Here is a 63,178-nt window from a genome sequence, read left to right on the forward strand (position 1 = left end):
AAACCAGCAACGCAGCCTCAAAAAAAAACTTTATAGGCTTGCAGTGATCCTCAATTTCTGATGAAACTGGTGGGTTTAATTTGTTGTTGTATTGTTATTGTCTAGCAGAAGAGCTGCTACTGTATTTTGAGAAGTGAACCCATGTTAAACACACAGCAGGCTAGATGTACTCATGTGTGATACTGGAACTCACTTTGACAGTAGACAAGTAAGCGTCTTTCTGTCCAGTGAGCCGTCAGAACATTACAAGAAACAAAAACACTTCCCATTCATTTTGAGTGCTTTGCTCCATTATGCGGTTCAGTGACTAACTTTCTTTTTAAACAATAACTGCACTCACACAATGAATCCAATGTTGCTGTGGCCGGGATTGAAGTACGGTGTGCCGAATGGCTCAAGACACAGCAATGCGATTAACGCACGTAAAAAAAAAAAAATAAATTAAAAAAAATTCTCTCCAAAAAAAATGAACGCATTCATTAACTGTGATTAATTGACAGTCCTACTTAAAATATTACAAATAGTTGCCAGATTGTCGTGAGACGCTGGCGTTGAGCACAGAAAATAATCCCAAATTTGCTGTTGTTTACGTTTCTTTTCATTCAATTTATGTTTAGCGCTTCCCATGTGTTCTACAATGGTCGGCCTGCGAGTGTAATCTACAGCCTTGCTGCATGAAGTACAAAACAGCACATTACCATCGCAGTGAAATTCGTCCTTGCCAAACTCGTGGATCCGATCTTTAGAGATGATTGTTATTGTTTTCGGCATCTTTGAACAGCTCTGGATACTGACTGAAGTGAACTGAAGCCTCATTCATCACTGAGCTTGAATACCGGAAGCAGTTTTATTAGACAGGCATGTTTACATAAATTTAAAGCAAAGTTGCCTCCGATGATTTTTATACAGTATATGGTACATGTATGGATTTGGTTATTATCAAACAAACAAAAAAAGTGTTTTTTGCCCCTCCCCAAATATAAAACAATAAAATCTCCGACATCATAGAAAATCTGCGTTTTTCTGTGTTACCATAGAATATCTGTGTTTTTCCTTGTTATTCAGCAGCAAACGGATTCCTATGATCCCTGCTACTGAGCTACATAATCAAACTGGTAATGTGATATGAAAAGGCGGCCCTAAGTCTGTTTTACATTCATATATATGTAAAAGCCGTCCTGGTCCCAGATTGCAGGCCCTGGGCTGCTTTTTCTTTTTTGGACACATATAAGAAAAGGCGGCCCTGGGGTCTATGGTCACTCTTTGTATTAGCGCAAGGTAAAAGTGGGTAGGCAGGGCCCCCCTGTTTAAAAAGTGCATGGGCAGTGCCTGTTGGGCCACCCATCTCCAGTGCCTATGTACCAAGCTAACAACAACAAGAATGCAAGGTTGTGCAAGAATACTTCTAAATAGAGCAAAACATTGATAATGCTTTGAGACGCATGCCTGAATCTACCTGAACACCTCACCTTCACTATACAAGTGGAGTTCAAAGCTGTGCCAATTTGATATGCCTGTGACGACATCCAACATAATCTGTAATACCGCAATACCAATGTGTTGGTAGGTGAAACTAAATTCATTTAAATCTACTACTCAGTACTGTCAATTAAAAATGGCAACTGCAGCAATAAAAATGACCCTTTAATTAATTTTGCCCATTTGTAAAATACAAAAAAATTAAAATAAAATAAAAACCATATCAAGTTTAAGCACTAGAAAGTGCATCAGAGGAACAAGATGTGATTTGAGACATTTGAAAATGATCTACTGGAAACCGGACAAGCATTGCTGGGTCAAATCGCTCTTAACTTTTCTTAAAGGAAAAAAAAAACACTCATCTCAATTTCTCCAAAGTTACTTAAACTACCTTGGACAAAATAAAATGGAACAATTCTGATATGCATGGTTTGTGTATGCTTGCATTACACATTAAATGTTGCTGGATTGTAATATAAATCCCTCGGTTCTGCCATCATGATTCTATCAGCTATGTATTTCAAGGACACTCTAGTTACAGTATATAACATTTTAAACGTATCCACACCTTGGTTAGATGGCAGAGGGCCTGGTTTGTATACAGGTCTGCCTTGCTGGTGTAATCGGCAATCCCTCTCAGAGCTTCCTTGCAAATTTATACTGTATCTTAATTAGCTGCCAGGTGTAGTAAACAAGCATTTGAATATTACATATTGACTCAATTATTAGTCTACAACTCAAGTTTAACATGGGTCCAACCCCCTGGAGTTATTTACTGCTTTATTTATTTGGTTTGTTTAATTCAGGTTAGTCTGCATTTTTGGATTTGCGTGAAGCAAATCATTTCAGCATTATATTTGAGGGTTTTTAAATCCAGGATTGGGTGCAGGATTAGTGTGAGTTTCGAACCCTTGCTCTCCTACACTAAGGGGGCATCTGAAAAAGACCTTGGTGAAATATGTCCATCACCCGGGAACGTGTTCCTCTATCATGCTTTTTAAAGTGTAGTGTTGATTGTTTCCACTACTTGTACAAACAACCACTTATCCTGCTGGTAAATGCTCAGACATGAGCCATCCAAGATGAAGGAAGAAGCCATTTGGAAATATATCTATAGGTAGCCCAATCTGTTTTTCCATTGTCTTTCAAACTTGATGTCCATTGGAATACCCCTCCCCATACACATTTTCAGTTCTATTTCTGGTAATAGCTCTTTTTTTATTTATGATTTTCATTCTCCCAGTTTAGCCTAATTGTCCCATTTAGTATTTTAATATATTCAAATATAGTCTCTTTTACCCTCAAACCCATTAGGACAATGCTGACAAAATGCATGTAAAAGGGAAAATAGTTTTAATTGCTTTAAGGAGACTGAATAAGCAATCAAAATGCATTAGCAAGTGAGCCTTATTAGAAAACTCTGCGTTTTAGCTGATTTGAATATTATTATTATATAAAGGGTACAGGAGAGAGATTTTTGCAAATAACTGTTTAAGCATTTTGTGTGAAAAAACAAAGATTTTAAGTAGCATTGTTTTAGTTTATTAACTGGCTTAGTTTACTAGCGTATAGACGAATGTTGATTAGGAAATGGTTAGTTTATGTATAGTAACCTATTTATAACCACCTTAGATATGATTGTGAAAGCTGTACTAACTTGTTACTCATACAAATAGAATCAATTGATGTGTATTTTCCCTGTATTAAAAAAAGGTTTTATTTATGTATTAATACAACCATTAAGTTTAACATTCCAGATTAATTCTTAACATACAAAGCAATTGCAATAGATGAACATTTATTTTAGATTCTGTCCACTGTGACTGCTTGTGGCAAAGTGGTTTGCAGTGCGCTGGTGTAGTGGTGATGTGATTACGAAACAGAAGACAACAAAGTTAACAGTCCAAACAATATGTTTATTTATAATCCTGGTCTAGTGACCACAAAGAATAATCCCAGGCAATGCCCAGCAATGTGTATTGCACTGTGTGACAGGAAGGCTTTGCAGGGGTCAGACCAGAAACACAGATTGAAAACAAAGAATGGCGGGGCAAAACTGAAGTGCAACGGCACTCAGCGTGTTCATTTTAAATAATAAAACAAAAGATTTTAACAAAACAAAACACCAAACAAAAAGGCACAAGGGCCAAACACACAAACAGAAACATGTAGTACGCTGGTTCCTACATATGCTGGTTGTGAAACCAGCATATGTAGGAATTGTTTACTTCTCTTCAAGGTTTACTTTCCTTTACCGCCCGACTCGTTCCACCTCTCGAACACACTTCCCCGTGCAGCCAAAGCTGCAGGTCTTTTATATTCTGGCCGAGGGGTTAACTAGCTAGTAAGTTTCTTATTACCACTCGGCCATAGTCTGCACGAGTTTAATAAGGATGCGTGACTGTCAGCTAGTCAGGGCAGCAGTGTGGAGTAGTGGTTAGGGCTCTGGACTCTTGACCAGAGGGTTGTGGGTTCAATCCCCAGTGGGGGACACTGCTGTTGTACCCTTGAGCAAGGTACTTTACCTAGATTGCTCCAGTAAAAACCCAACTGTATAAATGGGTAATTGTATGTAAAAATAATGTGATATCTGTATAATGTGAAATAATGTATAATGTGATATCTTGTAACAATTGTAAGTCGCCCTGGATAAGGGCGTCTGCTAAGAAATAAATAATAATAATAATAGTTAAATAATCAGTAGCTGATCAGTCACGCATCCTCACAAGGTTTTAAAAATATAAACACAAAACAATAACAAATAATATTGACTTTATCCGTCATATATACAATATATTATAAATCATAATATAAATAAATACTAAACAAAGGGATGGGACGGGAGACTCCGACTGTCTCTAAATAGCGGGTTGCAGTCCCGAAATAATAATACAAATTTCCAAAGAATAAACACAGTAGAACACACACAAAGACACACACACAATCACAAGTCCAGAGTGAGTACTAAAGTGCTTGTGGTGAAATACAATTTATTCATGCACAGTTGTGAAGTGTTGTCTGGGTTTAGTGCTTTTAGCGACATCTCCGGATCGTGTTAGCCGTCTAACAAGAACAAACGAGTAGATTTTAGACACGACAATAACAAACAAAACACTCACGGTAACTCATAGAACTCCTTTCTCGGTTCAGCTTAACCATAACAAAAAGGAACAGATCACCTAGCCATGTCCCCTTTTGTACCGTCAGTCACGCCCCCTGGTTAGCGAGTACAATTGTTTCTCCTCCAATCCACGGTTGCCACATCGCTTTCCCTCTGGAATGATGACTTGGCGTACCGTAGCTCCGTCCCCTTTCTAGATGGCCAACTTCCATCTAACCCTTGGAATTAATTGTTTGACCATCCAATCCGGGGCACTCTGTTCGGGAGGGAGATTTATAACCAAGTGTGACAGGGTGGGGAGTGGTGACGTCAGGCCAGAAGCAAAAACACTGAGGCAGTACTGCAGTGAAAAAGAAAGACGCGGTGTGCGCCGTTTATTTAAATACAACAAAATAAATAAAGAGTTTAAACAAAAAAAAAGACTTTGCTCACAGAGCCAAAACAAAAGTTTAAACAAAATAATCACAAACACAAAATTAAACAAAACCTAGGTCAGGCTGAGCAATCACCTTCACTGACCCTATATGTTTAATTTTAAATAAGTTTCTCTCTCTGCTCTCGTTCTCGCTCCTAACACCCATCACGAACTGGGAGCGCTGCAGGTTTTTATACAGGTGACCATCTCCCGATTAGCAACAGATTAATAACTTAATTAACTCGGGAGATGGCCACCTTCTGCACAAGGTTTTTAATTATTCCTGGCAGAGGACGAGTACTAATCTCACCTCTGCCAGAACACATTTTAAATGAAAACAAAACAATAACAAACAAAATAAACGGCTTCGCGGTCAATACATTTTTAAATAAATACAATAATAAATCATAAAACACAAATACAAAATAACACAGGGGCGGAGGGGGAGACCCCGTTCTAAAAATAAATAAACAAATAAACGTACAAGCTCCTCGCCCTGTTACACCAAGATTCATTCTTTCTCTGTCACACTGTTGTATATCTTCGTATTGACTGTGGTGTAAATTAAATTAACATCACGGTATCTATCTCACTCTCTCCAGTGCTGAACTGTAAATCAATATCTCATTAAATAGGTTTCACTGCAAAAAGGTAAAATGTGCCTATTTTACAGGGAGTGAATTACTATAATTCACAAATAATATTCTGAGATTTATAGAATGAACAAATACAAAAAATACAGCTTTAAAACTGTAGCTACAAAACAAATGCAGCCTTTTCCCTCTCCTGCACACTGCCATCTCCCCAAAAACAAAGAAGAAATGATCAGTTTAAACCTGAGGACTGTACTAAAGTTGGGGATCAGCTGATCCCAGTGTTTGTTCTGTGCATTTGTTTAATTGAAACTGGTACTAAAATAATAAAGGGTTTGGGATTAACTGGAGATGGGGTTGCCATCTGTCCACATCAAGGGTTTGATGAAGATGTCCTGGGAATTCAATATGTTATTATTATTATTATTTATTTCTTAGCTGACGCCCTTTTCCAGGGCGACTTACAATTGTTACAAGATATCACATTATTTTTACATACAATTACCCATTTGTACAGTTGGGTTTTTACTGGAGCAATCTAGGTAAAGTACCTTGCTCAAGGGTACCGCAGCAGTGTCACCACCGGGGATTGAACCCACGACCCTCCAGTCAAGAGTCCAGAGCCCTAACCACTACTCCACACTGCAGCCCTACAATATGTCTTACCAGAACACTAAATACTCATATATCAAGGTTTCCTAGTGGATGAATATAGGATTTCTAAAGAGATTTTAAACTTAAGAACCCCTTTTCCATTTGGCGGTCCTATTTTTTTGTACCTCAGAGGTGGCAACCCTAATTGGAGATGATCCTCAGATAGGACCTAGCTAGCAGTCAGCTTAGTTAGCATGCCTTGTTCACCTGGTAGAGTTAACAGTGCCATGGGAGGATGCTGTAGATGAGGCGTATGAAGAAACTACGGTATGCTCAACTAGCCGCTGAAGCAGAACAGTGAGGATGGAGAGTCCAGGTTTACCCAGTGGAGGTGAGTTGTCGAGGATTTGTGGCACACTCTTCAACCTGGGTTTCTCAGAGATGTCAGATTCATTGGCCAAGAGTTGCGACGCACAGTGAAGAACTTATCTGAAGCAGCAGGGATGAGCAGCAACTGGCTGTGGTTGAGACGGAAAGATTCTGGTTGGGGATCTCAAGCACAATAGAAAGAAAGAAATGCTGATGTATGGGTAAGTAAGCTGGGTTGAGTTGAGTGCGGGACGGAGGGGGGTGATGCTGGGATGCCAGAATTACCAGCAAGCCCTCCTGAGGTGTCATGGACTAGTCGACGAAACACAGAGGATTGAAGGTGCCCACTTGAAGACCCCAGAGATGTACCCTACTTAGCTCAATCTGACGGTTGTCTTGCTGATGCGCTGGGGAAACCGCACTGTGGTTGATCCCCGGAGCCAGCATCGCAGCTGTTGTGTGTGCTGATGCGCTGGGGAGGCAAAATAAGCTGATCCCTGGAGCCAGCCATCAACACCAGGCAGAAGGATATCTACATCATCAGATGGAAGGAAACGCAAATGGATGGAGACGCAGATGGATCACATTAGTTTACTGTAAAGCTATGTCTTAGTTGGTGCTTATCTTGGTGAGATCCAAGTTCAAATCAACATGAAGTCTCATGTAATGGAAATCAGAACTAAAGACTTGAAAATTAGTTTGTTACAATTAACCAAATGACATTGAATAATGGAAGGTTACTTGTTTTCCCAATTTCTATGCATTGGAGTTATTCAAAAGAGTAATGTAGTTGTTACTCCTTCAAAAGGATATTTTTGTCACAAAGTATAATCTATTGTTGCAAAGTCCCAATCAAGTGAAATGGATCATTCAACAAGACTACAAGGGTTCCGAACTGAAAACATTTAACAAATTAATTGCACTTTTGGTTTTTTTCCCTTTTATTTTCTAATCTTTAATAAGCAGGAGATCTTATTTCCAGGAGCTGTAAAATTGGTAGATTGTAGAACCATAGTTCACTGCGGTACTCTTGAGTAAATTTGCATTACAAGTAGTCAGTTACAAATTAATGTCAACTTGTAATTACATTTAGATGTGTATTAATTTTAAGCACTAAAGCCTTTCATTTTTAATTTGATTAATTTATTGTTCAAAGGGAAACCGTCACTGGTGAAATTGAAATCCCTAAGCAATATTTTAGGATTTGAAACTGATAAGGGTGATGGAATCTTCTTTTGGTAGTTTTGCAGCAGGGTAGTGCTCGGCTCAGAGCAGTCAGTGTGTGTAACTCTTACTCTATTACATGTTTCAATTGGACGCTGTTGTCTGTTACTAGTAAGTTCCCTTAAGCAATAGAATCCTGATTAGAGGGTATTACCATTGGTCACGTCAGGAAGGTAAGAGTTAGGGCTGGGGTCAATTCCTTTTTTATTATTATTCCAATTTTGATTCCCTTTTAGTCAATTACAATTGCTTCTAAGGAATTAATTTGAAGTACTGTGGAACTTCGCATATCGGACCGTCACATAACCGCCCTGACCAATTAACCACCTTGCTAAATAAATAAATCAATATTAAAAATAGGCTACGAGAGTAGTGGCATTGGCAGCAAATGCAACTTCCGCGATGGAAACAGAAAGAAAGCATTATAGAAATCAGCCTTTTGGTGCATTCCCCTTTAAGAGAGGCAGGCTGTGTGCGTGTGTCAGTACAGTAGTTTCAATACACCAGTCGAGAAAGCTTTTTTTTGGTGCAATGTGTTTATATGATGGAGCGCAAGCTTGTAGATATTGGCAGCGTGTTGTTGTAGCTTTTAAATGCATTTGAATCAAACAAAGCAAGCTTCATAAACGCAATGCTTACTGGCTGTTTTTTTTTTTTTTTTTTAAATAGCCGAAGCAATATTCAAATCGAGCTGCTTGTCATGAGATGTTAAGAAAGCAGAACCAGGGAGGCAGGGACTTCTAGAGTTAAGAAAGAAACCATCAGTTGCAGGGTTACTGTACATTTAGAGTTTGTTTTGTATTTTTTTTTTTTTAAAAAAGCTTTGTGTGGAGATGGCTTATAGCAAACCGCATAGCAACATTGTGCATTTGTAGCCTAATTAATCTTGTTTACGTTTGCTTACTTTTAAAGCAAAAAATATCCCCATGTTTAAAGCAGTTTGCGTGTTGTTTTTGTTCGCAAATCTGACTTTTTCACATATCCACCTATACCCCAGTGGAATTGAAAAAAAGAAATTGTCCCCAACCCTCCAACCCTGTTAGGAGTAGCTGCTAATGTACAGACAAGGTCAACTACCAAGGTAATGCCCAATAATCAGGTTCTTATTGCAGTTAGAATCCGGTAAACTGTAGCATTATTGAGAGTTTAAACATATTAAATTATTAATTCACATCTTTTTATGTTTTGCTTTCCTTCTTATAAAAGTTCAGAAGTCAAAGGTTCCAAATTCATTAGTCTCCCAGACTTTCCAGTACTTCATATTTGATTTGTAAGCCCACAGAAATGAACCGTCTCCGGTAGGTAGTTATTCAATTAATATAAAGTTTTGTGCTACCTAATGGAGGTGTCACAGGGTGAGGAGCCCTGCACATGAAAAGGGGGTGGGGCAAAGCCCTGCCATAAATGTAATTGTTTAGTTTAGTTTTGTTATGCAAAAACAAAACAAATCACAAACACAAAACAAAATAGCCAATACAGGTCATGCTGGGCAAACGCTGTCACTGATCCTGTATGATTTTTATGATTTTTTAAAATGTCCTTTCTCCTCTCGCTCTCCCATACTCTCCTCTGTACACCCACCCCGAACTGAGAGTGCTGCAGGTTTATATTTACTATGGCCGAGGGGTTAACTATCAATTCTCTCATTACCCCTCGGCCACAATCTGCACAAGCATTTTTTAATTACTACTGGCAGAGGACGAGCTGCCGACCTCGCCTCTGCGAGAACACACTTAAATGAAAAACAATAACAAAACAATGCAAAAAAATAAATACAAAAACGAAACAAAAGATACCAAATAATACACATTAAAACACAGGGGCGGAGGGGTACCCCGTTCTATAATAAATAAACAATACAAAAACAAAAACACCATATTTTATGGCAGGGCTTTGCCCCGCCCCCTTTTAATGTGCAGGGCTTCTTTCCTGCTGCTCTGCTACAGGAGGTCTAGGTATTTTAGCACAGAAGACATACAGCATTGTTCTCTGTACCTGGAGACTAGTTATCACTAGCTGAATAGAAGGGTTAAAAAAAATGAAAAGGTGTTCAAAGCAGTGGACTAAACTAAAAGGAACCTCAAATCTGATGGATGTTTTTGCCAGGATGGATTTCAGCAGTGAGAGTGAAAATTCAAAGAGATCTCAATGCAATTAGGTTTTTTTTGTTTGTTTGTTAGTTTTTTTGCCATTTATATATTTTTAGGCACAAATTTGAAAAAAAATATTTTACGTGAAATTGCACAACATGATGTGCAGCATATTCTGCCATTATGGCTGTGGATGCATGTGTGTATCAAGAAGGGTGTCTGACTTCCAACAAGCAATGAAGAATCACATGAGACAGATAACATGGAGAGGACTATCTTAAAAGGAGATCATCTTGTACTTTCTTGTGTCTTTTCCCTCTTCAAACTTAACTGTGTTTCTGCTGTTGTTTTGAAAAAATCTTCACAGCATTTTGTTGTTTTCTGTTTTTCTTCCAGCTTTCTGTACTGCTTACATTTCTTGCTTTTCTTTCCTTTTTCTCATTGTGCTTCCCTTCTATTCAGCCAGTGATAACATCACAAGGCCCGTCTATTGAACAGAGATGAAACTATCCTATTCAGTGAGTCACGAGTTGGACAAAGCACATAGAAGCACAGACAATGTGTACAGAATCTATTTTCCCTGTCCATCTCTCACTAAAGAGATATGCACATTACTAGCATCACAATTACCTGTCAGCTGCCACTAGACCCTTCTGCAAAACAGAACTAAATATGTTTTGCTTGACTTACAAAACGCATTAATTTGAGATTATGCTGTGGTAAACAGTGGAACATATTTCCTGGTATGGTACATAACTGACAATTTGTCAGGCTTCTCTCTGAGCCTTATAAAAACGGGGAATGGGATCCAATTTGGATCAGTTACAACTGAGTACACATAATACACTTCAAAGACAGCTCTGTGGATGTAGCATCACATTATCCAGGGCTGGAGATGTTTATATTGAAGAGGTTGAATGCAAAATAAACTCCAAAGTTACAGTAGCCTGTGGTTGAGGCCTTGTGCAAACTCATGATTCTGTGATCCAAACTTACACCTCACCTCATTATTTACCCTTGGTGACACAGTTTGGACAAATTAGAGGTGTTGGAGTTGAAGTTAGGGCTGAAAAGGTTATTTCCTGATGCTTCATGTACAGTAGGTTCTAGTTTAATGAAGTAAACCAGGACTTAGTATGGCTCTGTGGCAAAGTGGTTGCAGTGTGCAGGTGTAGGGGCAGTGCAGTGCTCAATACAATGACAGACAACAAAGTACTGGTGAAATGGAGGTTTATTTTTGTAATCCAAAGTCGGGTGACAAAACAGTAAACAATAATGATAAGAGACAATACACAATGGTTTGATCGAAATAATTGTCCCAGTATTTTAAACACCCACACGTAACACAAACACGATCACAAGTCCACAGTGAGTGCTGCAGTGCTTGTGGTGCAAATACAGTTAATCATGACAATAGTGCAATGTTGTCCGGGTTTGGTGCTGGCTTTTAGCGACAGTTCCGGATCGTGTTAGCAGTCTAATAACAACAAACAAGTATATATTTAGACATAACAAAACAAACAAAACACTCACGATAACAACACGGTTCTCCTTCCGGTTCAGCATTAACCATTACAAAGGAACACATCACCTCACTAATGATTGCAACTGTTCCTCCAATCCGCGGTTGCCACATCGTTTCCCTCTGGGTCGATGATTTAGTGTAACGTAGCCCCGCCCCCTTTCTAGATGGCCGAATTCCACCTAACCCTGGGAATTAATTGTCTGGCCATCCAGTCCAGGGCACTCTGTTCCCTTTACGCAGCACCCTCACAGGTCGGGAGGGAGATTTATCTCCAAGAATCATTTTGTCTCTTTCACAGGCTCATTGAGCTCCTCAATATGTCTCTTTTGAAACATCCTCTATTTTTTTAATGGGTTTGAAAAGACTGCTAGGACAATCTGCAGTCTTCTGTAGAAGAAAATACATAATGCAGAAATCATTGAAGCTGTACCTTAGCTTAGTTGATACTATTTAAAGCTGTTACATTTGTGTATAACTCTACAAGGACATCAGTATGACCAAAAAGATTAATAGCTTGGATCTAAGGAGTGTTCTAGAGCAGTTTGCTTCGGTTTCTCAGGACATCCTATTGAGATCGAAAGTAGCTTATAGTGTTTCTAACAATTCACACTGTATAAGCAAACATTAAAAATGCATGCCAGACCAACAGTGTTGTGTATAGTTGGTTTAGTTTCTTATTCGAATGTGAATATTGTGTTTGTTCCAAAAAGTCATTCACAGCAATCACAGTTACAAGACACACTTATACAACTAGTTTCACTTTATTGAACGTCCCAAAGCAATGTGCAAGAGTTTAGCACCAAAAAATATTACAATGATTGAGTAATTGCAACAAGACACACTCTTAACAATGGAAGAGGACAGAAAAAAAGAAAGTTACATTTAAAGGTACTTCAGAAGATTTCCTATTGTACTTACATGTAAACCTTCAAATTGTATGCCTTCATTTCCCAAAGTAATATTAATTAATTAATTAAGGTGGAAATTAGTTGTATGCCTGGTAAACGTAAATGATATAATGCACAAAGTCCCATCAAATCCCATTGCATTCCATCCAGACTTGGGCTGTGATGGAGAATATTCCCGTACTCCATCACAAATGCCTAATATCCATAGCATAACAAAACATTTATTTAACACAGCTTACAGGAATCTAACATATATACTGTATGTCTGAAAGTTAAGTTTAAATGCAACGCAATGATCGTCAGTAAAACCTTGTGTGGATTTTATGGGAAAGGTGCACATTTTCTATAGAACGACTTGATGTTATAGCCATCTGTTTTATTAAGTTTGTGTTTTGTTTGCAGTTACTTACCTGTGGTGAGGTGATCTGAGTATTGGGTCAGCCATGTTTATGGAGCGTGCGCAACTTCCTATTACAGAACCTGAACACGCTTAAGTCAAGTCTATGGTGGCGGCACAATGCAAGTTTGTGCGGGGGGGGGGGGGGGGAGTAAAAACAGCCAATAAATAACGTAGAAAGGTAATCTAAGGATACATTGAATGACTGAAATACAGATAAATATATGAAAATCAATGTTATTTTCTTTTTCTCCTTGTTCTAGTAGTTTAGACCAAAGGTGGAGCTAACTAGAAGACTAGGGTATAGTCATTACTCACATATCTGACATACATATCTGAAAGGACTGTATTTTAAAATAAGCAGGCTTCCATTTAGATGTACCGTAGTTGGTTTTGTTGGTACAGTACAATATTTTCAACAGAAGAAGTATTTTAACTCAGAATGATATGATTCTGAAAATGTCACTTGCCAAAAGAGACGACATGTGGACTGTAATAAAGTACATACTTTTAAATCTGGTACCTATATAGCAGTATGTCAAATTCCCTGTTAACCCAACAGCAAAATATAATCAAAATGTTATCCATGCACAGAACTCTGTACAAAGTAAAAGGTAATGCAATTTAGCAATATAGAATATAGTGCTCGATAAGGCCTTAATGTCACAGTTCACTTGCAAATGAAAATGCACAAAAACAACTAAACAACACAGATTTTAAAAAAAGTACATCACAGTATCTAAAACTGTTTATTGGTTAACTGTTACATCACCGTAGCTTGTCTCTTCTCTTTTGTTTTTGCTGCATTTTCGTCAGGTGAAACTGGAGGAAGTGGTGTGTAACTGCACAATAAACTGACTAAAAAAACATGGGCTGTGACGGATATTCAAATAAAATTGTAACATTGAAGAGATGGGCTTTTTATCAGAAAACTGGTGACAGAGTCGGAAATCGCATGTGACGGGTAATTGCATTAATTTGTTACATAAGAACATAAGAACATAAGAAAGTTTACAAACGAGAGGAGGCCATTCAGCCCATCTTACTCGTTTGGTTGTTAGTAGCTTATTGATCCCAGAATTTCATCAAGCAGCGTCTTGAAGGATCCCAGGGTGTCAGCTTCAACAACATTACTGGGGAGTTGGTACCAGACCCTCACAATTCTCTGTGTAAAAAAGTGCCCCCTATTTTCTGTTCAGAATGCCCCTTTATCTAATCTCCATTTGTGACCCCTCGTCCTTGTTTTTTTTTTCAGGTCAAAGAAGTCCCCTGGGTCGACATTGTCTATAAACATTCAGGATTCTGAATGTTTGAATCAGATCGCCGCGTAGTCTTCTTTGTTCGAGACTGAATAGATTCAATTCTTTTAGCCTGTCTGCATGCGACATGCCTTTTAAACCCGGGATAATTCTGGTTGCTCTTCTTTGCACTCTTTCTAGAGCAGCAATATCCTTTTTGTAACGAGGTGACCAGAACTGAACACAATATTCTGGGTGAGGTCTTACTAATGCATTATAACGTTTTAACATTACTTCCCTTGATTTAAATTCAACACTTCTCACAATATATCCGAGCATCTTGTTGGCCTTTTTTATAGCTTCCCCACATTGTCTAGATGAAGACATTTCTGAGTCAACATAAACTCCTAGGTCTTTTTCATAGTTCCCTTCTTCAATTTCAGTATCTCCCATATGATATTTATAATGCACATTTTTATTGCCTGCATGCAATACTTTACACTTTTCTCTATTAAATTTCATTTGCCATGTGTCTGCCCAGTTCTGAATGCTGTCTAGATCATTTTGAATGACCTTTGCTGCTGCAACAGTGTTTGCCACTCCTCCTATTTTTGTGTCGTCTGCAAATTTAACGAGTTTCCTTACTATACCAGAATCTAAATCATTAATGTAGATTAGGAATAGCAGAGGACCAAATACTGATCCCTGTGGTACACCACTGGTTACCTCGCTCCATTTTGAGGTTTCTCCTCTAATCAGTACTTTCTGTTTTCTACATGTTAACCACTCCCTAATCCATGTGCATGCATTTCCTTGAATCCCTACTGCGTTCAGTTTGAGAATTAATCTTTTATGCGGGACTTTGTCAAAAGCTTTCTGGAAATCTAAATAAACCATGTCGTATGCTTTGCAATTATCCATTTTCAATGTTGCATCCTCAAAAAAGTCAAGTAGGTTAGTTAGACACGATCTCCCTTTCCTAAAACCATGCTGACTGTCTCCCATATAGGTAATTTTCCATTTTGGATCTTATTATAGTTTCCATAAGTTTACATATAATAGAAGTCAGGCTTATTGGTCTGTAGTTACCTGGTTCGGTTTTGTCTCCCTTTTTGTGGATCAGGGGCAGGTATGACTATTCATGAGATACGCCTTATTATATATATTTTTTTTTTATCGGCTTGTCTCGGCTCCTGTCGCTCCCACTCGGCCATTGAATGGTTTTCTTGGATTTTTCCAGAGAAAGAACGACTAGAAACCCATTTTTTGCGTCTTTTTGATGATGTCGGACAGGGTCCAATAATGGACCGGATAGGAATAATTGCAATGTCGGACCAGGTCCGACAATGGACCGCAAAGGGTTAATCACTGAAGCAAGTCCTGGATCGTGCGGCACTTTACACAAACTTGATTGAGCTCTGTTGGATTTTCTCGGATTTCCCACATCATGCAGTTGTCACAGATTCCTGGCTTGAAGACCATTTTTTTTATTTTTTTTTGGATGTTTAGTTTAGCTTCTGCAGCTGTCAACCTGCTTTCAAACTGCTTCTATCTGTGTTGTACTTGTCCACTCGTACTTCTCCCACAATGTCGCTTCCACACACATATATATAATGGGGATTGATTTTATTCTTAATAAAAGGTGGGTAAAACACAACTGACATGTATCTGGGTAACGGATATCCGAGTGCTGACTGTATATAGAGGAGGTGTCTTCTGATAGTTGAGGGGCATGTAGGCAGCAGTGTGTCTTGAAACTGAATGTCCCGAATAACATACTGGGATAGCAGGGTAGCCTGAGTGATAACAATTGATCAGTATGGTCTGTTTTTTTTTTTGTTGTTTTTTTTTTAATTCCTTCTTGTTCTGTGTCTTGCATGTCGACAGCCAAAATAAATCTGCACTGTTTTACTCCATTTTGGACTCCTGAATGCGTCCTGATATTACACCAGCCACTGGGCCTCTCTACTTTAGATGGGGTCAATTCCAATTACATTTCCATTTCCTTTATTAAAATCAATTTAATGAATTCTAACACATCACTGATCAAAATTGCAATTAGCAGTATTCTGTAAAATGAGCTTCTCTCAGTGGCAACACATTACTTAAATTGTTTGTCAATTAAATTGGTTTCAGATGAAAGAAGTTGAACAATCACAACACTTACTATGTCTCTAAAATATCAATTCAAATTCCTTTGAAGGGCTTGGAATTGGAATTGGGAATTGATTTAAAAAAAAAAAAATTGGAATTGAAAATAAGGAATTGATCCAGCACTGTAGTATCAAATTAAACAATTTAGAACATGGCTTGTACATGAGCAAGACCAATGCAAGCTCAACATGACCCACAAAGTAAATACAAAAGTATGGGATGGGATTAATTGGAGGTCACTCGCTAATTTTGTGGCTGGACTCTTTTGAACAGTATTAGATGCATAGTGTTGTTATATTACACATCTTTATATAAATTAGACCAAGCTGCTTGCCAAGCATATAAATTAGAGATTTGAGATTCTAATTAAAGATGGCTATTTATGCTAAGCAAGTCTAATAACTTGATGGTGTAATATGGGGAGTGTCAGCAAAATCATTTATGATTAGACTTGTGTTTTAGCGTGTAAGGCTTTTGCTTTTTGAACATAGAAATTCCTCCCTTGTACCTCCCCACATGGAAAGACATACTTTGACTTCAACATTGCCTGTTGTACATGTAATTAATTTATTCATACAACTTGCTGGTTAATGCTGGAATAAAAAATGAACCAAGCTGGCACATTTTAGCTCAATATGTTGCACTGTTTTTAAGAAAAATGAGCATGCAATCTAGTTCTAGTGCTAAATGCGAGAATCTTAAAGAGAAATAAGCTTCAAATTACATTTTCTTTTTTTATGATGCTTGAATCATTTGTGAAATTAGTGGCACTCACACTCACAGTCATGCTGGTTTTTAAATGCAGTTCATTTGCAATGTATACATTTTAAAAAGTTAATTTACAGCCTTATTTTCAATAAAACACACAATACTTAAATTTATAATACTTTTCATTATTCTGTAATTGAAAATTGATTTCAATGTTACTGTAACTTTAATACAAACTGACAGTATGTCTTTGGCTTTAGAGTCTTGATAATATAAATTACTGATAAGACTAAAAAAAAACTGCTACTTTTTCTATTATTATTATTTATTAATCCTGAGAGTCACTTTCATCACTGTCACTACGATGCTGATGTCACTGGCAGTTCATTCCGCTCAAGCTCCTCCTCATTCTCTGCTTCAATGGCAATGACAGTATTTGCCAGCAGACCCGGCGCGTATTTGAGACCTGGCAATTATTTGAAGTTTTACAGTATTTTATATATATATATATATATATATATATATATATATATATATATATATATATATATATATATATACACAGGGCCGCAGCCAGGAATTATGGGGCCCAGGACAAGTACTATGAGAGGGCCCCCCTCTCAATTCAGCTACTGCACAGTGCGCGCGTGGATAATAATTTCATTTAATTTCATTTAATTTAATTGTAATTTAACTTCTGAAGCATTTATTTTCATTTATTTTATAACCTATGTTGCAATGCCACAAAAAGTAATAGTCTCATGCATGAATAATATTAACTATTCCTACCTGTCTTTGAAGTCAATTTTGCCAGCAAATTCGCATTCGATTGACAGAATGGCCAAATTGTTTAATCGGTCCTGACACATAGTTGATTGGAGATAATTTTTGATAATTTTGAGTTTGCTGAATGCTCTTTCTCCCTCACGGGTAGTGTGCAGAAAATCCTTATGGCGATGCAAATTTCCCCAAAAATACTTTGCAGTTTCATTTGGTATATTGCATTCAGAAGGTCCAAAGACCTTCAATTGATTTCAAATGTGGCGCAATAGATTTTATTCAGATGGTGAACTTCACTAACCAAACCGTTTGTCAGATCCTGTGAATACTTACTTTGCACATGACATATTGATGACTTCAGCACTCATGCTCCTAAACTTGCCGCAAAGTCGTCACAGATAGCCCTAACGGACTGAAATCGACTGCTTAACTGAATGATGATGTTGTCCATTGCCACATAATACACTGTATTGCGAAACGTAGTCTCTGCACTTTCACTTGTAACTTCATTTGCAGTTTCGTCGTGAAATCGCTTGCACTTTCTTTGCCGGTTTAATTCGTAATTAAATACAGGGGTTATGTCCATTTGACTTGCCACTATTTTAGCCTCAGAAAGAATGGCATTCCACTCGCTTCTCAAAAACATCATCTCCTTTTGTAGATTGTTTATGTTGGCTGCTTCTGTGTCTAATGAAATCCCGCAGATTGAAGAAGCAAGTTTCTCTCTTCAAAACTCTGTAGAACTTTAACCCAGAACGTGGCAAGCACAATTGCAGTGAAAGACTTGAAGTAGTGCCACGGGTGGGGTGACCTGAGATAACCTTGACGATAATACCTATGTAGCTGACGACTATGCCACTTTGTTTTTAATAAGGCAAGGACCTTAGTAACCGAATGATAATTATACTCTCCCTTCAGGTTCTTTGATCCCCAGGTTCCCACACACACACAATGAAACTGTATCGGGTAAAACAAATTTTATTATTCTCGACAGGGTTCTAAAAACATGGTATAAAATGAGATCGCTAGACTAAAATCAAAAAAAGGACCACACTAGGGAATGCCAAAAACAGAACAGAAAAAAAGCAAAAATCCACAGCACACTACGGCAATCCCCTCCTGTCAGTCACTGGCTCCGAGAAAAAAATAAAAACATAAAAACAAGGTCCACATAAAACATCACAGTCACGGGCGTAACACAAAGACGAAACAGAAAGAAATAGTCCAGGGGTAAATCCCACGCTCCCGGGGTCTCCCCCTCCAACTCGCTTGATCCGTAATCGGACTCCTCGTCGCTGGTAGGACAGCCGCTCTCTGCTGGACCTCTCCCGGCCGATCGACCACCACCCCGTAGAACCTGTGACCAGGAAGCGGGGTAAAGAAAAAGGGGCCGTCAGGAACTGTATCACAAGTAAGTAAATCACTACTTCCACCCAGAAGCTCTGGTCACTTCCCTTCAGCCAGTTTTTCACTTCGCATTTCTCTCCTCTCTCCCACGTTCCTACCACGCCTTCGGACCTCGCCCGATCCTCTGTGTACTGCCACCATGCCCGACCTGGAAGCTGGACTGGAAAACCTGGAGGTAAGGTAAGTAACACACCGTAGGCCTCGAATACACCCAGAAGGGTGGTACGGGGCCAACCAGCGTAGGTAAGTAGTTTCCTTTTTTTGCAATAAAAAAAATAGACTAGGAATTTGTCCGTCTGTGTAAACAATAACACAAGTAATCCTTTCTTCTTATTTCTTTCAGCACAGGTAGAATTCAAAATATAACCCCTCTCCCAGATCCGTGGGGAGAAAAGCCCAGGTGTCCAAAAGCTGGGACACCAACCAATAACCCATATCTTGTTCCAGGAACAGTGCAGTAACAAAAGCAAGAGAATTAAAGTGTCCAAATTAAATCAACAATAAAGTAACAAAAAAAAAAACGTGAATGTGAATCCCTTTGTTTTTGTTTTTTTTGTTTAGATAAGATAGCTATGTTGGTTCTCATATACAGACGTGCTCAAATTTGTTGGTACCCTTCCACAAAAAACGAAGAATGCACAATTTTCTCTGAAATAACTTGAAACTGACAAAAGTAATTGGCATCCACCATTGTTTATTCCATATTTAATAGAAAACTTTGCTTTTGATTTTTTATTCAACATAATATTGTAAATAATAAAACAAATGAAAATGGCATGGACAAAAATGATGAGACCACTAACCTAATATTTTGTTGCACAACCTTTAGAGGCAATCACTGCAATCAAACGTTTTCTGTAGCTCTCAATGAGACTTCTGCACCTGTTAACAGGTAGTTTGGCCCACTCTTCCTGAGCAAACTGCTCCAGCTGTCTCAGGTTTGATGGGTGCCTTCTCCAGACTGCAAGTTTCAGCTCTTTCCATAGATGTTCGATAGGATTCAGATCAGGACTCATAGAAGGCCACTTCAGAATAGTCCAATGTTTTGTTCTTATCCATTCTTGGGTGCTTTTAGCTGTGTATTTTGGGTCATTATCCTGTTGGAGGACCCATGACCTGCGACTGAGACAGAGCTTTCTGACACAGGGCAGTACGTTTCGCTCCAGAATGCCTTGATAGTCTTGAGATTTCATTGTGCCCTGCACAGATTCAAGGCACCCTGTGCCAGGCGCAGCAAAGCAGCCCCAAAACATAACCGAGCCTCCTCCATGTTTCACTGTAGGTATGGTGTTCTTTTCTTTGAAAGCTGTGAACATAGAGCTGATGTGACTTGCCAAAAAGCTCCAGTTTTGACTCATCTGTCCAAAGGACATTCTCCCAGAAGGATTGTGGCTTGTCAATATGCATTTTAGCAAATTCCAGTCTGGCTTTTTTTACGTTTTTCTTTCAAAAGTGGAGTCCTCCTGGGTCTTCTTCCATGGAGCCCACTTTCGCTCAAAAAGCGACGGATGGTGCGATCAGAAACTGATGTACCTTCACCTTGGAGTTCAGCTTGTATCTCTTTGGTAGTTATCCTTGGTTCTTTTTCTACCATTCGCACTATCCTTCTGTTCACTCTGGGGTTGATTTTCCTCTCGCGGCCGCGCCCAGGGAGGCTGGCTACAGTTCCATGGACCTTAAACTTCTTAATAATATTTGCAACTGTTACTGTCACAGGAACATCAAGCTGCTTGGAGATGGTCTTGTAGCCTTTACCTTTACCATGCTTGTCTATTATTTTCTTTCTGATCTCCTCAGACAACTCTTTCCTTTGCTTTTTCTGGTCCATGTTCAGTGTGGTGCACACAATGATACCAAACAGCACAGTGACTACTTTTCTCCATTTAAATAGGCTGAATGACCGATTACAAGATTGGAGACTTGTGTGATACTAATTAAAGAAACTAATTAGTTTGAAATATCACTATAATCCAATTATTTATTATCTTTTCTAAGGGGTACCAACAAATGTGTCCAGGCCATTTTAGAATATCTTTGTAGAATAAGCAATAATTCATCTCTTTTCACAGCTCCTTTGCTTTATTCTATGACATACCAAAGGCATGCAAGTATACATGATAAAATAGCCTTTAATTTCATCACTTTTCAGGAGGAATGAAGCATTATTTCAATGAGCTGTAAGGGTACCAACAAATTTGAGCACGTCTGTATACTGTATATATATATATATATATATATATATATATATATATATATATATATATATATATATATACACTGAGTGTACAAAACATTAGGAACACCTTCCTAATATTGAGTTGCATCCCCTTTTGCCCTCAGAACAGCCTGAGGCATGGACTCTACAAGGTGTTGAAAGCGTTCCACAGGGATGCTGGCCCATGTTAACTCCAATGCTTCCCACAGTTGTGTCAAGTTGGCTGGTAGTGGATCTCTACTCCGAATAGCTCGTTCCATCTCATCCCACAGATGCTCAATTGGATTGAGCTCTGGTGACTGGGCAGACCACTGCAGTAAGCTGAATTCACTGTCATGTTTGTGGAACCATTCCTGGACAATCCTAGCCTTGTGGTATGGGGCATTATCCTTCTGAAAAAATCCATTAGCAGATAAATACACTGCTGCCATGAAGGGATGCACCTGATTGGCAATGATGTTCAGATATCCTGTGGCATTCAAACATTGCTCCACTTTTATCAAGGGGCCCAATGTCTGCTATGAAAACACACCCCACACCATCACTCCACCACCACCAGCATGCAATGTTGACACGCGGCATGATGGATGCATGTACTCATTTGGTTTTCCACATACCCTAGTCCTCCCATCAGCGTGAAACAGCAGGAACCGGGATTCATAAGACCAGCCAATGTTTTTCCAATCCTCCAGTGTCCAATGTTTTCGTTCCTTAGCCCACTGCAACCGCAGTTTCTTGTGTTTTGCTGAAAGAAGTGAAACTCTGTTAGGTCATTGGCTGCAATACCCCATTTGCAATACCCCAGTGTCAAGGTACGATGAGCTGTGCATTCTTTTATGGGTCTTTCGGCACCAATGTTGTACTGGACTGTCAGTTGACTAACTGTAGCCCGTCTAATGTTTTGTACACTCAGTATATATATATATATATATATATATATATATATATATATATATATATATATATATATATATATATATATATATATATATACAGTGCCTTGCGAAAGTATTCGGCCCCCTTGAACTTTGCGACCTTTTGCCACATTTCAGGCTTCAAACATAAAGATATGAAACTGTAATTTTTTGTGAAGAATCAACAACAAGTGGGACACAATCATGAAGTGGAACGAAATTTATTGGATATTTCAAACTTTTTTAACAAATAAAAAACTGAAAAATTGGGCGTGCAAAATTATTCAGCCCCTTTACTTTCAGTGCAGCAAACTCTCTCCAGAAGTTCAGTGAGGATCTCTGAATGATCCAATGTTGACCTAAATGACTAATGATGATAAATAGAATCCACCTGTGTGTAATCAAGTCTCCGTATAAATGCACCTGCACTGTGATAGTCTCAGAGGTCCGTTTAAAGCGCAGAGAGCATCATGAAGAACAAGGAACACACCAGGCAGGTCCGAGATACTGTTGTGGAGAAGTTTAAAGCCGGATTTGGATACAAAAAGATTTCCCAAGCTTTAAACATCCCAAGGAGCACTGTGCAAGCGATAATATTGAAATGGAAGGAGTATCAGACCACTGCAAATCTACCAAGACCTGGCCGTCCCTCTAAACTTTCAGCTCATACAAGGAGAAGACTGATCAGAGATGCAGCCAAGAGGCCCATGATCACTCTGGATGAACTGCAGAGATCTACAGCTGAGGTGGGAGACTCTGTCCATAGGACAACAATCAGTCGTATACTGCACAAATCTGGCCTTTATGAAGAGTGGCAAGAAGAAAGCCATTTCTTAAAGATATCCATAAAAAGTGTCGTTTACAGTTTGCCACAAGCCACCTGGGAGACACACCAAACATGTGGAAGAAGGTGCTCTGGTCAGATGAAACCAAAATCGAACTTTTTGGCAACAATGCAAAACGTTATGTTTGGCGTAAAAGCAACACAGCTCATCACCCTGAACACACCATCCCCACTGTCAAACATGGTGGTGGCAGCATCATGGTTTGGGCCTGCTTTTCTTCAGCAGGGACAGGAAAGATGGTTAAAATTGATGGGAAGATGGATGGAGCCAAATACAGGACCATTCTGGAAGAAAACCTGATGGAGTCTGCAAAAGACCTGAGACTGGGACGGAGATTTGTCTTCCAACAAGACAATGATCCAAAACATAAAGCAAAATCTACAATGGAATGGTTCACAAATAAACATATCCAGGTGTTAGAATGGCCAAGTCAAAGTCCAGACCTGAATCCAATCGAGAATCTGTGGAAAGAACTGAAAACTGCTGTTCACAAATGCTCTCCATCCAACCTCACTGAGCTCGAGCTGTTTTGCAAGGAGGAATGGGCAAAAATTTCAGTCTCTCGATGTGCAAAACTGATAGAGACATACCCCAATCGACTTACAGCTGTAATCGCAGCAAAAGGTGGCGCTACAAAGTATTAACTTAAGGGGGCTGAATAATTTTGCACGCCCAATTTTTCAGTTTTTTATTTGTTAAAAAAGTTTGAAATATCCAATAAATTTCGTTCCACTTCATGATTGTGTCCCACTTGTTGTTGATTCTTCACAAAAAATTACAGTTTCATATCTTTATGTTTGAAGCCTGAAATGTGGCAAAAGGTCGCAAAGTTCAAGGGGGCCGAATACTTTCGCAAGGCACTGTATATATATATATCACACATTTACATATGTAATCAATTCATAAACTATACAAAAATAATACTGAAGCCTGATATTATATTACAACAGTAATATCTTTAAAAGTACCAATTAACAACATGTGTTAACATGTTAGTATGCTAGTTGTTAACAGTTAACAACAAAATATATTGTTGAAAAACTGTGACTCTTGAAAGAGAGATTAGAACAAAGGGAGGAGCTCTGAAGTTGAAGCCTACAAGTATATTTGCACAAACTGCTTTATATGGGTTAGGAACATTTATTTCCAGTCTATTCAATTGATGTAAATGGTGCCGGATCTTAATATTGTAAGGGTTTAAATTAAAATGTAATTTAAATGAAAACTAACATCTTTAACACTCTCTTGAAGAGCATCTTGGGATGGGTATGAAATGTCACAGTTATCTTAACTATTGGCAATTATTGGTTACATGGTTGCACTCTGGTGTACCAGCTGTGAGAGAAAATGTGTTTCAGGAGTATGATGCCACAGGGGTACTATGAATACAAGTATTGAATCAGAAAATGATATGTAAAGTGATTATAAAACAAACAGAAGAATACATTAGCTAAGAAAATTGTGATATTTCAGACCAAGTTGCTCATTAAGTCTATTTTTGTCTTAAAATAATTATAAAACACCAAGGCACTCTCAGCCAATCAAAAACGGCAGATTTGAGAACATTCCCGTGCATCTTATTTGTCATAAGTGTTATCTTGTGTACAGTAGACATTGACGGCATTAACTACATGTAACAGGGCAGAAGCTGAGTGCGAACCTGCAACCCCACACACTGCAAGCAAGCGTCTTAACCATTATGCAAAAGAGATGGGCTCATCTGCATTCATGGTTAGAGATTTTAACCTTATCTCATCTCAGTGACAGGGGACAGAATCCGTAACGCCAGTGTATCACACAACACTTCCAGTTACACTCTTTCTCCCTTTAACTTTGGAAATCGGCTGCAGCGAATCTATGAGTTCCATATCACAGCATCTATATAACAGGGCTGAGGGTAGGCGTGGACAGGCGACCCAACACACCGCAAGTGAGCATCTAAACCACTAGGCAAAAGAACCGGTTTCGTGGTTATAGAGTTTTTAACCTCATCTCATCTAAGATGAACAGACATCACTGACTTCATAACCACCCTGCTTCAAATCAAAGGAACAGAAACACGACTCAGATTGACGGCAGCTGCTGACTTTGTTGTTCTGATGCCCTTGATATTCTTCTTAAGATCGACTGCCTTAGTTCATGCAGTGAGCTGCTTGAGTGAATTACAGCCTTGTAACAGACTCTCAGATACCCATTATTCTATTTGTAAGACATCTCCCCTCATGATGTTTAAAACATGCAATTACAGAAGTAAGTACGTTATAATCGGAAAATGAAAAGGAAAGCATTCCTTTTTTATTTAATTAAATGACAAAACGTGCACGCTTGAACCATTTCTATTAACACAGAAGATGTTCAAAATGGTATTAAGCTAATGTACAATACATTTAATAATAATAATAATAATAATAATAATAATAATAATAATAATAATAATAATAATAATACTAACAATAATAACACTGTGTAACAATTTTTTTTTTTTTTTTGTTCCTGTGTAGTAAGTGTTATTTCCTAACTGCTTATGCCTCAAAAGTATAGAAAATGGCTATTATTCCCCACAAACTTTGCTTTTGTGACCAGGACAGTGATATTTTGAAATTTACCTATTTTCCAGAACATTCCAGATAGATTCAGTGCTGAGTAAACTTGGAGTAACTTCTAGAACTTTCTAGAACTTTCCAGTAATATAAATAGTAGTATAAATACAGGGGCCTTAAGCCCACCAGTTCAGTTTAGTTCCAGCTGCCTAAGTGGATACATATCTGCATTTTTCTGAGATGGCATCTAGGTCATAGGAGACTTCAAAATGGTGGCATTCCTGATGGGTCTCCAAGGCGGTTTTACCAAGTTTCCCTGCTATCTTTGCCTTTGGGACAGCAGGGACACCAAGGCGCACTACCACAGGCGGGACTGGCCACAGCGGTCCGAGTTCTCTGTGGGGAGGAACAACGTCAAGTGGGAGCCACTGGTGGACCCCCGGAAGGTGCTGATGCCACCACTGCACATCAAATTGGGCCTTATGAAACAATCTGTCAGAGCTCTAGATAAGGAGTCGGCAGCCTTCAAGTACCTTCAAGACTTCTTCCCTAAGCTGTCTGAGGCAAAGGTCAAAGTCGGTGTCTTCGTCGGACCACAGATAAAGAAGATCCTGGAGTGCAATGAATTCCCCAAGAAGCTCACTAGTAAGGAGAAAGCGGCTTGGAACAGCTTTGTCGCAGTGGTTCGGGGCTTCCTGGGCAATCACAAGGCCGAAAACTATGTGGAGCTGGTTGAGACTCTGGTGAAGAACTACGGCACAATGGGCTGTAGGATGTCCCTCAAAGTCCATATCCTTGATGCTCATCTTGATAAATTCAAGGAGAACATGGGAGCGTACTCGGAGGAGCAAGGCGAGCGCTTCCACCAGGATATACTGGACTTTGAACGCCGCTACCAAGGACAGTATAACGAGAACATGATGGGAGACTACATTTGGGGACTGATTTGTGAAAGTGATTTACAGTATAATCGTAATTCTTGAAAAACTACTCACTTCTAAATCTTTTGTAGTCATTTTTGTATTACTTTAGTATAAATACATGTTAATTTGGATTCATATGTTGTTTTTTTCTGACTTTATGTGAACGAAAAGACACAAATTCGCCCGTTTTCTCATTGGAAATAAGTAAATTTCAAAATATCACTGTCCTGGTCACAAAAGCAAACTTTGTGGGGAATAATAGCCATTTTCTATACTTTTGAGGCATAAGCAATTAGGAAATAACACTTACTACCCAGGAACAAAAATTGTGTTACATAGTGTAATAAATAAAAAAAAAAAACTGTTTGGATTTTTATATCTCAGTAAGTCAAAGAAATAAATCACCCATTATAAAAGTGGAATGTGTTTTCCCTTGCTCAGAAGGAGCCTAACAACTTCAAGAAAATAGATTTATTTTATTTAAACATTTTCTAGCCACAGTAGACGCTTGAGTTGCAACAACATAATTTGCTTAAATTAGGCCTTTTTTATTGTTTATAGCTCTTAAACAGTTGGAGATTTCAAGTTAACTATACAATTGTATAAGTAACTTGGAATCTACAAGATAAGAATTAAAAATGGCCTAAGTTTAGTTAAGTAATTGAGAGCTTGTTGGAACAAAAACCAGAAGACACTGGGGTCCCCGAGGACTGAGTTTGGGAAGCCTTGGTTTAGATCATTAAACTAGATTCCATAACATAAACTGTATCATGTGGTGAAATATTTTTCCTTCTGCATCCGGCACTGCAGCAATGCCTCAAGCTAAAGACCACAATAGTACACACACACACACACACACACACACACACACACACATACACAGGTCTATTCATTTGATTACAACTGTGGCAGATCCAGTTCCATGTTTGTTTTAAATCATAACAATAGAACCCTCCCCAGCATTTATATGCAGGTTGTCCAATAAGTCAGGCTTCATAGCCAATATCATATATTATGCCATTTAGGAAGTTCACTTTTAAATCAGGTTGCCACACAACATTGACTATCTGCATTACACATCAAAATTATCTGAATTTGTTCCTTTGCTTAAAGACATTTTGCACCTGAAAGAAATAGAGAGACAACCAATATTAACAATTATGCCTGTTAGGACATCTGTAGACTGAAATATTCAAAAAGAGACTCCAATGCACTGTTGGCCCATTCGACATTACATGTGTTACAGCAACATTAAGGACTCTAGAAATCACTCCTTATGAGTTTTTAAAACTTGAATCAAGAAAGTTCCTTTAGGAAGCTTTTCGCTCTATAAGTTTAAGAATATGTGTTGCACCAAGTTTTCAGCCTACATAACAATGCAGGAGGGTGTGCTCCAAACTGTAACACACGTAACGTAGAATAGGCCTGTTGATGTTTGATTTTCATGAAACAAATAACTTTTAGTTTTTCTAAACAATGGCACTACTTACATCTGTCCCTGCTTAAATCAATAGAGATCGCTATCTTAAAGCTACTAGTATCTGATCACTGGGTCATAACCAATCCCTCACAGTATAAAAAATAGAATCATTCTCTTTCATACTGGAAATTGTATTTACCCAGATGTTTTGAACATCTCCCATGATTGAAAGCTCACAGAGAAAGCAATGCTAGAAGTAACTTAAAGCCAACTTACTGGGAAAGATGAATTCCTGTTCCATTAATCCTTATATAACACCACACAGTGAGGCAAGATTTCAGAAAGCCGTTATCGCAGGACTACACCTGCTCCATTGTTAAATCATTTGTAAACTTCCTGCTGGTTTACTCTTTATCTCTTTGCTTCTGTGTTGCTAGTTGATACAGCCGGCAGAGTGTCTATAGCCTCCTTTGTTGGTCTCCCCTATCTACTTCAAAGCATGAGATGGGGCTCTAAATCTCTACTCAGCTCCCCAGAGTGAACAAGGAAGGGTTCAGCCAGCACCCACAGAGCTCTCATTAAAAGATGCTGTGTCCACAATTTCGTTACATTTTACACTCAAATACAATTACTTGGTGTCAGTTTACCATATTTTTTCATCGTGAAGCAGTAAGTACTAGAAGTCTCTTATGGAAATACATTGTATGGTAATATATTGGAACTATGTTGGGATATGTTGTAGTAATTGCAAAATACACACAGTGCAATATATGTTTTGCTCAATCTTATTAAAAGTATATTATCCATATTTTTAATTCCTCATAAGGGGTATCCTACAACTTAATACACATGTACCAAGTCAATGGCTTTAGTAGTACAGTGTTGGTAATTTAAAAAGACATCCCAGTACTGTTATTTATATAGCAGAGGTGTTCTTAATATGGAAGCTTGGATAATCAAGGTTTTGCTGTGTTTATATGTATAGCAGGGCAGGGGCTGGTGTGAGCCAGCAATTGTATTCAGGGGCCTGGGAATTAGTGGTGCTGGGGGTGCTGGCAATAGAATGGTTATTCAAAATGTCCAAAAAAAAGGATATCAGATTTTTTTTGTGAATTCTGCAGTGGCACCACCTGTTAAAATCAGCTCTTCACAAATTATGCTAACTTGGGTGCTGCTTTGTGGAGCAATACTAAAAACACATGACACAGTGACATTCTGTCCATTCCCTCCAGAAAAAAATTAATCAGCAAGTCAACCTTTTGAACCTCTTGACTGAACTTGTCTACAATGACTACTGTAAAGCTGTTTTTACAAGAAAACAAGACATTTCTTAATTGCAGTATTTAAGTGGATCATAACATTATACACTACTTTTCGATTTTGTTTGTTCTAAACGTTTTAATGGCAAGCATGTTGTAAACATTTTAGCAAGGACTGTGGTTAAAGCATGTTTTACTTAAATGGATAAACAGATGTTAACATGTTTTAACATAATAGCAACCTAATGCATGGCTTCCATCATATACAGGGGTTACAGTTTTGTTCAATAGCTTTCAGCACTCCCACTATACAAATTGTTCCAGCGCCACTGTTTGTTCTTGTTATATAAACAGAATGATCTGTGAATGTTCATAGATGCTGTGGTTATTTTACTCAAGAGCATGGTCATAAACAACCCATTCAACTCTGTTTGTCTTCTAGCTACTGTACTTCATGAAGGTCCATGGTGTATTATTCTGGATTACTCCCTTGGTTCTAACAAAAATGTAAGACCAATTCAATTCAACAGCACATTAAATAGCCTTCTTAAAATCTTAAGAAAACTTAGCTCACCTCCATTTGAACGCAAGTTAATTCTCTCTGTAATGAAATGAAATATCTGATGTAATGTAATGGATTGCTGGAAGGGATATGATGTCACCCTCCAAGGAGCATTTAATAGTTTTAAAATAAACCTGCTATTCTTAAGCATGCACTCTGTCAGTACTGAACACTGTTTCTGACACATTAAATTGAGAAAGAGTGTATTAAATCATTTTATCATGCTAGAGTCACACATTTGTCTCACCAATAGACACATAACCCAAATGTGCTTTCTGGTGTACTCGTATCATGTATCAGTTATGTATTTTTCTGAAAAGTTTGGGACCCAAACTCAACTAACTCAAAGACCCCTGTATACCCCCAAGAAATCTATCTCCCCTCCCTACATAGACATATCAGCATTAAGACTTACCAGCTTTAAAATAGTGGACAATTGACTGAGATGGTAAAAATATTTAGGTAGGTATTTTTCATATTAAAATATATGCTGCTACTGTTGCACAGGTCAGTAAAGTCAAAAGGAAAAGTCTGGAGAACGAATCAATCTACAGAAAAATTAAGGACGGCAAAGTAAGTTGTTACGGCAACTAGAGGAAATAAATGCTTGAAAAAAAAGCCTTTCTCATTAAATTGAATCTCTGTCCACTTTATACATCCTCCTTGTAGATACAGCAGCACTGTCTCTTAATCTTAATCTGTCACATACTGGGGTGCATGCACAGGCCCCCAGCCGGTGAAGACCAGTGCACTTGCTGGAGTCAGCTCAGGGATATGCAGTATTCATGGATACCAGTGCACTTGCTGGAGTCAGCTCAGGGATATGCAGTATTCATGGATACCAGTGCACTTGCTGGAGTCAGCACAGCGAAATGCAGTATTCATGGTACTTTATTAAACCAGCCATGGCCTGTCCTCATTCCTGCCACTTCCCTTCAGCCAATATCAAATATCATCAGGAGAAAGATGTCCTGTAATTTGATACTGTACAGATCAGCCATAAGCATTTAGATGCCAAATCCTGTCATTGTCTAATGATTTGATCAAGAGACAATAAAAGTATGCTTAAAAGCCTATACTTTATAGCCCCATTGCCCCCTGGGGATTTCAAATTACTCTTTGCCCTGAAAAATTAGGGGGTGATTAATGCAGACTCTGTGCAAACTTTTTCAAGTCTTTGATTTTGCTGCTATGATGTCATCTCTTGCTCAAGTGTTCTGGGCAGTGCTTTGTCCCCGAGTTATTGAATAGGAGTAAGAGAGATCAATTCACACTGGTCCGGAAAGGTCTGTGTAATCTGAAGAGGTAAAAGCAACTATTCAAATGGACACACTTGTTGAAATGTTTGTGCATTTGTTTTTGGGTCTCATAAACTAAAGAAATGCTGACAAAGAGCTTCAAATTGTATTTTCTTATTATTGTCCCCTTGCCTTTTTATGATGTTTGCAATGATTCTGATTGGTTCTTTTTACAAGTACTCAAATAAAAATGATTTCCATTACATGAGAGCAGATGTTAAAACTTCATGCTGATTTGAACTTGGCTCTCACCAAGATAAGCACCAACTAAGACGTAGCTTTACAGTAAACTAATGTGATCCATCTGTGTCTCCATCCATTTGCATTTCCTTCCATATGATGATGTAGATATCCTTCTGCCTGGTGTTGATGGCTGAAGTGTAATTCAGGGTCCAGGGATCAGCTTATTTTGCCTCCCCAGCACATCAGCACACACAACTGCTGTGATGCTGTCTCCGGGGATCAACCACAGTGCGTCTCCCCAGTGCATCAGCATGACAACCGTCTGGATTGAGCTATGTAGGGTACTTCTCTGAGGTCTTCAAGTGGGCATGCTTGGCCTGGGAAATGGCCTTTAAACACCTCATCCTCTCCTCCTGCTTTTGCATCTCGTTGACAACCAGCTTCCTCTATTGAGCTGGGGCTGCCTGGTGCCATGTAGGAGGAGTTGAACTTAGACCAAGACCCCTCTTCCATGCTGAACTTGCCCCATGATATCACCAATTTGAAGGGCAGCCTGCATCTTCCACAGCTTTCTTTGCCGCCCACTTTCTTCCAGTTTTCAACACAGGTGCTGCCTTACGCATAACTAGATATTGCTAGTGCTTCCTTATATTAAGACATCTAGCCTATATTACATATTCCTACAGCAGGCAGCTAGAACTCATGAGCAGTTTCTGTACTAATAGTCAAAGCACTTAAACGCATAATAATCAGAAAATGAAGACAAAAATTTATATTTCAGCAATTGCAATAAGAATTGATGGAAAACTTGGTTGTATTTTTGGAAGGGGAATTCGCCCACTAATCAACATGTCATATCCAAGCGCCATAAAAACTCTGTGTGGCTCTCATTCATGTTGCTTCTTTTGTTTGGCCTCTCAGTCACATGCGGCCTAGCCAAACAGGGAGACGGCCATCTTTAGAGGAAGGACTACCCTCAGCCATGGATTCCCTAAGGTTTCCTCCTTCCAGCGAGTAGGGTTTTTTTCCCTTACCTGAGTGCCGTGCGGTTCATATTTAGTTTCTGCAGGGTGCATGGCAGGCTGGAGAGGTCAGTTCTTCCTTAGTGCATTTCATGCTCAGGGGGCAGGCCCATGTCTCAGCTGCTTACTTTTCATTCATCCTTTTCCTATTTTTTGGCAGTCATGGTTTGGTGGCTTTGTCTTTTGAGGGGAAGTGACCCTACGAGCCACAAGACTACATGATGTCATCATGTATTCGCTAGTCGGCCAACAATGCAGATCACTGTCAGTACCCATGGACAAAGTTTCCGTCCAAACTCATCATCCGTCATGAATTCGTCTGTTCAATTGCAATTTCAATTCTCTGTCCTGAATTGCAAACATTATAAAAAGGTAAAGCCTGTGTGCAACCAAATAAATCTTCCCCTGTACTGGTTGCTAGGATAACTAATTCACATAGTGTAATTAAGCAGTCTAATTTACTAGAGAAACTAAGGCTATACTAATGTAAGCAAGTCTTCATCAGTTTATATTTTCATATTAAAAAAGAAAACATTTTAAGCTATACTAGACGTTATTATCCTCAGTGGAGCTGAAAAACACATACAACTCCCTGGTAATGATTCCAGAGCAACAACATCTGACAAGCAAACAAAACACAAAGTCAGATATTCAATGGAATAATTGGGCTCCTAGGTTACTGAACCACTCTGGCTAAGGGACAGCAGATTAGAAAAAGCTCTACAGGACCCAGGAAGTAGCACATTTAATATGAATGAGGTCTGGATAAAGAACTTTCTTGAACCTAATGTACCAGATATCATGTTTTAAAATGTAAATACATGTCTGCTATAACAGGTGTTTGAGACTGCACATTTGAGACCTATGTAGCGAATGGAAGTTCAAAACAGCAGATTGATATTATAAATGCAGTTTAATACAGCATATATAATTGTACTGATTTAAACAACATTCGTCACCATTTACATCAATATTAATAGACCCGGTGTCATTTTTATACATTTTCATAGATGCGAACCGAGCTGGAACTCAAGCAAACAACTTAAGGTAGAGAGGGGAAAACAAACAGCCAAGCATTCCCTTGAAACGACAAGTGACACCGACAACAGGGAGGTTGTTATCTCCGAGTGTGACCTTGCCTATAGCCAGGCTTCTGGGAATCCATCAATCATCCACACCTCCACCACTGCTATTGAAACCTGCATGGCTGTTTCTGAACCGACTGTGGTGTGGTGTGTCCTTAGGGCTTAACACAGTAAAGAATGGACATAAAATCCTATTTTAGATCCAGAATCTGACCAGGTACTGTATAAAACACAAACCACCTTGTGACAAGCCAAAAAGCTAATGTGCAAACAGCTATTGAGTGATAATGGTATTGTCTGCATTCAGGGGACATGATCCTTGCATACATGTAGCTGCCTGTCATTCAGTCCCTCAAGTAGGGGTGGCCTACATTATACATACACTGTCTTTCAACTTTATTTGGACCTTCCCAATTGGATTTGGCATCTCCCTGGTGTGGGATCTGTTCAGGGTTGGGATCTATTCCTGTTTTTCAATTCCAGTTCCTTTTTAAAATAATTTCCCAATCCCAATTCCAATTCCCTTTTAATCCTAAAGGTAACTGTATTCATGTTAATTTAATTTCTCTTGTTTGAAATCGTTCTTATCCATTTATTGTACTTATTACTTGCTCTTAATGGAATTTACTCTTATAAGCAAATATTTTTACTATAAGTTTAACTGCTCTTAGTTGAAATCCTTCTCAAACGTAATTATTTACTGTATGTATTTTCTCTTATTTAATTTTGCTCTTACTACTGACTTTATTGTAATTTTATAACTGCTCTTATCTGTAATGTGATATTTTGTAACAACTGTAAGCCACTCTGGATAAGGGCATCTGCTAAGAAATAAATAATAATAATCAATTCCGACACATAATTGATCAAAATTGCAATTAGCAACATTCTGTTAAAATGAGCTTCTCTCAGTGGCAACACATTACTTAACCCAAAGTCACTGTTAGTCAATGAAATTGGCTTCAAATGAAAGCAGCTGAACAATTGCAACAATTATGTTTCTAAAATATCAATTCAAATTACAATAATGCACCAATCCATGCACCAGAATTGTGTGTGACTATTTTGAGGAGCATTACTTCATGTATTTCTATGGCCACCACAATCCCTGGATTACAATCCAGTTGGGCGTGGATCTTTGTCATCACAATCCTCTGCTTGCCTCTTTGTACCAAGTATGTGAAATATTTATGACTGAATAGATTCCCACCTTCCAGCACCTTGTGGAGTTTATGCCACGTTGTGTCAAGGCTGTGACCAGGGCAAACTGTAGTCCAACCCGATATTAAATAGACAACCTAATAAAGTGTCCAGGCAGTGTAAGTTCTCAAGCAAGCTTGTTGTGGTTTAGCCGAATGAGTGTGAGAAAAAGCATTTGTTCAGCAGTCTAGTATGAAAGATGGATTTTGAGGGGTTAAGCACAGACTTATTACAATGTAGTTTAAGTAACATTTTTCATTTAGAGATTTCTAAATGTGTGTGTCTCTCATCGGCTATTATGGGTTATGATCAAGATGAAGTATGCTAATTTAACTTCAATCGCTGAAGTAAATGACTAAGATTTAAATAAGGAGTTTCTGTAAAGCTCAGAGTGTGCTTTAGGTTCCTAAAAGCATTAAAACATCAAGTTGTAATAAATACATAGTGTACAAGACATCACATTTTTACAACTCATTCTGCTAAACAGCAGATATCTTGTTTTAAAATAAAAAATATGTGTTTCTTTCAAAACTGCACATTTGAGACCAATGTAGCGAATTGAAGTTCAAAACAGGTAAGATTGATGGAATCATTCTAATACTACATTTACTTTAATATTATAAAACATTAATTGATTTAGAACCTGATTTATGACGAAAGGAAGAGCACATAAAGCACCTTCTTACTGTAGATCTGTAGCACCTCAACCAAACAGACAATGTGGCCCATTTCAACCATTTGTTATAAACTACTAAAGCCTAGGAGGAAATTCAGACAGCACTCCAGTTATTTTTTAAAGGGTATTAGCAAATGGAATGTTTTTTCCCTCCGTGCTTGTTTATATGAGCTGGCAATCTGAAAATGTCAGGATGTACTCCATCATTATTAGCAAACAACTAATTGTACTGTTGTTGATCAAAATGCCTGAAAAAGACAAGCACTTTCTCCCTTCCTTTAATTAATGGTGGAGAGGAGACAGGGCCCCAGGAGCAGCCAGGGTTTCAAATTATAATTAAAAACTAAAAGAAAACCAAATGAAAGAAAGACCTTTTTTTATATAAAATAGAAGGTCAAATGTTTTAATCAATCTAATGCCTTTTTAAATCCAGGTTCATTACATTTTTTGTTATTTTATTGAAATTATCTTGGCATTTCTGCTTCTCATGTATTTGTTTGCTGTTTGTAAAAAAATAAACATAAGTACTCAAGTCTATAGAACACATTTTCTTCACAGATAGTGGACTAGTTTTCTTCACATCACCGCCAGTGAATTTATTTTCGAATGTTTTTTTTCATCCATGCAGATGGGTAATCAGGGCAGCAGGGCCTGTTCATACATGCTCATGGCAGTACTTTACTATTGTCTTTCTCCCTTTTGCTTTCTCATTACATAAATTACAGAAAGAGAGAGTAATCTGTGTGATTCCTGGCTTCATTACCAAGTCCTCCAACTCCCAGAGTAAACACAGATCCGCACTGCAAGAGTGGGAAGAGAGAAAGACTGCTTCTGATCTTCACTCTGGCTTTTCAAAACTGATTATTCTATATTCTGAATTCCCTTCACAGGGGAGAACAAAAGTGCTGGCCTCTCCTATTGCTGGACGGTCTCTTTACCAGATATGCACCCCAGAGACAAACGAAATTCAGATGTTTACTTACAAAACTGTTTTAGACAAAGACTTTATTATAACATATACAACCACTCTTTCACATTGAGCCATTAAGCAAGGTTATGGGAACTGATTCTCTCTACTTACTCTGCATAAACAATTGAGATTGATTAATTAATACTTTGCACACACTGTACAGCAATATTCGTAATTAATAAGTAACATTTTTCATTTAGAGATTTCTAAATGTGTGTGTCTCTCATCGGCTATTATGGGTTATGATCAAGATGAAGTATGCTAATTTAACTTCAATCGCTGAAGTAAATGACTAAGATTTAAATAAGGAGTTTCTGTAAAGCTCAGAGTGTGCTTTAGGTTCCTAAAAGCATTAAAACATCAAGTTGTAATAAATACATAGTGTACAAGACATCACATTTTTACAACTCATTCTGCTAAACAGCAGATATCTTGTTTTAAAATAAAAAATATGTGTTTCTTTCAAAACTGCACATTTGAGACCAATGTAGCGAATTGAAGTTCAAAACAGGTAAGATTGATGGAATCATTCTAATACTACATTTACTTTAATATTATAAAACATTAATTGATTTAGAACCTGATTTATGACAAAAGGAAGAGCACATAAAGCACCTTCTTACTGTAGATCTGTAGCACCTCAACCAAACAGACAATGTGGCCCATTTCAACCATTTGTTATAAACTACTAAAGCCTAGGAGGAAATTCACACAGCACTCCAGTTATTTTTTAAAGGGTATTAGCAAATGGAATGTTTTTTCCCTCTGTGCTTGTTTATATGAGCTGGCAATCTGAAAATGTCAGGATGTACTCCATCATTATTAGCAAACAACTAATTGTACTGTTGTTGATCAAAATGCCTGAAAAAGACAAGCACTTTCTCCCTTCCTTTAATTAATGGTGGAGAGGAGACACGGCCCCAGGAGCAGCCAGGGTTTCAAATTATAATTAAAAACTAAAAGAAAACCAAATGAAAGAAAGACCTTTTTTTTATATAAAATAGAAGGTCAAATGTTTTAATCAATCTAATGCCTTTTTAAATCCAGGTTCATTACATTTTTAGTTATTTTATTGAAATTATCTTGGCATTTCTGCTTCTCATGTATTTGTTTGCTGTTTGTAAAAAAATAAACATAAGTACTCAAGTCTATAGAACACATTTTCTTCACAGATAGTGGACTAGCAGGCTGCATACGTGGTAGTAAAGCTGCTGTAATAAAAACAGCAGCCAAAATATGAATTGGGTCCTTCAACAAAAGGAGGTTGGAATTTAAGCTACCTTTACAATAAACTTTTTTGCACAATTGTACAGCTAAGTTTTACTTGTAAGGACACGCAGTAAGCATTCTTTCCTAGTTACTTAACTATACCCTTAATTGAACTAATAATTTGCTTAATTGGACATGTTTACTTGTTTTCAGCTCTTAAACAGTTGCAGTTCAAGTTACTTATCAAATGTTATAGCTAACTTGAAATATGCAACTGTTCAAGCGCTGAAAACAAGTAAAAAGGTCTAATTAAGCAAATGATTAGTTCAATTTAGGGTATAAGTAACTGAGAGCTTGATTGGAAGGACCCCAGGACCAAGTTTGAGAAGCCCAATAACCTTTGACTGACTTGTAACAGACTTCAGTAGAAATTATGAGAGAGGAACACTATTGTTTTGAAAATACTGCTTGGCATTCAGGTGTTTTTTTGTAGATTAATTCATGTTTGGCGGTAGATAACATAAAAAACAACTACCAAAAGAAGTAAAGTGTACACAAAGTTACACAAAACTGGGGTAAACCTTTTTTTTTTTTTAGTTTTTTAGTTTTTACTTATATCCTTATAAATAAAAACAATTGGTTACCTGATAGTCACTCTAATCGTATTTTTTCATTATACTAACATGATCTTCGTATCCTTGTAATGTTTTCGCCTCCTTGTGTACCATGAATATAAAAGCCAACATCTCTAACAGTGCACGTGAATCACTTCTGACTGGTTTTACAGACCCCAGTTAATCTTGGGCAACGTCACCAAGATAAAACCAACCTGCTCTATTTTAGTCCTATTTCAATGATTTGTACAGTGGCAGTATTTGATATGTTGTTTAGATGAACTCAATAATATTTCAAAATGCAAGTATAGGGTTCCCGAGTGGCTCACCCAGTTAAAGAGCTGCCGCTGGGAGTGCAGGATGAGTCACACAGCTTGGACAGCACCAGTTCGCGTCCGGGCTGTGCAAAGAGGCCGAACTTTGCTAGGGACTCTAAAGGAGGCATCACATTGGCTCTGACTCCCCTGGGGTAGGGGATGCTTCTCCTCACCGCGCAACAGCGAACCCTACTGGCCAGACACTGAGCACATTCAGAGTGGATAAAAAGCAGGGCAGGTCTCTGTTCTCCGGGATCGGTAGCCCGCCCACCCCTGCTCTGGATTGCTCGGTGTAAAAGTGATTCTGGCTTTAGGCTTGTGAGATCGGAGGACACTCACACGCCCTCAGAATGTCTGTGCTGTGTGGGGACTCACTGCGGTGAGGAGAAAAAACATAATTGGATATTCCAAATTGGGGGAAAATAAATAAAAATTGGTCATTCTAAATTTAAAAAAAATGCAAGTATATTGTACAGTTTGTTGATAGTACAAAGTTGTGCATGGTCTGGTTTTGGACAATTGAATGGTTTACTTTAAAGTGTATGATAAAGGTAGCTAAATATAAACATATGGATGTTGTTTAAAATACTTATTAAATAGGATGTCTACAAAATATACAGAGAGTTCCTTTGAAACTTTGCTCATCTTCTGTTATCCGGCTATCAGGATCTACCATGTTCTATTCACCATGGAGAAAGCCTCTTCTCTTTTACCTGTCTTCAGTAATTTGCATCTTCATCCTCTTCACACTTAATGCAGTATTCTATACTCAAAATCAGCACGACATTCGGATATTGAGTATAAAAGCAGTTCCCCTTTAAAGTGTTATTGTTTACTTTTCCTTGTAATGTGTTTTGTCCTTAGCAAATTGAAAACGTTCTGCTGTTTTTGTAGGGGAAATAACTATCTGCACACCTCTAGTCTTTCTTAATTTCTTTTGCTACAATATACAGGTAGCTCATCCATAACTATAACACAAACATGGCAGAATATGTAGCCTCTGTAATACTAAAAAAAACATCTTTGACAAATGTTCCTCTCTTACAAATTTCCCTACAGGCAGGCAAAACCCTTCCTTGGGTTCTCAGCAATCAGACTAAGACTGCTCTGCCCATGTTCAATTCGTTTCCTGCTCATAAATGATGGCAGTTCTTATGAAGGCAAAGCCCTGTGGGTGTAATGCAGAATTCTTTGAAATGCAGTGGCGGTGTTCAACCAAACAACGCTTTTGGGGGCCCACAGTCTATCAAGTTTGTTGTCAAGGATCCTATATCAGGTAACCCCTGAAGACATGGCTTCATTGAGGTATATAAAATACATCTTGCCATGTTTACTAGCTTCACAAACTCGCCTGGCGCATGTCCAATCTATTCTAGCACAACAGTGTTGCAGTTCTGAAAGATTAAAAAGTGGTGCAACAATAGAAAAAAATCATTACTTAAAAGAAAGGGAATGAGATTACACTGTAGCAGGTAGACACAAACACTGTGCAGAATGAATACTAGGGAATAGAGGGGATTTCTGAATGCAATCATCCAGCGGTGACAATAGCCAATGCTATTTAACCCCACTTCTTAGCCCTATTTCCCCATCAATGTGTTTTGGCATATCAAAACAGCTGTGCTATAGTTAATGTGCTCATTAACTATAGTTGATTATATATTATAATATATGCTGAAGCTTTATCACTAGATCAACTGGGTCGTTTAATTTAGCTCTATGCAGTACTACTACAGTACAGTAATTCACATGGATACTCACATTGTCAGAAATGGTTAAATGATGTCAAATTAATTACTTCAACATTAGTTCTCTGGAAAAACTAAGGAGGGGAATTCTTAGGAAATATTATTATGCCCTAAATTGTACATTAATTCAACCAAAAACCCTGGAAGGACCTTGTATTTTCTTGTATTTTAAAAACTTTGTCTCTCCCTTGATTGTTCATTTAGTTGCTGAAAACGGGTACAAAACAATAATCTCTACACATAGGACATTATAGACAACTGTAAAAAGGTCTATGAGGAACCAGACGAGCATTGATGGGCCATATGCCTTCCCCTCTTATGTAGCTGAAGACAGTTTGCATCCCATTCCAGTTCTGAATCCAGCCAAGCATTGCTGGATCGAGTTGAAGAGGTTTTCTTTCCCAAGTGTTTTATTAGTCATTTTTGTTTTGGACTAATATTTTAAATATGTATTGTGATTAGGTTAGGTGAGACTATAGAACAGGAAGTGCAATGCTTGAACATTGATAATGTTTCTAATGCTAATAAACATTTTAAAGCCGTGATTTGTATCTCTTTAAGCTCTTTGCCACTATATGACATTCGGCCACGAGGTGGCGTCTGTGAGTGCTAAATTGCAATCCTATTACCTGGGTTGTTAAAGTAATGAATACCTTTCATAAGAAGTAATCAGCAGTGTGTTACTTCTTCAAGAAAGCAATGTGACAGATTACGGAGCCAGCAATCATTAGTAGATAACTTTTATTCAAAGTAATATTAACATCTCTGCATCCAATTAAATAAGAATACAAGGGAGGTTTTAGCCACAATGTTCAGATCCCTATCCCTACTTCTTGTATTATGTGGATTAATCAATGAATAAGGACCTGTCACTCATTATATTAACTCCACAAAATAACAGCTACTTGTACATGACTGAATGAGTTCTGACAGTAAGGAGAGCCGGTTCATGCAATTAAATCACAACAACCGAGTAATCCTGCTAACAAATGAATGCTGGTGTGTACACAGCAGCTCCGCACAGAAATGCTACACTATCGTCAAATCACATTCATACATTCGCCTTCCCTTGTAAGACAGTCAAGAAGATTTAAAGTAGACGCTGGGTAAAAGATACAATGATGCTCACTCCTTAATTGGCACAAGAAATGTATTCAAACTCAGTAAGAATGATAAGCAGCAATTGCCAACTCCATATTATTAGATATCTTGATACAATTATGGAAATGGAGGTTAGGTAGCAGAGGGTTTTAGTCAGCATGGGGTTTTGGCTCAGGACCCATTGAAATGAATTATGTGGTCTCAGACTAACTCCAATGGGACAATAGTAGGCCACAATAACAATTAATTTAAAAAGGAAATCAGCTATAGCATTACATTTAAATATACTAAGCTTTTGCATTTTATTAGTTTTTTTTGTTTATTTGTTTTATGTAGTTTTTAATAAAATACAACAGAAACATGTCCTTCCTCTAAGTATACAATGAGCTCTAATGTGTTTTGCTTGCTCAAACCCTGGGTGTATTAGGAAAAAGCAAAGACTGGCAGTTGTAATGTAGAATCTGAAAGGTACTTGTGATATCATTTCCATGGAATGCAATTTCCTCATATTCATTAAAGCCAAATTCATTTTATTTTAACAGGCAGCATGCATGTTCTCTAATTTTAGAAATGGTATTTAGGTATCCTCCAATTCAATTGTTCCTCGGTCTTCAATCAGGCGGAAACTGTTTCGGGACGGGATGGGTGTCAGATCCTGCATTTCAAAAAACACTGTTTGGGAGAAGAAGAATTATCATTAATCTGTCAAGGCTGTAATATAAATGTCAGACCTATGACTGGCACTTTTATTAACATCTTTACAAAAGTAGGATTTTAGGATGATTTTTCTCCTGGAGTGGATACATTAAGGCAGGCATGCACATTATCTTGTTACAGCAGACTTAAACACAGTCATATTGGAATTGGTTACTGTTTAAATCACCACCACCACAAAGGAATCTAATCTGCTCACAGAAATGGGAGACTCTAGAACCCCTTGCCCCATATCCTTGTGAGAGGCCCCATAACTGACCTCTGGTAATTAGAAGTAATATTTAATTTCTTTATTACATTTTCCTTTTTATGCAATGATTAGGATTGGTTCTGGGTTATGTTGCTCAAATATTGAGTTAGTAAAAGCGTTTATAAATTGACTTTTAGTAGGTTTTCAGCTGCGTAGCTAGTCAAAATATGCAATATGTACAAAAAGGAATCCCCTCTCCTTTTAAAATTGTAAAGTGCTCTCATGGTTGTCATGAAGAAGAACATTGTCCCTGCTTTTAGACTGCTTATTCCTCTTAATCTATACCAGACACTAAAATGTTGTTCTTTCATGTGATGTTACCCTCTAGATCTGTTCAGAATAATACAAATAATGGCATTCCAAAATTTTAGATATTTTGTATTTTATTCCGACACAAAACTTTTATGGCAGGTTTCACAGACCCTGATTAGAATTAGCCTTCAGCTGCTTTACCTAAAATAACACGAGTAATCCAAGATAGTGATAATCAGAGTCTTTGAATCCAGCCATTTGTAATTTGGGCTGTGAAACAATCAGGTTTTGGGATAATCACTGACCTGAATTTCTATTTCTAGTCTTTTTCTCCTTGATTTCTGAAACTTGCCATTTATTTCCTATATGTCGTTTTAGATTCCCAATGACACTCAACAGTGCAGTTGAACAATAGCGTTTGGCATACCAAATCCCAATAGGTGTTACTCTGTTTAATTATTGAAACTCCTTTGTTAAGGTGTCTGTATAGTCTCTCTCTGCACGCAAGGTGTCTAGAAAATTGCCCAAACATGTCAAATGTTTTTAGGTTTGATGTGTATCTAGGCTGAGTCAACATCTGCCAGAGATCAAACCTAAGATGGCAACCGCATACCAACGAACCATCTGATTTTGTAAAATTAAAATACAGGGGAAGGGTCAGTTTGTTGGGAAATGTTTAGAAGGAAAGCAGAAGGTAATGGATTTCTAAGGACCTGAACTCCTTGGTTGTCAGTAAAATGGGAGCATACTGTAGGCTTGGACAATAATGATTGGCTAAAAATATGTAGCAGTGGAGCTAATCTTTTTATCTTTCAATGACCAATTCAAATTTTTCAGTACAATAAATAATCAAGATATAACATGTTGTTCAGGTATTTAAATCATTGAAATAACCACCGTTATGGTTCTTTTTTTAAATAATAAGCCCCGTTCACAGAGATCAAGATCTGTCAGGCTATTCACAGGAATATATAACTGGAACTGATTTCTCCATATGAAAGCCTACTGGCTGAGAGGTCTTTTTTTAACTTGTTTTTTCTTTATTTTTTGCAGCATTATTTGATATTTAACCGCTGCTTCTCAAATTAACCCAACACTCCTTTCAAGCAATTTTCCACCTATCACTCTGATCTTCACAAAATACTTGCTGAGCTTTACAATCAATATTTGCTAGCATCTTCAAAATATCTTTTAAGTTTAGCTTTCGTCTGACTGCTGAGAGGAAAAATATTATCAAAAACAAAATTAAATTCACGCATATATACAGTGCCTTGCAAAAGTATTCAGACCCCTGACCAATTCTCTCATATTACTTAATTACATATGGTACATTGAAATTTCGTTCTGTTTGATATTATATTTTAAAACACTGAAACTCAAAATCAATTATTGTATGGTGACATTGGTTTTATGTTGGGAAATATTTTTAAGAAAAATAAAAAACGGAAATATCTTGCTTGCATAAGTATAAGTATTCAACCCCTATGCTGTGGAAGCTCCCAGTTTACACCAATGAAAGAAATTGCCCTAACGAGGACACAATTACCTTACCATTGGCCTCCACCTGTGAACCATTAAAGTTGCTGTCACATTTTCTGGATAAAAACCCCACTGTTGAAGGATCATTGGTCAGGCTGTGAAACTGAAGGAAAATGAAGACCAAAGAGCATTCTACAGACGTTAGAGATAAAGTAATACAAATGCATAGATTAGGGAAAGGGTACAAAATAATATCCAAGTGTTTGGATATCCCAGTGAGCACAGTTGGATCAATAATCAGGAAGTGGAAGCTGCATCACACCACCCAGGCACTGCCAAGAAAAGGCCGTCCCTCAAAACTCAGCGCTCAGACAAGAAGGAGACTTGTGAGAGAAGCCACAGAGAGGCCAACAATCACTTTGAAGGAGCTACAGAGTTCAGTGGCTGGGAGTGGAGTAATGGTGCACCAGTCAACCATATCAAGAGCTCTGCATAACACTGGCCTGTATGGGAGGGTGGCAAGAAAGAAGCCGTTACTCAAAAAGTACCATCTGAAAGCAGTTTGCCAGAAAGCATGAGAGTGACCCAGCTGCGATGTGGGAAAAGGTTTTGTGGTCAGATGAGACCAAGATAGAGCTTTTTGGCCAAAACTCAAAGCGCTATGTGTGGCGCAAACCTAACACTGCCCATGCCTCATGCTGTGGGGATGCTTCTCATCAGCAGGGACTGGGCATCTTGTTAAAATTGAAGGAAGAATGGATGGAGCAAAATACAGGGAAATACTGCAAGATAACCTGCTTCAGTCCACTAAAAAAACTGAAACTTGGGAGGATATTCACCTTTCAGCAGGACAATGATCCCAATCACAAGGCCAAAGCAACATTGGAGTGGCTCAAGAACAAAAAGGTGAATGTCCTACAGTGGCCCAGTCAAAGTACTGATCTCAATCCCATTGAGAATCTGTGGCACTATTTGAAAATTGCGGTCCACAAGCGTTGTCCAACCAACCTGAACAACCTGGAGCAAATCTCCCAAAAAGAATGGGCCAAAATCACTCCGACACTGTGTGCAAAGCTGGTACATATTTACCCCAAAAGACTTAAAGCTGTTATTGCAGCGAAAGGTGGCTCTACCAAATATTAATGTGTGGGGGTTGAATACTTATGCAAGCAAGATATTTCAGTTTTTTATTTTTCTTAAAAATATTTCCCAACATAAAACCAATGTCACCTTACAATAATTGATTTTGAGTTTCAGTGTTTTAAAATATCTAACAGAATGAAATTTCAATGTACCATTTGTAATTTAGTAATATGAGAGAATTGGTCAGGGGTCTGAATACTTTTGCAAGGCACTGTGTATGTGTGTGTATATATATATATATATATATATATATATATATATATATATATATATATATATATATATATATATATATATATATATATTTACCATTACAGTTATTACATAAATTGAAAATGCTGCCAGGCCACTTTATTAGGACCGGTCTACCTCATTGGATTTGACCTTGTCCTGGTTTGGTGTATGTTCTCCTGCCATACCCTGGGTCTCTTGATTACTCTGGAAAGCTGAAATAAAATTTACATAAACATGGTTGTGTATCAAATCCACCCAATGATGCTGCACTTGCACTCTGATAGCCATGGCTACTTTCAAGACGATAATCTATCGTACCAGAATTGTGTATGCAATCGCTGTCAAGATCTTCTGCCTTCCACTCTGTATCAATTGTGTGAATTATTAACGTCTGGATAGATCCCTCAAGTTACGTCCCAACTCCTTATGGAGTATTTGCCACGCTGTGTTAAGGCTGCAATCAGGGCAAATGCTGGCCCAACCTGATATTAAGTGCAGGTCTTGTAAAATGTTAACAGTAGAATAAAAACACCATTTGTATCAAAGGCAAACACTCTATCCTAACCTATAACAGAGCTTTACATTTTTAAAAAGGCATGTATCCCAACAGCTAATATTGGTAATATAAACAAACGGGAGTGTCATCAATCTTCCAAAACAGAATAAAGAAAACAGACACACCAAGAAATTAAGGAACATGCAGCTTTAATGTGAGTTGACACACATTACAGTATGTGAACAATAGTTCAGAAGTCACACTTCGTAACTGTAATACATCCTCCCAATTAGCTTTATTAAACAATCACTCTAATGGATGAATTCAAATGGCATTTATTTCAATGGGTAATACCATGTTTCCCCAGTTAAAAGCAAGAACGGAAATTACCTAATTCCTTCGAATTTAAGACGCCCTCGAAATTAAGACACAGCCCAAATTTACCACCTCAATTTGAGGAAAAAATAAAACATCAAATAAAATATGCATTTACAAAGATACAACCTCAATTACGCTGTTGTAGCGTACAAAACTAACATGAAACAGTGTTGTTGTAGATTAACCATGGAGCTTGTTTATTGTGCTGCGCACTGTATAATATGTCTCTGTCGTACACATACCACCACTCACTACGGCATCACACATCCTGGCAACAGCAAGCACGACACAACACTCCACAAAATCAGGCAACAAGTAACCCAGCAACCACAACAGCATTGAACATTGCGAAAAATTGGGGGGTCTGATCAGCATTTCCGATTTGTCCAAGCTGGTACTGTTTGTTAGAAATGCTGAAATTGTAAACGTTTCTCTTGGAATTCCTGAGGAAGCTTGGTTTGTTTTTTTTCCCAGCAGTGTCACGTTGCTGCTTGTGTATTCGGGCAGACGCCTTTGTTGTCTTTTCTCAGCAGTCAGTCAGGTTGCTGTTTGTGTACTCGGGTAGTCGTGTCTTTTGTTGCCTATTTTAATACATGCATCACTATACAGTACTCAAATTTAGACGCAGGCTATTTTTGAATAGCAAAAAATGCTTCAAAAAGTGAGTCTTAAATTCGAAGGAATACGGTAGTGCAAAGGCAGCTCATGTATCACAAAGATAAGCCCTGGAGGACAAAATATATTATTATAAATGCAAATAAACAGCATAATCATTAGGAAATCAAAAGTGCTTCTTTGACTACTTTTTTTGGAAATGCCAGTTGTATACAAGCTCCTACTGCAAAGAGCTTTAAATACAGTATGTTGCACTGATAAGACCACATTTCAGGGTGATTCAAAGGCAACAAAAACCTTTGTTACTGTTATTGGTACCAGGCAGTCATTGATAACAGGGAGTCTCCTAGATTCAACTGCCTGTCACTCACTTGTGATTCTTTCAGTCTGCTCCAGTTCAGCACCTTTTCCATTCCAACCATGTCATTACTGAATTGAAACTAGTCTTGTTCCAACCAGGCTGTGGCAGGGTACCCCGCCCCTGTGCGAATTTTTGTGTTTTATGTTTTACATTGTGTGTATGTATTGGTGCACAGAGTGTGGGTTACGTAGCACAGGTGATTTAAAATGTATACTTGTATTTAGGCACAGGGATTGCACAATCACTTCATGTGCAGATTAAAGTGGGTATGTGTATGGGGTCAAGGGAATGCATAATTAGTCCATGTGCAGACTGTGCCAAGATTCAAGTGAAAGATTAATTAGCAATCGAGTCTCGGTACAGCTGCATAAAACAGTGAGTGTTTCACACACACGGGGTTGGGTGTACAGCGAGGAGGTACGGGAGAGAGGGCAGAGAAAACCACATGAAAGATAACAATTGCTACTCGTGCTGAAATATCTTAGCACAATGTTTAGTGTTCGCTGTGTTTTGTTTGTCTGTCTATTTTGGACATCATGCCTTTTGTTTTGAGTGTTTTGTTTTGTGTTTAAACATTATATTTAATAAATCTGCGCTGCCAGTGCGTTTACTCACAGTACTGCGTCTCTGCACTTGAGTATTTTTTCTCTGTCTTTACCTGTCTGAACTTGTTTGTTAAATTGTAATTGCCCAGGACTTCCCAATTCCATTCAAATCATGTGACAAATTTTCAGCTTGGTTGGTCCCATCTACTCCCTCTCTATATGTGTAAAGTAGGTTGGGCCAACAGAAAGGTCACATTGTCACATGATTTGAATTGATTGGCAAAGTCTGATCAATTCCAGGCAGTTAGGATTCTCAAGACCAGCTCAAACCAAGCTCCAACAAATTACTAAATATGGAAGAATTAAGAACCACTCAGTGTAAATGCAGACATCATACAAAGACATCATAAAAAAAAAGAAACATTTGAAGTTACTGGAACCAAGTCCTGAATTGGAATGGACTGAAAGACCCACAGGGGTGTACCAGTAACCCAAGTTACTTAAAGCTTGCTGGCTTTTTGAAACTGCAAAACCAAATTCCGAATCTGATCTGAAGCTTCGATTTCCTTTGTCCTCAGGTACCTGCCGCTGTTGGGGCTTGTGTCCTGCAGGAAGTATCGGTAGTTTACCATCATCCCGCAGGAGGCTGACAGGCCCCGGGGGCTGGTGTCGGCCTGCCAATTCAGCCTCCACATGGTGGCTCCGTTCTGCAGGTGGAAGTTGGCCACGGGGTTGAGAGCGTATCCGCGGTGCTTCTCCCCGTACAGGTACCAGGCGCACAGCCGCATGAGTGCCGGCTCCAAGGCCTTTACAAGACGCTCCGAACTCACCCACTCGTTGGTGCTTAGGAGCTTCTGCATGGTCTCGTACGCTCGCCCCCCAGTTATCTCCTCGATGTCCATGAACTCCATGTCTGACAGGATCCGATTGCTGGGGCCTTCCTTCCTCTGCTCATTCAGGAGGCCGAGAAGCCAGTTCGTGAAGCCAGGGATGGGAGACAGGCTGGAGAACTGGTTCAAGTGAGGAAATTCCCCCTAGAGTTAACAGGACAACATGTATTAAATATGGCATTTTAAAGGAATGCTGATGGGAATAAGGAATGTACTATGCTTTCTATGACCTTGAAGTGCACAGGAAATGTGCTGCCTGTAAAGCAATACCTCCTGATATCCAGGGAAGGGAGTGATGGATATGGAATGCCCTGTGCCGCGATCAGAGTGAAATTTGAGGGCAGGTTCGGTGCAGAGATAAAACGATATAACATCGGCATACTGTTGACTCAGGGGATGAATATCACAGTCCACTAAACACCACCGCCTAGTTAGTTTTTTTTTTGTTCAAAATTTAAAACCACAGCAGTCTGCAGACACACACCTTTAAAGGCTGTATTTTTTAAAATGATTACAAGCCTGATTCATAGTTTATTTTTTAATTTTTTTTAACATTAAATCTGTTTTCTCCCTTGTCGAAATGGTCACAAACTTTGCATATTGATCATTTTGAAGAGAAGTTGGGTGGGCGTGTGGTGGTTTATGGTTGAACTATGATTGCTATGTTTGGAATTCACAACAGTAACATTTCTATGACATTTGTTTTCTTAAATTGCTAGTTGGGACTGAAAGAAACAATAAGAAGGTAATTACGATAAAAGATATGCACACATGCTTAACCAAAACTAAAACTGCAAGGATTGCTATGTACATGCCCAGATGGTAAATCACAGAAACAAAAGGGTTTTTACAGCATAAAACTCTCTCAATTAGCTAAATAAGTAACCAACGTGTGTCTAATGCATAAATATTGTATTTTTTATGTATGGTATCAGATATCCAAATCAATGTACTGTATTGTCTGTATATGTGTCATTTTCTGCATGGTTGTGCATGAAGACACTGAAGGGGATGCCAACCTCAAAATTCTATTAGTAAGCCTAACTATTCACCAGTCTAAACTCAGACCAGAACATTGTGAATTAAGTGAATACATGGATGTCAATCTCTTAACCATCCAATGCAGAGAGCAGACTGTTATAATGTGGAACCGATGAGGCAAATGTGGAATGTCACTGAGTGCAAGTCACAGCTGATGGAATTTGAGATTTGCCATATAGGAACATTTGGTAGGCTCCATTTACAATTATCCATGCTGTGAATGCACAATTTAAATGCTTTGTACAGGTTTTAAATACTGTTATTTATAGAAAAATAACAATTTGAGTTATGAAGGTGGACTTCTGTCTCCGTGCTTGTACTTTTTAAGGCAAGCTTGTCATTGTTTTTCACAGAACTTTTTTTTTTCTACAGGGTTTTGAAACGTAAAGGGCATTCGCTGATTCCCCCTGCCCGTAACAAAGAGAAATACATGCAACCTTCAAGCGAGTGGGAATACAATACACAAAACAGGTGCATTGACTATACTCTATACGTGTATTACATTCTGTATTACATGCTTTACAGCACAGCATTATACGATATGGAGAATAACTATTTTAAATGCATGCCATTCACTTTGGCTACTGGCTATTTAATCTCTAGCCCAGAGCTGTCCATCCTTTTTGACTGAAACAAATCGATGGCCAGAGAGATCTTTAAAGAGCCATTGAGAAACTTCAGTATTTTTGTGCTCATTAAAAAGGTATCATGCTTAAATGCTTACACAGCACCATTTGTTTTTTCATTTTGAATTGCTTCTACCAAAAACTATTGAATGTCTATCCTTCACATAAAAACCATGAGAGCCCTGTTGTGGCGCTTGATGAGCCACTGTTAGACAGCCTTGCCCTAGAGTAATATCTGCTAATTGCACAATGTACTGTATTCTTAACAATGTGCTTCTTGTTGAATGTATCAGTTGCTTCCACATACAACAACTCAACAGGGTGTTGCTCAGCAAACTGTTACTTAACTCAGAGGTGAGTCCTTAGAAATACAAGGATATCAAGATGGTGACCTGTCAATAGGGGAAGCAGCTTATTGGTTCATGAAAGCAAAGAAGGCATTAAAGGGGTAGGGACTTCAATCTCTAGGGGAACTGACAAAGGAAGTGCAACATAATCCATAAGCAAGGTTTGCAAACAGAGATTTATTTAATCTAGTGCATTCCCAGATATTTGGTTTTCAAATGAAAATACATACAACATGTGTTTCTTTCAAAACTGCACATTTCAGACCTTCATAGCCAATGGAAGTGCACAACTGATAATATTTATGAGTTAGCTACAACTAATTTATGGATATTGTGAAATATTTCACTAAAATAATTGTCTGGTTATGTAAATGTAAATTTAATAGTTTTGCTACTAGCCTATATTATTTTAGCATTCTGTCTACCATAAATTAACCCAACTGTGCCAATGTCTTAAACATACCATTGTATGGTATGTATCCTTCAGACTCTTAAAATCCAGGCACCATGAAGTCCTTCTGCGGTTATGATAAAAAAGACATGTCAAGAGAGGGTTAATCTTCCATGAAGTCCTTTGTTTATGTAAAGAAAAAAAAGTAATTTAAATCTATCAAGCAGAATGCCACATGCCTTCCATCCAATTCACTCCTCATTTAATAAAAGGTAGCTCCCAGACAGTGAATATTTTCGCATTCCCGATTATTGAATGTGACAGCTGAAACTTCATTATTTTCATTCCCTTTGGCGTTCACAGGATGAAATGCCAGTGTCAGTTATGTTATCTGAAGTCAGCCATTGTTCTGAGAGGCAGGTGTTACAGTAGGTTGAAAGGAAAGGTTGGAGAGGAAAGTGGAATTTTGTGCACTTCCTTTAACAAGTCAAAATTACAATATAATCTTAACATCCTATATCCATAGCAAGACTGGTTCAAATAAAACATGTTATCCATTTGGATTTCTAAAAATGTCTAAAAGGTTGAATGTCTATGATTTCCATTATGTACGACTGCAGTATTAATGTTGGGTCAGAGAAGAGGCAGTATCAATGTTCTTATTTGGTAAATGTGCCAGTATCACTGCCCCAATGTTGCAATCCACTTAGAGTGATAAGTGGTAGTACATTGCTTGTCTTTACCCACTAGTCTCCCCATGGACTTGTCCAGTAGGGGTCGCAGAAGCGGAATGAGGTGGCCTATCACTGAATGACCTTCTCCCTAACCTACAAGGCAGCAATGCACTACGAGGTGAGACATCTCTGTAGTTGACTTTGAACCAGTAGCTTAAGATGTCATTTATGAAGTTTTACATCCCCTTTACTATTTTATGGTGTTTGCAATCATTCTGGTTCTGGGTTGCTCCAATTACTAATTTATTATCATGAATTATCTAAATGTGCCTTAACATGATTTTGAGTTAGTCTGGAGTACTGGCACTGAACAGCTTTTCTCAATCCATTCAAATCATGTGGGAATGTGTGACCTTTCAACTCTTCTGGCCTCAGTTTTACATTGTAACATGATTTGACAAGCTTTGAGCGTCTCTGGAGAATCCTGGCACCTAGGATTCTCCAAACTCTAAGCAACTTGAAAGTCAGGTAAGGTCTGATTTAGAGAAAAATGATAACCCGTCAGAATGATTGCAAAGACCATACAATAGTAGGGGATACAATTCTATGTGAAATGACTTTCTCTTTAAGCAATTATGTGCATGGTTCAAGCAACAAAAGCAACACTACCTAAACATGGATTTAACAAACTTGGTGTAAATACCTCCAAACTAGTTGCTTGAAAAGTTGACAGTACAAGTTCTCAGAAAGGTGATGTACTACCATTGGTCACTGTCATGGGATGCATATAGCACACCCTCTGATCACAGAAGCTAAAGCCCACCCACCTGGAGTTCCCGCACGACCCTCTTGATGAGGTAATTCCCCAGCTCCACCCCTTGCAGACCTGGCTGGGTTGAAGAGATGGAGTAGAAGACTGCAGCATTGACCCTGTTGATGTCTTCCACAGAATCCAGAGAAGAGAATTCTCGAACTATGGTCTAAGAACGAATAATAATAATGTGAATGCAACTTGAATGTTGCTTCTTTTGGTTTATATTTAAATTACAAAATATACAGTAGAGGATAAATATATTTGTTTGCATTCTTTATAGGAGTTCACTGATTTATGCATTCTTTAATATTGGCAATTTTCTGGGCTTGGTCCTAATGGAAATGTTTTGCAGCAGCAGCAGCCCACACATAATTTCGAGTCCGCTACTCGGGTGTAATTGGGAGCGGATCCTGCTGAAAAACAATTCAGCACTGCAAAGTTATTGTTTTTTTTAAATGACTGAATTGGAGAATAAATCAATGACAAATGTGTTTTAAAAAAAAAAAGACAAATACATTTAGTAGCATTCTAGAAAGAAACATAAGTATACTGTACACAGGTTCATAACTAGAATGCACATGGACAAGGTGACTATAATGTTGGAAAAAATCAGTTCTTAAAAAATAAAGAACTGCACAATATGCGTTATAAATTAACTTTGACATGATATTAAGTGTGGCTGGTTAAAAGGCAGCAATTAAGTTTTTCTAATCAGTTTTACTTCAAACTGGGATAAAGTGGCCCTTTGTAGACAACCTCTCTTAGACAGTGTTTGGTGCAAGCTTTCAAACTATAAGTCATGTTCCATTGAAAACAACAGAGGTTCGGAGCACCTCTTAATTCGCTAAGAGTAACCTCGCAAAAAACATTCTAGATCAATGATAATTTGCGTTTAAAAATATTATAAAACATTTATTAAGTATTTAGATTTTGTTTGGTTTAGAAGGCATGACTTCTAATATGTTTATATGTGTGGTTGGATGACCTCTTATTGTTAGAAGAGTGTCTTCCCACACATTCCGCTTGTGACACAACCTGCGAGGTGCAGCCAAGCACTGTAGGTTTGATCACACAATGGACGCAAGGATTAACATATAAAAGTGTGTCAGTGTGTGGCAGGGTGCCCTGCCCCTGTGATTATTTTATGTTTATATGTATGTATGTGGTGCACGGAGTGTGGATTATGTATCATACATACATACATACATATAAACATAAAATACGCACAGGGGCAGGGCACCCCGCCACACAGTGGTATTCATCTCCTGCCACAGCAATAAATACATAATAGTAGCCATCTGTAGCATGAAAAGCAGGGATAGAACTAAGACTCCTACTGCATTAGCAGTTTCACCCATTCCAGGATTTAATATGTACTTGATTAGCCCCAATGTACAGGTAACAAACTCATATTACAATCATAGTAAAAACAGAAATGAATCAAACTGCTTAGCAATGGGAGACATATTTCCATCTCTGAAAAGGTAACTCACCACGACCTACAGTATATGTCAAAATGTAATCTTGACAAACATACATAGAGATGCCTCCAGTTATAAATTATAAGCCAGTACAATACGTGGCTGCTGCTGCTTCTTCTGAATGATTTATCTTTCAAATACTCCCAGATTCTGATACTGATAACTAAACGTCCTTTTCAAGTTTCATCATAACTGGGTAAGTGGTTTCCTACATATTAAAATGTCAGTCTGACACACAGACAGAGAGACAGAAAGATTCCATATAACCCCAGATTGTGATACACTTTATAAATTGTGCTAAAGAAGGTCCTTACAGAGTTTAAATTGCAATATGGACAAGCAGTTCTCAAGATATATGCTCCTAATTTGCATCACAGTGGGGGAGAACAATAATGAATAAAACCCTTCTTGTCTGCATTGTTGTGACTAACATGGCTAAACTAGACTGTGGCTGATACTACACAGCTTTGTAGGTTGTGCAGGTACTCACCTGAATGTTATCAGAGATCTCTTCTTTCAGGGCGACATGTAGAACCACCAAGGGCTCCCCTGGCATTGCCCCGTGAGTGAACACATAGCAGCGCCTGTAAGGGCCCACTCTGTGCTTAATATCTGTCCAGTTTCTAACCGGGTGAACAGCTTCGTACCTGGGGAAGGAAAATGGCTCTTTTTTTACATTCTGAGGATTATCCAGAACTTCAAAATGCTCTGTCATCCATACAATCAGTAATGAAACACTAAAAGAAACTTTAACAATGAAATGACAACCAGTTGGACTAAATGTGTAATTGAATTTAAGTTTAGATTTTAAGAAACTCATGATCATTTCCTCTCCAGAATACAAAGATAGAGTAAGCCATTAATATGTTACACAGGTATAGCCTGTCTGTGTACGTGTGGATAAAATAATTGATTCTAGCAGTTTGTCTAAACCATGCTATCTTCAGCGACTTACCATCTTGCGTAGTTGCAGATCAAAAACATTTTACTGACTGACTAAAGGCAAAAAGTTTCTGGTAAAATGTTTCTCAATGTTAGGCTTAAAACTATTTTATTAATGTGTAATATACTATTATGTGTATTCCGAATAATTCCCATGCCATGCTAAGTATTCCAAGAAAATAAAAAACTCTTTTTTCAGAAGCATTTATTTTTTCAGGAATAGTTAGTAAGCATGTTAAATAATGAAGAAGAAACAAGAGAATTGTCAAAAAAAATATTTAGTGATGAAGGCATTAGCAAGTGAAGAACCAAAACCTTCAGTCGGGCAGTCACGTGTCTAATACAAATAAGTATTTTAAGGATAATTACACCTACAGCTATAGAATTAACTAATTTTTCTTCATAAAGTCGAATGAAACATGCTGAATAATGTTATGTTAACAGACTGAATTATATACTGTTTTCCATATACTTAATGAAAAAATGACAAAAATTGAAAAATGTGACATTTTGAAATCTAACATGAAATACTGTACTACTACTTCTGATAGACTTTTGCAATATCATTTTGTTGATTAAATGTTAAATAAAAGATCTAAAGTGTGTTCACACACACACACACACACACACACACACACACACACACACACACTATATATATATATATATATATATATATATATATATATATATATATATATATATATATATATATATATATATTAACATCAAAAGTTACAGTGCATTTCTTTTTTTAAGTTTTAAGTAATCCCTGAAGTTCAACTAAGGTGGGATTCTGCAGTTCGAATCTACACAAAGTTTATTTATTATTTATCACTCCTTTCACCCTGATCTGGAGGCTCCCCTGTGCCTCACCTTTTTCAAGGCTGCCGAGGAACTCCTTGGGGAAACACTGGCAGCTGGTGCCAGACTGAAGACTTCACGAATCACAGCACTGTAACCCTGACAGCACCTTCATGTGTGTCACTAGTCATTCCCCACAGAATCTTACTCACGAAAAAGGTCATTTGCATGGCTGGTGTTGTGTGGGAAAATTTATTTCATTAGAGAGACTGAGTGCATTGAAAAGACCTTGGAAACAGAGGCCCCCAATAGTGAAGCAGACATTGTCAAAAAGAAATACAAAATTATGAAGCTTACTGGCTAATTTTCTGAAGGAGCTCGCAAGGTGATTTCCAAGTGACCCGCTCTAGGCTCAACAGCCCCACGGAAAACCACTCTGACAGCATGCTCTTCAAGGTGCCATTCAGATCCTGGGGAGAGAACAGAGCCCACAGTGGGGTCACTGCAGGGTGGAAATTAGACTCCCATTGCTTTAGCCATTCCAGGGATGAGTCTTAAAGGGCAACTTGGCATGGGCCTGAAATGTTACAGTTTTTTTTAACCAATGTTTCTTTTTGTAGCTTAGATTAACTTAGTATAATTTTCTGTTTCAATCGTCCTCGTGCCTTTTTAAAAAGCAACCCTGGGGCCCTCAATAGGGCTCTCAGAATTGTGCCAGTCATCACATCCTGGTGACTTTTTACTCAGTTTATAGCACACCTGGGGACTCAATAGAACTCTCAGAATCATGTCTAAACTACATCAGTACGTCAGGTACACCAGGCTGTAACTACTAACCCCCTGCAACTCCACCCCTAGTGCATGTAAGAAATAACAAACCAGATGACCCTTAGAGGAAATGTGGTATGTCTTACATCAACTAGGGGTACAGTGTGGGGAGTGGGGGCAGCCTAATGGTTACAAGCTGATGTACCTGGTACAGTTAGACATGATTCTGAGTGTTCTACTGACACCTCAGGGGTGCTTTACACTACTGAGGTTTAAGATGCAAGGACTGAAACTGAACATGAAGCAAGTAAATCTCAGCAATAACAACAACAGGATAACTAACAGTTCATACCTCTACGAAGTTGTCATTAAATTCAAATTCTACCACATTATCAACTTCAAACATAGCTAACAAAAATCTCCACTGTAGAAATCTTTGGGGTGGGGTAATAATTAATGGCTGGATCCGAAATTGCAGTGTGATCTTGCCCTTTAAATCTTTTAATACAGAGGACAAGCTGTAGTGTATAGTAAACATCAGGAGACTGACAGCCTACCAGACTCAACGCCTACCTATAGGAAAAGCCCAGTACACCAAGACAATGATGAATTATCTACTGGGGAAAATAAAATCTGGGAACTGACAGCCTTTAAGACATATGACTATAGCTGAAATACTCATATGTGTAGTTAATATAATATATCAGAAACACCTAACATAACACTATTAATAAAACCACTAAGTATAGGAAAGAAATCACTTACTTAATGTGCTGTTTAAACTGAACTGAATGGGGAAAAGGAACATTCCTCAGTGATTCTATAAAATCACACAACCTTTTACTGTCTAAAATTGTACAGTAGTGTGCACATTTATTACAACACCTCAAGATGTGTTAATTATATCCTTTACTGTATGCACATACCTGCATTAAAAATTCGATTTTCGGTCAGTAATTAGTGATTCTGAAACAACAGACTCATGCTTTGACTAGACATCTTAAACAACTTTTAAAAAGTCTCATGCATTTTACCATTTGTGCCTATGTGTTCCGTTTCTCTTACTATTTAAAATGAACTGCATGTGTGGCCTATTAAAGTCAGCAATTAAAATTAGACAGTCACTAATTTGCCTATTTTGACAATTTTCCAAGATTTTCATTTACAATGGTTTGATTTCATATTCACAAATAAAAACTACAGAACCAATGGGGTGTTCTAATACATTCCCACATATTATCTTTCTAGGTTTAGCTTGGGTTTGCATCCCATGCTATGCTTGACCGGTACTTCTGTACATCTAGTTTTTGTTATATAGAATTCAGTGATGCCTAACAAGCTTATCTCCCTATAGCTTTCTTCTGGGACAAACTGGACAGTCAACAAAATGCGCATAAAAAAGGGCACAATAGAGATCTACAAAATTGACTAAATATGATTACTGTTTTCTTTTCCATTCTATTGCATAACCACTTACAATTAAAACTTGTTTTCAAACTGATTTGTTTATTCTGTCACTGCCTTTTGGGCTGCATTGTGTCTAGACTGGTCATTTTATGCATGTGCCATGAATGCTATCAACAGCCCATATTCCTGGATAGACCTGCAGGTGCACAGTAGTTGCTGTAACTGATTATTTCATAACAAACTGAAGCTTTTTTAAATATGATTTGTATTATTCTGATTGACTCCCATTCTGTTTCCAGTTTAATAAAAGATGCAGCAGTCAAACCTACAAACAGAGTTGTATCTTGACATAGCACAAACTACTAGCTAGTAGTTTGAAGATGACTGAGTTGGGTTATATTATGCTCCATGACTAAGTGCTGGTTCATACAGGTTTTTAAATGTTTAATTTACATGGTGAACAGCTGCCCTGATTTTACACCGCTCTTTAACAAACTCTTATCATACACTCCTAGACACCTATAGATGTTTCAGATTGCATTTGACTAGAATCCAGTAAACTCATGATTTAATACATACTGTATATTTCAACCTTTCAGTTACAGTGAGATAGTCAAGTGATTTTGAGGACCTTCTGTATGTGTGTGCACTAGTAATTTATATGCTAAAGAATAATAATATTGCACCTCCATATTACAGAAACAAAATCTCTCAGGGGAAAGTAGTGTTTTCAATCTATTCCAGGTGCCATTTTGCACGTGTTATCTTTGCATGATATCATCTATAAATGTCACATCCATCTCTAAATACTAGCAGTGTTTGTTCGAATTGTTGCCCTGGCACTACTTAAAAGAGATGACAAAGGCTTTAAAATGTTCTTGCCACTTATTAGCATGGGCAACATCTGAGATCCTTGATTGTGCCTCTTGACTGAACAAAACCTGCTCATTGACCATAGAATTCAATAGACAATCTACAGCCCACAATCCAGTATTTCTTTTTAGATAAAAAAAATATAATGCTGCTGTAAACCACAGACTTTTACTGATCTTAAAGCAAAAAGAAATAGCTCTGAAGGGAGGCTAGGGAAATAATCCAATTTTTAAAATCTTTGCTTGATGAAGTGAAATATTTCAACCCTTCTCCTGAACCTTTGTAGGCAAATTACATTAAATGAAAAGGAATGTATAGATTTGGTTTACCACGGCTGTGAAAGGCTGAAGCCGTCTGTCACAGAAGCTAAGATAAAAACAGGTGATTGAAGAATTAGAGCAAGATATGGAGGTACTACAGGGTATTCAAGGTGAAATTCTAATGGAATAAGAAAACAAACAGGAGTGGGTGGTGAAGAAGGATTGTAGCTTTGCATTCTATTCCTCTCAGACGATCTGGGTTCAAATCCACCACAAGGAAATGAGTTTGGTGGTCTCAACCTACAGTAACTTGACTGTTGTCCACATTACAGTGTTTGCACTCGTTCTAAGTAGTTTAAGGTTATGTTGCCCCAATTTCCAGTTGTTACATTTTTAGATCGTCTACAGAATGCACAGGGTGTTCTCCTATCTTGAGGCCACACACCCTATGAATATTATTTATTAAGTTATGATCTCGTTGGAAATATTAGCAGTAACCACATAACGTCGACCTCGCAATCAGAATGGCAATGACAAAGATTTCATGTAAAAAACAAAACAAAAAAACTGTTGATGAATACTATTAGGAATTTCTGGAAGGCAGTATTTGTAGTTCTTCTAAAAAGTTTTGATTTACTGTTATAGTGCAGGGGGCTAGTAGTACTACAACATTGTTCGTTTACTTTTCTCTTTGGCAAACTTGAATCCAGATTGTTCACAAGCATTTTATAAGATTTAAAAGCCGATTAATTGCACTGGTTTGTTACATTACAGATCAACAACAACAGTCACATTGAAATACCGAGTTGTGTTTTGTTTTATACGCCACAAGTTTAGGTTAACGCAGTGTTGTGTAGCCACCGTATTAACGTAAGAACACTTGAATTACCCTGATGTGCGGGCTGTCATTGGTTTTCGAGGCAAGGAATTCTATAACATCTGCTTTCAGGTCCACGAGAAATTTCACCCCGCCTTCCACCCTGCTAATGTGATTCAGCAGCACTTTATATCTGGGAGTCAAGCAGTACCGTAACCTGTCCTCCGCTTGCAACACAGTCGATATATCCCTCTTCTGGGAGTCCATTACATTCGCAGCTAATTCTGCCACGCACTTATGGTCGACCCCAAAATCTGAAGAAAGTTTGGCCAGAAATGCAGGCCTCTGAGATTTGTCCAGACTTCTGTAAAATTGTATAAACTCCAAACTACTGGACTCGGGGGGTGGCGGCGACTTCTCTCTTGTTTCATATGAGGGTAAAGAATCCAAAGTCCTTGTTAATATTTCGTCCATGTTTTTTACAGAGCTTGTGCTGTAACGAAAGAGACGCCTGTTTCTGAAGTATACATGCTGATAGTTTGGAGCTTGTTGCAAGCAGTCCCAGCATCTGAAGTTATTTATACTCGTAATTGATATCCGTTTCCACCAATTCCTTGCATTACAACACGCTGTCCTAACAACATGTAACAGTAGCATCGCCCTAAGAGTTTTTCAATTTTTACACAGTAACCCGGTGCTGTATTTAATCCTTCCAGCGTTTTATGGTCTTAAAGAAACATCCCCCTTTGAATCAAATCATACCGTTACTGTGTAAATGGAAAGTAAACATATTAATATAGGTAAACAAAATGTCGACAAAACTGTCTTGTTTGATATAAGACCGTCAAGAATAAATATTTGTCAAAATGTTTGTTTAGACATTTTTTTTCCATTTATTTGTTTACTTATTAATGTTAGTCAACTGATTATTTTAAGACTTTTTAGTTTTTCGAAATCAAGTGCATTTGTTTATTTATTTAATTTTTTTTTTCATATTTTACCTTTTGTCCATTATGAATATACACCAAATATTGACATCACAATTAACAATTACGTCACACTGTCTTGCTGGCTCTTTGAGCTAATATAGGGCAGGTGGCTCTTTGAGCTAATCTACATGTATCTATATAATAGATGGGCTTCAGTGAGTTACTGGAAAATAATTTTATCTAGGGTTTTATCTCTGTGACGTCATAAATTTATAAACTGTCACAGAAACTCGAGATGGAATTTTTTTCCTGTAACTCGCTGGAGGCCCATCTATTATTATTATTATTATTATTATTATTATTATTATTATTATTATTATTATTATTATTTTATAATACATGGATTCCCTTGTGATGCTAATATTAAAGAAGACAGGGTTCAGCAGTAGTTTTTTTTTTTTTTTTTTAAAACAGTGTTTAGTGCTAAACAGACGTTCTATGTCGTACCGTTTCTGCAGTGTCTCAGCTACGAATGTAACTGAGAAGCTTTACATCTTTTTTTTAACGTATTCTCATTTTGTTGATCATTAATGAACATTTCTGTACTGTGGGTCTTGTCGAGTGATTGAAAACGAGACATTTTGTGGCTCATGATGCAAATATACTAGCCTTCATGTATATGTATGTATGTGTGTGTGTGTGTGTGTGTATGTGTGTGTATATATATATATATATATATATATATATATATATATATATATATATATATATATATATATATATATATATATATCAAGTTTTTAAAACTGCTGTGTACAAAATGATCAATAAGAAAAAAGAAAAAAAGATTAAAAGATTAAAGGATATTTCAGGTACTTAAAAAATGTAGAATAATTGATTACAAATCTCTCTCTCTCTCTCTCTCTCTCTCTCTCTCTCTCTCTCTCTCTCTCTCTCTCTCTCTCTATATATATATATATATATATATATATATATTTAGTAGCGTGCAGAAGGGATGGCAGCAGCAGGGCTGATAGATGACGTAAACACACACAAAGATATAAGCCCGATATTGATGATTTGCACCTTATGTCACAAGTCACACACAGCTTGTCGGCCATTGTGGACGTCAAAAACCTTCAGACGGGATATTGACAGCCTGTTTACCAGTGTTTTAAAAAGCTAAAATAGAAGATGGTTGTAGCGTGTTGTGCTGTTGGATGCAGCAATAGACAATTTTACCGCATACCAAAAGATGCTGAGAGACGAGAAAGATGGATTACTGCCAAACATGCAGCGAACACTTCATAGCAGGTAAGATTCTGCTTTTCAAAAATATATAACAGTTATGTTGTAATTCAAATTAACCTCTATATATTTGTCAATCACGTTAAAAATAGATTTTTTTTGTCACTGAAATTTGTATTTATTTATTTTAATGTGTAGGGTTCCCGCCAAATCGCGCTAACAGTGCATTGGTGGGTCCGTTTTTTGTTCTTGAGTCGAAACTTCTAGCGTTTATTATGTATATAAAATACTGTACACCTCGCAATCAAGTTGGTCTTGTATAATGCGGTTATCATAGTGTTTCCCCTGCCATTCGGGCACAATCCCGGGACACTTTGAGACAGAACGGGATTTTAAACTTGCTGCTAAATTGAAATAAATTAACGTGTTAATTAGCCCGACATCTTTGCTGAAATGAATCCTATTGCTGAATTACTGTGTGCAACAAACAAGTAATTCTAATCAGTTCAACATACTGCCTCTGAACAGCTGGACAATGTTACTGATTGGGAGAGTAATTGTACGTTTAGCGATTTATTATTAACAAACAGAAAGTAAGCGACTTTTACGTATTAGTGTCTGCAAATAAATAAATTAAATATTATTATTATAATTATTATTATTATTATAATAATTATTATTATTATTATTATTAATGAAATACATGAGAAGTAATATTGTATTCATTATTATAATAATTATACAATTGTTTGCCGTGCATGGTAATTAAGCACCATCATTAATTTGATCGAAGGTATAGCTAATTAACACGTTATTTTCTCTCAATTTTAAGTAGTCTTTTTAAAATTCTGTTCTGTCTGTGTCCCGGGATTGTGGGCCAGGTGGCAATCCTATCAGTAAGCAATATTATTTTCATTTGTATTTTAAATAAAGCGCACACCCTCAGAAAGGCGGGATTCTTACACAATAATGTCACCCTATAATTCGTATAACTTAAAAACATAACAAAACTACAACAACAAAAACCTCTGAATTCTTCTTTGTAATTCTGGTCTCATATTTCCTTTGGCTATATTAATGCTGTCACTGTCATTGCTAGTTTATCAAGTGAAATTGAGACGTGATTATCGTCCTTAGCCATGATAAGAGGACGGACTCGTCCCCCTGGTATTAGCCACTGATGCAAACATGTCACCCATCCTGATATGAAATACAGGTATGCATCAAGGCTTATGCCTTGAGATCTTGGCCGGTGTACGGGGAGATGTTGTTTATTGCATAGTGGTATAATATATA

General features: G+C 37.8%; 1 protein-coding gene across 1 annotated transcript; it reads right to left on the minus strand.

The window, feature by feature from the left end:
- Positions 1-45,873: 45,873 nt before the first annotated feature.
- On the minus strand, positions 45,874-60,409 carry LOC117424285 (malonyl-CoA decarboxylase, mitochondrial-like). Its single transcript, XM_034040496.3, has 5 exons — positions 59,778-60,409; positions 55,938-56,050; positions 54,325-54,481; positions 52,367-52,519; positions 45,874-48,604 (listed from the first exon to the last, which is right to left on the minus strand). The coding sequence occupies exons 1-5, from the start codon at positions 60,360-60,362 to the stop codon at positions 48,071-48,073; spliced, it is 1,542 nt and encodes a 513-aa protein (XP_033896387.2). The 5' UTR covers positions 60,363-60,409; the 3' UTR covers positions 45,874-48,070.
- Positions 60,410-63,178: the final 2,769 nt, after the last annotated feature.

The sequence above is a fragment of the Acipenser ruthenus genome, chromosome 19 (genome assembly GCF_902713425.1).
Source record: "Acipenser ruthenus chromosome 19, fAciRut3.2 maternal haplotype, whole genome shotgun sequence".
In the NCBI taxonomy this organism is placed as follows: Eukaryota; Metazoa; Chordata; class Actinopteri; order Acipenseriformes; family Acipenseridae; genus Acipenser; species Acipenser ruthenus.

What these genes read in the sequence shown, in the direction of transcription:
- LOC117424285 (XM_034040496.3), bottom strand. Translation starts at nt 60,362, where the DNA reads ATGCTACTGTTACATGTTGTTAGGACAGCGTGTTGTAATGCAAGGAAT. An exon ending in CTCCTTCAGAAAATTAGCCA is followed by an intron (nt 54,482 to 55,937) that starts GTAAGCTTCATA and finishes TTCCTTCCCCAG; the next exon opens with GTACGAAGCTGTTCACCCGG. An exon ending in AGATCTCTGATAACATTCAG is followed by an intron (nt 52,520 to 54,324) that starts GTGAGTACCTGC and finishes ATTCGTTCTTAG; the next exon opens with ACCATAGTTCGAGAATTCTC.